Source organism: Macadamia integrifolia, chromosome 2 (assembly GCF_013358625.1).
Source record: "Macadamia integrifolia cultivar HAES 741 chromosome 2, SCU_Mint_v3, whole genome shotgun sequence".
In the NCBI taxonomy this organism is placed as follows: Eukaryota; Viridiplantae; Streptophyta; class Magnoliopsida; order Proteales; family Proteaceae; genus Macadamia; species Macadamia integrifolia.
Genome location: NC_056558.1, coordinates 30,005,701 through 30,077,789, shown reverse-complemented (window position 1 = coordinate 30,077,789; position 72,089 = coordinate 30,005,701). Strand labels below are relative to the sequence as shown.

The 72,089-nt window shown below is 37.1% G+C and overlaps 3 protein-coding genes and 1 pseudogene across 8 annotated transcripts; 1 reads left to right on the top strand and 3 right to left on the bottom strand.

Annotated features, from left to right (window-relative positions):
• Positions 1-7,796: 7,796 nt before the first annotated feature.
• Positions 7,797-12,781, bottom strand: LOC122057585 (annotated as a pseudogene).
• A 22,883-nt stretch (positions 12,782-35,664) lies between these two features.
• LOC122069691 lies at positions 35,665-44,732 on the top strand. 5 transcript variants are annotated; one of them, XM_042633777.1, is made up of 4 exons: positions 35,665-35,925; positions 40,348-40,555; positions 41,671-41,876; positions 42,015-44,732. In XM_042633777.1, exon 4 carries the CDS (start codon positions 42,071-42,073, stop codon positions 44,354-44,356), a length of 2,286 nt encoding a protein of 761 aa, XP_042489711.1. In that variant the 5' UTR covers positions 35,665-35,925; positions 40,348-40,555; positions 41,671-41,876; positions 42,015-42,070; the 3' UTR covers positions 44,357-44,732. The 5 variants fall into 5 exon arrangements, with proteins under 5 accessions (XP_042489711.1, XP_042489704.1, XP_042489697.1 ...); XM_042633770.1 differs by lacking the exon at positions 40,348-40,555; XM_042633780.1 differs by lacking the exons at positions 35,665-35,925; positions 40,348-40,555 and adding an exon at positions 37,779-38,848.
• A 6,478-nt stretch (positions 44,733-51,210) lies between these two features.
• LOC122068940 (polyadenylate-binding protein RBP45-like) lies at positions 51,211-68,949 on the bottom strand. 2 transcript variants are annotated; one of them, XM_042632852.1, is made up of 8 exons: positions 68,796-68,949; positions 68,300-68,691; positions 66,062-66,533; positions 54,908-54,963; positions 54,698-54,828; positions 54,525-54,621; positions 54,270-54,440; positions 51,211-51,631 (listed from the first exon to the last, which is right to left on the bottom strand). In XM_042632852.1, exons 2-8 carry the CDS (start codon positions 68,642-68,644, stop codon positions 51,629-51,631), a joined length of 1,275 nt encoding a protein of 424 aa, XP_042488786.1. In that variant the 5' UTR covers positions 68,645-68,691; positions 68,796-68,949; the 3' UTR covers positions 51,211-51,628. The 2 variants fall into 2 exon arrangements, with proteins under 2 accessions (XP_042488786.1, XP_042488791.1); XM_042632857.1 differs by having other exon boundaries at positions 68,300-68,690; positions 68,833-68,929.
• A 2,333-nt stretch (positions 68,950-71,282) lies between these two features.
• LOC122064885 (secreted RxLR effector protein 161-like) lies at positions 71,283-71,936 on the bottom strand. The gene has a single exon (XM_042628671.1). It carries the CDS (start codon positions 71,934-71,936, stop codon positions 71,283-71,285), a length of 654 nt encoding a protein of 217 aa, XP_042484605.1.
• Between the last annotated feature and the right edge of the window lie 153 nt (positions 71,937-72,089).

Here is a 72,089-nt window from a genome sequence, read left to right as displayed (position 1 = left end):
CAATCTATGGACGATTTTGTGGTCCCATCAGATATCTCATATGAAAAATCCACTCTGAGCAAAGCACCAAGGGATTTTATTGTTTCTAATGCAAGTAATCACTGCATTAGAATCACATTCAATCCATAGTCTCTCCATTCCTAAATCCTGAGCATGTTTTAAACCATGAAAGAAGGCAGCAAATTCAGCCATGAAATTCATCCCAACTCCCTCATAATGCGAAAAACACTTCAAGGGCCTGCCTGCCATAGTCATCTCTAAAAATCCCACCAGCTCCTGAGTTTCCTGGATTTCCAAGGGAGCACCCATCAATGTAGAAATTGGAAGGAGGGAATTACATACCGATATGCATCAATACACCACCGATACACATCGATACGATACGATATGCACCGATAAGACTCTATGGAAAATATAAAATATATGTATCTTAATTTTGATCGATACGACGACTGATACCGATACTTTAATCCTTGTGTGTAAATGAAAAACTATTAATATGAAGTTTGAATATGGTACGTGGGAAGGTGGTTTTGTTAACCCTGCTTCACTTGTTTCTAGTGTTAAAGCATTCCTCTTATCTAAAATTGCGATACATATTTCAAAAAAAAAAAATATATATATATATATATATATTGTTTCATGCAGAAGGCGGAATTCATAGCAAAAAAATGTAATTGAGACTTATCTTGGTGTACGATGTCTTGTATTCCGTCACAGTTTAATCCAGATTAAGGTTTTTCGCTATATATTTGTAGTGTGTTTCTTCGACTGTAATGAAAAAAATACTGAGAAGTGTGAGGAGAGCGTTGTAACCCAATTCTCCATTGATAATGAAATAAGATTTCATCTCACTGAGAACGTAGGAAATCTTGCATAACCTCGTAAACCTGTGTGCATTTTTATTCTTGTTTTTCCATTGTCTTTTACATCATTTTAGGGTTGCGTTTCTACAACTTATAGGGGCCAAGATTCTAGCACAGTGTGTCTCCAAAGATGAAGTGGGAGAAGAACTTGGTCCCTCCCACGTAGAAGAGGAGATGGGAAGATCTTGGTTGAATTTGATATCTCTCTCTCTCTCTCTCCACATGCGTCGAGGGGGAAATTGTTGGGATTCCACATGAAAGGAAAAATTAATAATCCCACATTAGATGTGAATATCCCAATGTGAAAATTAGGATGAGTTCTACCAAAGCTATTCCAGGGTGCATGTGGCATAACCATAACTGGTGTTGCAAAGTGTTCGTGTGTGTTTTGCTTTGTTTGTTTTTATTTATTTATTTTAAATTTCTTATAGAACCTCTTGTTCTCCATTGTCAAACCTTTTAAAAAGCACTTGCCATTCTAATGCTAAGGGTGGAAGAGAATGATCTACCAATCTTTTTCTGATGCTTTGATGGTTGTTAAGAAGCTGTTGGCATCTTTAATCTATTGGTTAGTGAATTGGGTTTTTCATAATTTTTTGAAAGCTTTTTAAACCTTTCCTTTCACGAGGACTACTAGATGAAGTCTAACTGTTTCCAAGTCATTTAGGACTTAGATATTGAGCAAAACCTGTGACACCGCTTTGAAAATCTATTCTACTTGCTATTGCTTGAATTATGTGGGAATGGAAGAAATAATTGGATATGCATAAAATCTTAGCTATTGATTGGTGAGAATCAAGTCTTAATTTGAATTGAAAATTGATTTATATATGGTGATGAGTCCGAAGGCATGCTAAAGATATAGCGATTAACTCTATATGGATAGAATTTGACTCGACAATAGTGGTACCTTGGTGCAACAGAAAAGATTTCATGGTTTTCCCTTCAGCGATGGTTTCATTTATGGCCTTACCTGGAACCCATCAACTAGAAGATTACACACATCTTCAGAGCGGACTATCTAGCAAAGGATGCAACAAAATCTGGTGTTTCAACTATAAATGTGGTTTTCCCTCCCCATATAGGGAAACAATTGGCAATGGACGCTGATTGCAAGCCTCAATATCGTTTTCGTTAGTGTGTGGGTTAGGTCCCCGCTGATAGCAATGCCGAAGGTAGGGTATGTTGAGGTAGAGAATTCTCATTTACTATTGAGCTACATCAAGGGTTAGCTCTAAGCCCTTATCTTTCTACGCTTTTCATGGATGAAAAGATACAGTTTTCTTCAAATTAACCCAAAGCCTAGAACTTGGGTATCGAATGATTAACATCATGAAGGAATTTGTGATACTATTCTTGAGGCGAAAGCTGATGTGAAGATGAATTACGATTCAACTTTAATGTTACAGGAGATGTTCTTTATGGGGACCATACTCAGGAGATTCAGGATAACGTCAATGGCATTTTGATGATCCTGTGAGTATTAAGCAATTTGTGTGTACACATTTTAAGAATTTTCACAAAAGGGATTTGACGGTCAATGTGACGGATATTTGAATTGGATGAAGTTAAAGTTGTGGTCTTTGATTTAGACCCCACTAGTGCTCCAAGGTTGGATGATTTTCCTGGTTCCTTCTATCGTTTATGCTGGAGTATTGTTGGTTATGAAGTTTGTTTGGCGATGCAAAATTTTTCTAAGGGTGATGCCACCAAAGGGGTAAATTCTAACTTCCTGATTCCCAAGGTGGTCGGTGCTTCTAAAGTGGGTCAGTTTCATCTTATCTGTCTTGGGATTTTTTCCTTCAAAATCATTAAACATTCTTGCCATTCAGTTATATTCCTTCCTTTCTAGGTTAATCTCAAAGAGGGAAAATTTTCTCTTCAAATATCTATGTTTTGCCTTAAAGCTAGATATGTAAAAGGCTTATGACATGTTGGACTGGGTGTTCCTATCTAATGTTATTGTAACTTTGGTTCTCCCGGCTTCTGATTGACTGTCTGCATCAAATCTTATTATCTACTCAGTTATCAATCCTTATAAATGGTGGCCATGTAGGATTCTTTGGGGTGGAGCAAGGCCTTCCTCAAAGGGACCCTCTCCCCCATTGTTGAGGAGGTGTTATGTCGTGGGGAATGTCTATACTCTGTGTAATTTGCTTTTATGCTGATGACATTTTATTTTTATAAATGCAAATTTGAGAGGTGTGAAACGTTTAAAAATTTTCCCCGATCTGTATCAATTCTACTCAAGGCAAATCATCAGTATGGAGAAAAGCAATTTTTTTTTTTTTGGGTAAAATCCCTCTTCCAAGGAAAAGAAAAATAAAAGATGTTGTTAGGTTTGTCTCGGCTTGACCCTTTTTGAAGATTGACCTGCTCTGACATATTTTGGTGGCGATCCGAATGGGAAGTTTTCTGAGATCTATAATGGAAGCAAAGGGGTTGGGCTGATAGGCCCAAGCTTGAAGCCCAGTATGGATTGACCGGATCGACCTATGACTTGGAGTATATAATGTATTGTTATCTTGTTGAGCAATTCATTGTATTTGGGGGGTTTTTTGAGCTAAGGTTTCAAGGCGAGTTTTTTCGCTGCTGCTTGGGTGTAATCTCTCTTCTACATAGTGAAACATCTTCTTATTCACCCGAGGACGTAGCACATCACACCGATGTGTGAATCTCGTTAAATCTCTGTGTTGTGCGGATCTTATATCTGTTTATTCTCATATTTTTTGGTGTTTGTTCTTACAGATGTCATATGTATCCCAGAGTGCAAATACTTCACCCGTTATTTGGGTGTGAAAATCTTCAAAGAAAGAGTTAAGAAAGAGCTTATTATGCTATTAGTGGTATTTGGAATGGGGATTTTGAGTCGTCTAAAGCTATAACAATGAAATGGAATGATGCTTGTAAGCCGAAATCAGAAGATGGTATGGGAATTCGCCAGTGGAGAAATGTTAACCAATGCTATCAACGCCTTTAGTCTGATTAGTTCCGCATACTCATACTAATCTCACAACAGCATGAACTAGATCATACCAGAGTTAAATGAGGGTTCTTCAATTCACAACTTTCCAGTAAGTAATCTAATCACTTTTTTTCTTTCCTAAAGGGAGGAGAAGGCATTTACGGGACCAAGGCAATACTCTAGATCTAAGTGGTAACTCCTAAGAATGGAACGTTGCCCCGTATCAGCCATGATCATCATCGTGGGTCTTGGGACCCTCCCATTTCCAGAATTAGCTAGAAGTCTAGCGCTGGAGGGAACCCACTCCCATAATTATAATGCTACAACGACTTGCTAATTCTCTTAATCGATTAGAGTTTCAAACCCATACTATATATATTATATACTACGGCTCCTTATTTGCCTAAGCCGGCCTCCTCAAGAGAGAATTCTTTACTCCTCTGTGGCCCAGGTGAAGCAATCACCAAATAAAAATGACCAGACAATAGTGAAGATGGATGACTCGATACTCATTTCTGGCCCAGTGGTCATGGGAGTGGTTATAGGACACCAAGTGATGGATGAACAAACATACGTGGAAATATATTCAAAAAGTGAGTATTTATTGCCACTTCCCAACTACTCTCATCAATCCTATAAAATAATTAAAAAATAAAAAATAAAAAAAAGCCAACCACTCTCATCAAGTTCTCAAGATTTTATGTTATTAGTTTATTTTTTTTTCCTAAACAAGTGATGAAGAGTTCGAAATAAATCTTTTGTGACACTTCATCTCCCACCCATCAACTACACCTGGGAATAAGAATAATAACGCAAAGAAGGCTCTATGCATGGCCCACGTAGGAATGGTGTCCAACTGTCCATAAAGCCTATTTAGTTATGCTACACATCCTTCATAAATCATTATTGTGTAAATAGGTCACAGTTCAAAATTTATACTCAAATTCAACCATATGCCTAGAATGATTGTCTTCTTTCTATTTCCAAAAATCATTGATCTTTAAAATTTTTTTTTTTGACTTCCTAGGTTCTGATTGTGCATAGTGCATAGTGCATAGTGCATAGTGCCATGGCCAAACCCATCACACATGAAAATATCCAGAAGAGGGATCTCAATGTATGTATGTCTGTATATATGTCAAATCTATTTCAATAAGGATAAATTCACATTGATATTTTATGTGCGATGACTGTCCTAGGTATAATTAAAGTGTTCACAACTAAGAATAGGGTAGACATATATTTATCTTATGGTTGTCACACTATATATTCTTGCAATGTGATTGCAGAATGTGTACATTCATATGGTATATGTATTGAACATGATCATTTGAGGTTCTTGTATGGAATACCACCGGTTGCTTCTCCGATGGTTGTTTTGTCCTTACACCTGAGAGGTCCTTATTGTTGTAGTTGTGCATTTTGCATATGTAGTGTACCAAATGTTGATGTTTATACTAGTTGCATATCGATGCGTTGGGCCTATATTGTTCTTTAATAGATGGAAGAGATGCTCAAAATGGTATCCACTTCCCTGAAAGGAAAAACATCTTAAGAGAGTTGTCTGACTTTGATTGAATGGAAATTCTGATGTTGGTAGTAGTTCTATAAATTATATACAAATTCTTTTAAAATATTATTATAAATATATAAATATATTTTTTAAAGAAAATACAAATATTTTATATCCAATCACAATTACGAATCTTTGATATCAGTCGTTTGATGGATTATGATTTTTGGCAGTATTTTTTTTTTCATATTTATTTATATATATGTTGTAGATATATACTGGTAAGTGGAGGGACTAAAATGTAGTTTCTCTCCTATAGGGGGTTACACCTGTCATTGATTGTTCTTATGTGTGTAATGAACAAGTTACAATCACACCAATTCTCAACCATTGATCTTAAAGGTGTTTAGTTACAAATATGATAGTATGAGAAAACCAATTTGTGTAGTGCAAATTTAGAATTCAATGAGATTATAAAGAGAAAAAGAGAAGGTTGCACTTTTCCATTACAATTTCACCAAGAAAGGAATACCATATACAAAAGTTTTAAGTACATATATAGAAAGATAATTGAGCCCTTCTAAACGCTCCCGTGTGTTCATGCGTATGTGGTATGATCCACAAGCGTATTACAAGTGTCTGCTTCCCAAATAGAAAGAGCGTTTTGTTCTTTTGTTGGGATACTCTGCTGTCGACCTGTTCAAGGTTGGGGTTTCCTAATGTTCCCCACAGAGTAGTACTAGAGTAAGGATTTTAAAACCGTTAAACATAATCGAATTACCCATTTTCAAGGCGAATAAAGAACCACGAAAAAGTATTTTTATAAACTGAAACCCGAATGAAGAACCCAATATGAAACAAAGAAAAACTAAAACCAAATCAAACTAAATTGATTACCGATTGACACCCTTATGAAGAAGTGGAGGCAGGAGCAGGGGCATCTTTTCATAGCCCCGTCTACTTCCCAAGCATTCTGGGCATTAAGGATCAGCTCCTCCATAGCACCAGGGGGTGCGCTACATCTCATGTAGCATGGCACCACAATTCGATACGTGGAATTTCTCAAAATGAATGGCCTAGATTGCTGAGAGCGTAGAGAGTGCTATGTACATGAGAAACAGAAAAGTCAACAGACTTCATTCAACCATGTGGTTTGTTCTTGGTTTTCACAGTGACCACAACGTAAAATCCATGGGCAACAACATTGGACTTCAACCTCTATCTTTTTCTCTCTTCCTTCTTCCTTTCTTTTACAATGGTGAATGAATGGCCGCAGCCTCCATCTCCCACAGGTAGGAACCCCAGAGACAATCACCTCACCATCTTCTCCTAGCCACCAGTTCTGGAACTCCCTTCTCCTTCATCTTCCCTCGGAGCATGAACCAAATCATGGCGGTCAAGTCCCAGGTGTTTTATTATCATAAAAAATAAAAAAAAAGTCCCAGGTGTTTTTATTTATAAATACAATATTTCTCGATGTATTGGATGGTAGAGGCAACACCTCAAAGATCTGCCCTGCCTGGATATCTTGGGAAGGGAATCACATCTCTAATATTGTCAATGCCAGTAGCAAAAAGCACCATCCTCTCAAAACCCAAACTCATCTATTTCTGGATTCTGTGCAGAGACATCAACATAATTTCTTTTCCCCAAACCACATTCCCCCACCCTAACTAACCACAATGAGGAAAAAAATATGTCACTGTAGACTTGTACTCACTTCTTTTCTCTTCATAGAAAAAAATATATAATTATCTTGTCCCTTAAGAAATACCTCATCAAAAACTACAACAAACAAAAACATGTAGAGCAACAAGGTTATCTATTATCGAATGGGACGAGGACCACTAACAAAACTCGGATCCTAATACTTTTCATGTGCTTAATTAACAAGCAATGAAAGTCAAAATTTTTTAGTGAAATGGATGTTAATTGTAACATTGAATTGAATTATTTATTGTTATATGTTCGGGCTCGCCAGGACAGACTTGCACCTTTACAGAATTGAATGGAATTGTAACCTGAACCTGAGTCCACATAAGCCGCCTTGAGCCCAACAAGGCCTATGCTGGACTTTTCAGCCTGTATTCTCCTCCAGGGCTGAGATTTCAAGCCCAGAGCTGCGCTGGGCCTATCTGAGCCTTAGTGACCTTTCCTTCTTATTCAAAGCTTGCTAAATATGTGTATTTAACACAAAATGCCTTCATGTCGATCCGTGAGTGGAAGTCAGCTAGCTCGTCCACCTGTGGACTGAGAACGGCTAACTTGACTCTTTAACTGCTTGCAGAGTGGAAAAAATAGTGGCTGCGAGGGCCAACCCGGCCCAGCTTAACCCAATTCAAGATCAATCGGGGCTGGGATGGGCTCGGCTGGGCTATGCCTTAGCTAAAATAAGAGTTGGGCCAAAAAATCCTAGCCCTAGCACAGAGCATGCAGAATCTCCTTTTCATGTGACCTGAATCATCCAGCAACTCAATTTTTGTGACCCTAAACTATAGAAACACCTTATGTTTCGTGATGATGACCTAACCAGGATAAAAGTGTTTGCAGAAGAAAAAGAGAAACAGGGAAGATAGTAATGGCCATCTGTTAGACAACAAAGAAACAGCTAGTGATTGATTTGCCCTTTTCTTCTCATTAACATGGAGGTGGCCAAATAATTGGCAGATGAACTTTGACATGGACTTGAAATGATCATCAATAAAACCAATTTTCTCAAAATAATGAACTTTCTGATCTTCTAAGCAATTCCCTGCACGTCAGGAAAATTGCCTTCAACTTCACTGCCGGAAAACTGAAAGGTTTGATTTTCTTCTTGAGGATCCGACACGTAAATGGAGTTGAAGGAAAAAAAAAAAAATTGTCATGTTACTATACATGCTGGTGAAACCATTTAGGGACAAGAGATCAACAGTAGTCTTTGGCATTTCACAAGGTCTGCCATCTTCAGTCTTAGAAGGGAAGTTGTGAGGAAGGAAAGGTTGATAACTATTGCGTCTTTGGCATTTCACAAGGTGCAGCATAAGTGTTTTATGGTTTAATTTGAGGATAAAGTTTTGGGGGAGATAAAGCATAAATTGATGTGTCCAACAGTAAAGCACCAAAACAACCAACCAGAAGTCTATGTTTCACACTACTGTGTTCCATTTCTGTGCATTTTACAAACTAACAAAGCCTTTAAGAACGTTATATGAGTTGTCTTAGCATCCTGCTCTGCTGATGGCAATGCCAAAGGTGGAGTAGGATGCTAGGAGTGGTTTTCGTTTCCCATTTTGGGCTTCTTGTAAATTGTCTCTCAATTTTAATGTATTCTTTGCTGACCTTAAGGGGAAAAAAAAAGCCTTTTTCATATAAGATTGTCGTAGAGAAAAGTTAAAACGTTAGATACCCAACATCAGTACCAACCCCTTCTGAGTACTATACTTCTTCCTCTTCTCATGACTGATGTAGATAGAAAGTACAGAAGATCCTTTATTTTATTTATTTTTTATTTTTTTATTTTTTTTTTTTGAGTGGGGGTCTTCTGAATGTAATCACACACATTTACTGTTATCAAATTTTACCTTTTTAAGATCTAGATTCAAAAGGACATTGTGTAATCCCTGATATTGGTTGCAACTCTTATCCAGAGAAGCAAACTGATTAAAGGAAAATGAGCTGATAGTTGACCATCAGAACCAAGATATGAAAAGGAACATCTTCAGTTTGGAGAACTTGGCTCCAAAAATATACCAATTTTACAAGCCTTGAAGTATAAGAAAGAAGTCAAGAGACAAATCAGATACGGTGCTCTGAGACTTTGATGCAAAAAATATCATGCATGACAGCATACCATTAAATTAGATATTCTGATACATCTTCCATTTTAAGATTTTGAAGACTTACATGACAGGATGGCAGTGATACAAAATGACTTCTAGTTTGGCACAAAATAAACAATGTAAAGCCAATCATGCACAAATAAGACATAAAAACATCACACATATCAACAATAGACATAAATAACAGAAACATCCATAGTCCATACCTTTTCTGGATGGCTTCATAACGCTCTTCCCTTCGGCTTCCACCAATCAACTCTCCTACCTAAAAGGCAAATGTGAAGATATTTTAAGCATTAATAGGATGTCTCAGAGACCTTCCATTACATTATTCTTATACTAAGAAATATAATTTGTAGTTGCACATTAAGGTAATCAACTAATAGAACAAAGTAATAAATCCTAGAAGATATCTCTGGACAGCAAAGCATAATCAACAACAGATGAATATACCTTAGGCACAAGTACATCCATAGCGGCCACTGTCTTCATATCATCATTAAGCCTCATGTAAAATGCTTTGATCCCTTTTGGATAGTTATAGACAATAACAGGCTTTTTAAAAATTATTTCTGTCAAATATCTGCATGAATGGAGCATGACATCAGTACTGGTATAAATAAATCAACAGAATGCCAATAAATCATTCAAATACCTTTCATGTTCAGATGCTAAATCTATTCCCCATTCTACTTTATTCTCAAACTTCTTATCTGTAACACTCTCGAGGAGTCTCACAGCATCCGTGTAAGAAATACGCTCAAAGGGGGTCAAAGCAACCATTTTGAGGCGACCAATGGCAGCTTTATCGAAATTATCAACCATAAATTGCATATCATCCATGCAATTTTCAAGTAACCATTGACAGAGAAATTTCACATATGCCTCGGCACAGTTCATATCATCCTACAAAATGCAAAAAATTTAGCCTGTTACTCGAATACAAATATAACTCCCAGAACACACGACTCAGGTCAATCAGAAACAGATGATTGCACAAATCCTCCACCGAAATTAAAGAGATTAGGCCATTAGGGTGTGAATCCATGGGAAACGAAAGAGCTGGATAAGCCAAGCAGTGGAATGCGACATCAATCCTAACAAGCAAGCATGTCAACAAATATCTTATAGATTGAAATTCATCAATTCAATTTAAATAAATTGTCTCAGCTCCACTTGATCAGGAGTGAAGTTAGCTTGAAATAGATATGGAAGTACCAAAAACTTGATGAATACTGTTGTGGAATCAGTCTCTCACGATTTCAGTTAACTACCAAGAAGCTATGGGCTGAACAGAAGAACTTCCTATGGAATCTATGCCCATGCGCAAGCCCAAGAGAGCAAGAGGTGAGCAAAGAGAATTACTAGAGCTACACGCCCCAACCTATGAGGCTTCCAAAGAAATTCGGAGTCAATCAACCTATCCATCCACATATTTCAATACCTCCAAATCTGCAAATGCAATTTCAGGCTCCACCATCCAAAATTCTGCCAGATGCCTTGATGTATGAGAGTGTTCAGCTCGAAAAGTTGGTCCAAACGTATAAACACTACTAAGGGCACATGCAAAACCCTCAACCTGGAGTTGGCCTGAACGCGAATAATCAATTTTTCCATCCTTTTCGGGAAGACCAGGTTTAAGCTTAGATCTCTCTTCCAGCTTTTCAAGATTTTCCTTCGCTCTTGTCAGTTCAGCCACAGCAGCAGTGATCTCTTCCTTCCTTGCTTTAGCAGATTTTAATTGCGAAACCACCTCTCCTTTCTCCTTGGCAAAAACTTGACAGCCTCTATTTCAGCTTCTGATGGTGGAGGGTTTTGCTTCAATTCCTTCTCCAGTTTTTCTGCATCAGTAAGCAGTGTTGTAACCTGAAACATTTCACCTCCACCTTCACAATCGCTAGTTGTAATGATAGGAGTGTGCACATAAAGGAAGCCATGCTTTTGGAAAAATGTGTGAGTTGCATAAGCCAATGCATTTCGGATCCGAGCAACTGCAGATATCTGAGAACATACACAAAATACAAATGTAACTGCCTGTGCATTGAACATTCTTTCACAAGGTGGAAAGCAACCCACTAGTATGACTCAAAATGACAACAGAAAAGTGGCACAAGTTGAATTGCAAGCTGAATGGGATCTATAGGCTTCTCATAATAAAATCCATAACAGTGACTCCATCTGATTAGTATAACTTTTCTAATCACTACCAAAAATTATTGCATTACTAAAGTCCAATAACTTACAAAATACAGAAATTAAATTTACTTCACTTCAATCTCAACCAAATTAATAAATTTGTACGACAGGGAAAGGAATATATTTGAAATTTTAATTACCATATCAGGTAGGATTTTAAGATTTCTGATGGCAAAACATTTTCATTTCTTTCTTAAATTAATTTCTAGCCTTTTCATTTCCTTTAATTTAACCAAACGTACACTGATGTGAGAAAAAAAAATCCAAATGAGGTTCATCTACTCCACTAATTCATAAAATTTGGATGTTTTTCTCCAGACTCAAATCACATAATCAACGACCCAATTTCGCAACCATTAGCAAGTGTAGAAGAAGCCAACAAGTATGCGAAAAAGAAGAACAGTCACGACCATACCATTCTTCAATCACGAAGACAAATGCCCCTTTTGAACACAATCTATAAGCTACAAAATCACTAGAATTTGAAGAAATGAAAAAGAAGAGAAGATGAAATTACCGTATTGGTTCTGGGACGAAGGTGTACAAAGTCTCTGAGGAACTCAAGGGTAAGCTTAGTTTTTGGTAAGGGATAGTTGGCAGGATCAACAGGGCCAACATCCAAGACCTTCTCAACTCTAAGCTCCACACTCTGTTTAGTACCTTCGGGGGGTTTCTTGAGCTCTCCTTCAACATATAAGCAAGTACCAGTGGGAACAAGTTGTCCAAGAGGAGCGACTTTCTCATCAACGATGACTTGAAGATTTGCTGGGCAAGAGCCATCGTTGAGTTCAAGGAAGGCGAAGGTTCCCTTGCCTTGCTCTCGTCCTGTCTTTACCCACCCACCAACCGTGACATTCTGCCCGGCAAGGGAGCCGCACCGTCGGGGCGGCAAACGATGCTGCGAATCAGTACGCGACGTGAGAATTGGCACCATGGCACGATTGAGGAATTGGAGTCGTCAGTTAAGGTCGCAGCGGCCATTTGATGAATGGGTGGCGAAGACGAAGCATCGACGTTTGCCATTTGCTCCTCCTCCTCCTCCTCCTCCTCCTCCCTGTTCAGAGTAGCAAATGGCGGCTCAGAACAAAGATATGAAGTTGAATAACTCGAGATCGAGAGAGAGAGAGAGAGGTCGGTTACCTCTTATAAGGAAGGGAAGGGAAGGGAAGGGAAGGGCAGAGCAGAAGACGAAAGGCGGCTCTGTTGCTTGGAGTTGGACAAGACAGTTAAAGAGGATTTGGGCCGCCAAAATGGTCGTATCTTATTCTATTCGAAAAGAAAAGATTCTAAATTGAAATGTTAGATTGGTGATTAGTGTCCATGGATTGCGAATAGCATATCATAAGCATTGCTTCTGGAACCAGCAGAGAGAGAATACGTGAAAGGAGAATAAATAAAGCAAAGTTTTCTTCCGCGCGTATCTGCTAAAAGTGAATATGAAAGGAAATATGTGAGGGGAAACAAAAGAACTCACCCGGTTTTATTGGAGGCAGGGTGTTTTGGTAAAATGCGCATCTCACTGATTTAATGAAGGCTGTGCACATTCATAATCCTACATATAACCTTTTTGCTATTAACCCTAAGTACCTATTCTATCTACCAAAAAATAACCATAAGTACCTAGAAACATTCATCCATATGACTTATATGAAATAATAACATATCACCACACTTTTGAACTGAAATATCTTAAGAGGGAGAGTAAATAGGTTATACTAGTGGATTTCTAAAACTTTTAAATTAATGTTCCCAAATGTGATTATAAATAAAAAAATGTGAAATTGAAAGATTAACCACAAACACCAAGGTTTATAATGGTTCGACTCAATCTGAGTCTAGTCCACTCCCTACAAGTTTCACTTGTAACGTATTCTACTAACTCTTTTTTTTTAGTACAGTAGGTAGGGAGGAAAACCTTTACAATATTAAAGATAAAAGAATCTGTATAATCTCTTTCACAAGTAAAGAGGGGCCTTACAATCTCTTTACAATCTAGAGCATGGTTTTAAGTATCTCCAATACCGATACGATACCCTCCAATACGTATCTTAAATTTAGTCGACCGATACGATACACACCGATACGATACATGAAATTTTTAAAATCCTTTCATATCGATATATATCCTACAATACATACCAATATACATCAATACACCACCAATACACATCGATACGATAAGATATGCCTCGATACGACTCTATGAAAAATATAAAATTGAGGTAAAATGTACGTTTCGATATGTATTGGTACGTATCGGTGAGTATTGATATGTATCAATCGGTACGTAACGGTATATATCGACACGTATCGGTGAGTATCGATATATAATATCGGTACTTATCGGTGAGTATCGATACGTATCGGTAAATATCGGTATGTACCGATACAGTGCGCTACGATCATATAATGGCCAAGATGCATAATTTTTCAGAAAAACACGATTTTTTGAAGGATTTTTGTTCCAAAGTTGCTGTCAGTCATATTTCTTTCTAACTAAAGTGGAAATCAATGTTGAGAACAAGAATTTTACATTTATGGAACAACTACAAACCTTGAATTCTTAGTAGGATACCTTCAATTTAGTGTTTATGCATAATACATGTTATCAATAGCTTTTTTTAACAAATTCTTTATGCAAAAGTGTTTAAAAAAATGTTTCTTATCCATTTATGTGTGTATCTTCAACGTATCTCTGATACGATACGATACCCTCCGATACGTATCTTAATTTTAGCCGACCGATACGACGATCAATACTTTAATCCTTGGTCTTATTGCATACTTACAACCGTTCAACCTAGAGTTACCAACTCTTAGAGAAACAAGAAGAAGTGGAATATAAATCGAACTCCGCGTAATGCAAATGATATGCGAACTCCGTGTAATGCAAATGATATGCAATGATGTAAAAGAAGGATACACTTTTCACTTGCTCTTCAATATCTATGCAATAGAATTAATGATGATGAAAACCTTCAAGATAATCCTTAGGCTCTTCTTATGTAGGAAAAGTTGGCTAATAGCTCAAGGAGAGAATGATTGAATATCACCTCAAATGCTTTAGAACTCAGTCTAAATTGCTTAGGAATTATTTATCATTATTTGTAAGCATTAGAGGTATTCAATCATGGGTTCGGAAGATAATAAAATGTTCATAGAGATGAACCACATAGGTGCTTTTGACCATAACAGGTAACATTCATCTATTAATTAATGATGCATGCAGGAAAAGTAAAATGTGGCTGCGACGATAAAGAAATTGGCAATGGTGGTGTTAATAAACGACAGTGAACATAGCTTCTACTTCTCATATATATATATATATATATGGGCGAGTGGTAGCAGGACGTACGTATTGCAATCTTATTTTCACTTTCTTTTAATATTAGCCGTCCATTTAAGTTTAGATTAATCTAAACCATCTATTAATTTTTATATTGTAACTGATTCCTAGTTTTTAGGGTGGAGAGATGACGGATGTGGTAATATTTTTATATATACTTTTAGTTTTTTTAAAGAAAGAACTAATTAAAACACCCCCAATCCTGCAATGAGTGCAAAATCTAGGGAGGGTAATATTGTACGCAGCCTTACCCCCGCTTCTTGGAGAGGCTGTTTCCCAACTAGAAGGAGCGTTGAACCAAGTTCAAACAAGTCACTGTCAAGCTACAACAAAAGCTAAAATATCACATTCCATTCTCAGTACCAGTTTTCTGCAACATAAATATTAAACGAAAACTCATTTTACATGGTGATTTTTTTATAGGAAAATATTCAGAAACATAGTATGGATTCCAGTTCAGTAATCCAAGGTTCAAAATACTGGAAAACAATCTCAGAAGTAGAGAGATTCAGGAACAGAATCTTAATTATCAAATCTCAGAATAATGTAAAAGGTATCATCAATTCAGCGACTCACTCATAGATTCCTAATCGCAAGCTTAAACGGAAACAAAATTCAAAACTATACTGGACACAGGACTCTACCGCCAGCCTCTATGTGGATTCCTAAGATGACTTGACTAAAATATTAAATGTACTCTTCTAGTCATATCCGTCAACAGAACCTGTTGGGAAAAGAAAAAAATAAAAACACTAGAGAAAACATATAATAACAGAACTACAACAACAACAAAGCCTTGTCCCAACTTAATGGGGTCGGCTACATGGATCCAAAGAAAGCCAAAGAAAGAGAAAATAAAAGGTGTTAAAGGGGACAGCTAACAAAGTAGAACACAGCTAAAGCGGTCCACTACCTGGATCCCAGCCCTCCAATCTGCTCTATTCGAACACTCCTAAACCAACTTTCTCATAACTACATTCCACTTAATGTGTCAATAGACTTCAACTGTTTAGTCCTTTTCATGAAACACCAGGTTACGTGTCATAGGTTCATCGCATAAACTGATTGACAACACCAACAACAAAAAACATATTAGGTCTAGTAAAAGACAAATAAATATTTATCTTGTCTATTTTCAGCTGAAATTTCCTTACAATTATCCGGTATGTACCAAACCATACTGAATTACCAAAACTGTACCAAATTACCGAAATCATATCGAATATCGCATCGTAATACGAATTATTGACTATATATACATAAAAGACAAAAAAAATGGCAAAAACATTGTACTGGAACTATATTCGTACAAAATAAACAGTATTGAATTAAAAAAGTAACAAAATTGCACCGAGCCAAAAGCGTACTGTACCAAATTTGCTAAGTACGGTACAGTTTCGATATCTACTCTTGGTCTATTGTAACGTATCGAATACCTTACCGGTTGCACCCTTAATAGTCGCAAATAAGAGGCTTAACACATCTTTCTTTGTAATAAACTAATAACTTTCTTATTCCTTAGAACTTCAATACTAAGAAAGTACCTGAGAGCACCCAAGTCTTTCATCTGAAGATGCTAATGGAGATAAGATTTTACCTCTGTGATCTTGGATGCATCATCCCCAGATGTACTCTCTCTACATCATGGCAAGACAAGCAAATAAATGAAAAATCGCAATATTCTCCAGAGAAAGTCATAATCCTCCCTAACAGTGCTCGGGTCTCGAGCTCGAAAGCCTCTTCCGAAGAAGCTTGATGTCTGTCGACAATCGTGCAACTTCACTCCCAAAAACCTACTCAAGCATAGAAATATTGGGATGAGGCTCTCCCCCTTCTCCTCATTCTCAATCCTTAACTCATTTTCCATTTTCACTATTGTACTATTACACCGTTGATACACTTGCAGAGGAGCATATAAAACATTAATTGGAGCATCATCAAAAGGCACAAGTATAGGAATAGTGATGCGGACCCGGGTTCCAAAATCTGGAATTGGATCTCTATGGGCCAACAAATAGTAGTTAATTTAATCTTTGAACAAGTCAATGGCAATCTTGTAATGTCTAAGAAATTTAGAACCCCTTTAGAATTAAACCCATGGACGACCTACCCCACCTCCGACATTCACGGAGAGAAGACCACCAATCACCAACCTTCCTTTTCTCACCTGGGACCAAGAGAGCGAAAACCCACCCGGTACAGTAAGCAATTAGTGACTGCATGTGCTGCCTGGAACAGAACCAGAGAAAGAACACAGGGAACAAGGAAGAAAGAAAGGAAAGGGGAAAAAAGGGAAGAGTCTTCATTGGGTTACATCAATATAAAGGCAAGCACAATGTAACAATGGAAACTACCCTAAATAGCAACTAAAATAAAACCTCTTACTAAACTTACCACACCCTCGCTAATAATTAAGGAAACAAAAATCCCAAAATTTCCCACGCCTAACTGCATCAGCCTATCACCATCATAACCAACCATGGAGCGATCCATACCCATCTAGGTATCCAACGAGTGATGAACAGGCCCCATATTGACTCTTTGGCTAGTAGGATATTTTAGGATTTTTATTTTCATGCAATCTTTTAATTTTTGGTAACATAGGTAGAAGATAACTACTAGGATTTAGTTTCCAATTAATTTGAGTTTCCAAATTAGAGTAGGTTTCCTTTTAATGTTGGTTTTCTTTTGGGAATAATATGAAGTATATTCAAAAAAGGTCACATCAGAACTAACAAAATACATTGGACATGTAGGTTATATTCGTACTGGTTTGCAGTGGAACCCTAGAAGGAATTCAATCACTACTAATTCTGGTTAATTAAATAACAAGTAATGAGAACAGCAATCATTAGAGAATGAGCAATCTCCAATAAAGGTTTGTGTTTCTGTTCAGGATCCCCATATGAAGTGCTTGTTTGATCAATCATTCCAATAGCCAAACAAAAATCAGAAATTTCACATTGAGTGTATTCAAAAGCATTATCAGACCAGATAAATTTAATGGAAGTAGGGGTGTCAACGGTCCGGGTCGGTGCGGTTTCGGTCCGGTTCCACCGGTTTCGGTGTGAGTTTGGAAGTGACCGAAACCGTTTTAATATTTAAAACTCAAAACAATCTTTCAACAAATATACCCAAGTCAAAAGGGAATGATTGTCTACAAAAGTGACAATTCCATGCTTCACACCCGATACGAGAGATGAATTTACAACTTGGAATCATATATTGAAGCTTTGATAAGGATAATTGCCCCAGCTGAAAGTGCCATTGAAGAGGAGAAAGGTCACCAGTAGTTGTAGCAGCACTGTTAGATGGTCCAAGTAACAGAAATTTAGTAAGTTGATTGACAGATAACAAACTTAAAGGTAACTGTGGCACATGATAAGGTCATAGGGGAAGCCAGTGAAACTGTACCATTACCAATCACATGGGTAGAGGATCCAAAAGAATAATTATGAACTTGTGACAAGAAAGTAAATAAGTCTGACTTAACAATCATATAAGTAGAAGCACCAGAATCAATGATCAACGGACTGGAAGATGTGATGTTAAGGAAAGTTGGTGTACATGTATGTGCTGAAGTGGCTGTGGAAAGTAGTGGTGGATGACTCAAGATGTTGGAGACGTTTGAGTATTGATTATAGTCATCTCGAGACACAAAATTGGAAGAAGAAACCTCAGATGCAAATACAAGAGCAGTCAACATGTATCAAAAGAGCATTGTCTAAGGAGTCGATCAATCTATTGCATGCTTGGTCCAACAGTGGCTTACCCCTGCTTCACGGAGAGGCTGTTTCCTGACTCGAACCTGCAACCACTAGGTCGAATGAAGATTTAATTATCTTCAAATAAAACTTCCCTACGACTGTAGATAGACTGCTGCTGCAACCACACGAACTTATCTCCAAAAGACTCAAACCAGAATCATATGTGAAGAACAATCACAGCCTATTGGAGCTCTGATACCATGTTATGTACAAGAGTTTAACACTATTAAAAGGGACAAAAATGTTTCCAGCGCATGCCTATTGATTTAGATCATGCTTACCTTCTCATGATTTGGAACTTCCACTGAACTGCCCCAGCTCTTTGCCTCCCTTTATTCATGAAAAAATAAACAATTTCTTTGGGTACATCCTGCTCAACACAACTCAACGTAAAAGTACAGAACATGGAAGTTTAACGTGAAAGATGACATTAGCACAGGTGGGATAGGCGCTGATGTGGACACAATGTACTGTCACTACAGAAATGAAATTTATGGATAGAAAATAAGAGTTTAATTTATAACCAAATCCTATAAAACAGCATGTACAATATTTCAGCCAATAAATGCATCAGGTTTCCCACCAATAACAAGGATGCACATAAAGGGTAAATAAAGATACATGATAAAAGGAATAACTGGACTATAATTATGTTCCTCCTTCCTCGGCAATACATTAGCCATCCAAACAATGCAAGATTCCTGCTTTAGAAACAGAAGATAGGATGAATCTAAGATCCAATCTCTAACAGAAACCAATCCGCAATAGACCATATGTTAATATCAACAATGTGCAATCGTCTGCACTCACTAAACACCAGGAAGAATCTCAGAACACAAATTAAAATTGATCATCATATGCTAAAGCATCAACTGCACTCTTGATCCCCAAAGCTCAATAATACAAGGAAGTCCCGAAAATCTCACCCTATTGATGTCCTGTGCATTCTTATCATTAGTCTTCATGTTAGTGCAAAGGCCACACAGCCTAATAACGATCATTTAACATAGAGGGGGCGAAAATGACGTACCTTATATAATATGTCTAAAGCATATGAAAAGGTTGAATGGGGTTTTGTTATAATATTATTTTCACTTTGACATGTGTTGTATGGGGTTTGATTAGGTCATCTTTTAGGTTTTGGATTTTTTATGAACAGTAGTGTCACATGATTAGTTCTTCACTTTCCATTTGTACAGAGTTATATGGGAGTTGTTTACTTGTTTTGCTTCTTTTCATCTTGTCGCATCCATCAAGGATGCCCTCTTAGTCATTTTTCATTCTAAGCAGTTGTTTTTGGGGGAAGGGGTTTATTCATAATTTTCAAAGTTCATTGAGAATTGAATATGCTTGAAGTTAGGTCCGATTTGGTGCGGTTTCGGTCTGGTTCCACCGGTTTCGGTGTGACTTTGGAAGTGACCGAAACCGACCCATTAAGGATTTATCGGTTTCGGTCTGGTGTCGGTTTTTTTTTTTTTTTTTTTTCTTGAGGGTCTCCCTAGTCAACAAATTAATTTTTCTGAGCGGGGTTTTGTTTAGTAAAGACACATCTCCCTTAATTAATAATAAAATATGAAAAAAAGAACTTTGTTTAGGAGTGTGGCTTACACTAGTGTTTCCATGTGTCTATCTCTTTCATCTCTCTATGAAAAGGCATTCATACCCCTTGGATGGGGGAGGAGAGAGATAGACATAGGGAGTACTAGCAGAGGCTTTGCTCTCAAACAAAGAATTTTTTTTTTTTTTTGGTAAACTCCAAGACAAAGAACCACTTCCCATAAAATATTATACATTCTTGGTGTCTCTCCTATGGATGATGGCTATCACTATCTTGGTACCTTTATGGTGCCTTAAAAGGGGTAAAAATGTAATTTGGAGTAATGTTATGGAATGGGTTCCGGTTAAAACTTGGTGTTTGGAAAGTACCCCTTCTCCCCCAAGCTAAAATGAGTGTTCTCATCCAGTCCGTTTTTAACTCTATTCCTACTTTTTGGATGTCATGTTATCATTTTCCCAATTCAGGTTTGGACCCTTTGAATACTAGGTTTTGGAGGGGTTGCCTTAATAATCGAAAGGGCCGGTCTCCTCTCTCTCTCTTGGGGATTCGATGTGTTTACCTAAAAAAGTTACGTACATTAGTAGATTAGGTTTTTGGAGATGCTCTGTTCATAACAAAGCTTGCTTGAAGGCTGTTGTCATCTCCTCAGAAATTGTGGGCTCAGATTCTTAGAGCTAAGTATTTTCCTCTTTCCACATCTTGGTTAATTCAAGTGCTCCTTGATTTTGAAAAAGTTTATTTCTTTTATTTTTTTAATATATATTTTAACTTCTTGGTAAGACAAATATAATGCTCAAGCCATAAATCTTTGCTTTGTATCCAACGTTACTTCTATTCTAATAAAAAAAAAAAAAAAAACTTACCTCTAACCATTAAAGGCTATAACGTAGACCCCCTCCTTTCTAAAGATATGAATCTGACATTGTATTCTAGTCTATCTATGTTAGGTCCTATTGCTGCACATTTTCGTCACGCATAAACCTGCGGAACACAGGTCAAAAGCTGATTTGGAGGAGGCTCCGGGGCTAGGCTCCAATGCTAAAGTTAGTCTTGGTGAAAATGATATTGTAAATGTTCAGTGAATTGAGAGCCTACCTCCTTCCCTGGCTGACTCTCCCTTATATTGAATGCCTAGGTCTCTCTTATTGATTGAGGATCATGGACATGTGTCTCTGCCTTATTGGGGGAATCTTTCTTTATCATGGTTGAGTTGGCTAATATCATAACGGCTAACTTAACCCTGGTTAGGAATCATAACCGTCAACCTAACCCTGGTAAAATCCTTCCTACTGCTAACTCGATCATAGTTAATCTCGAGTTTAGTGGCTTGGGGGTCAAGCAATCGGATAATCCCGTCCAAGTCCTCTAGGGTTTTGGGAGAGGTCAGGTGATTGTGGGGCTGAGTTCGACCTACCCATCTTGGTCCTGGCAACTTCGGGACCGGTTACCCAACCATTGTCCGGTCAATAGATATATGGTATATCAGGTCCAAAGAAAAAGACTTAATAATTATAATAATACTTTTTTGGTTTGAAGGTAATCCTAATATTAATACGAAATAAGCTTTTTGTATGATCAACATGACAACCTTTTAATTGCAAAAGAGAGGCTACAAGTAGAAACTAGGTGCTTTATGATACCCAGGAGCCACCACCATTAGTCTAATGAAAAAAAAAATCCTGGTTTATTTTATCATTTTAGCATCCTTTAACAAAATCCAGAAATCTTTGAGGTTTTATGACTAAAATGCAATCTAACATTATCCTCCTCATGCATGTCTAGAAAGAAAAAAGTAACCTACATGCCTTATCATAATAAATTATTAAAAAAAAAATTACCAAAGCATATGATTTAGACATTAATCCAGACACATGTCTGACAAGGATGACAGATAGCTTTCGGCAAATTTTACAAAAGGTAAGGGTGTATCATGTATTCCAATTTTGACTCCAGAAATTACAATTAAAGGGACTGAAAATTAATTTGTATGTATATATTTATTTTATTTTTGGTGGTATAGAATTGCATGTAATTTCGACCAAGCTAAATATCAAAATTTAGGAGTATCTTAATAAAAAAAAAAAAAAAAAAGTGTTCTAAATAAAGGAGGTAGTTTTCCTAAGTGACCATAAAATTATACTACATAGTCAATTAGATGGGACCTTGTGCACAGATAGATTTCAAAATTTTCAGCTCTCACTCAACCTTTCAATTTAAATGAAGTTTGCCAAGTGGCAGAATAGTATTTTAAAAAATTTTACACTATAGTAATCAAAGTATAATAAATTTGCCAAAAAAAATTCGAAATCCTAATTCCGTGTAGTCGACACTAATTTAAAATTAGAAAAGACGGTCTAACCCTGTAATGCCCTTTTAAATAACAACCCATTCCCTTGTAGAAATCGTCTGAAATTCTCATCTTGTACAATTCTATACAATTCCACCCTAAATGGTTGACACATGTAAATATTCTATATCTACGGTTCAGATTGTATTATGGTTAATTAACATTGTATTATGGTTGATTAATCTGAACCGTAGATATGGAATATTTACACGTGTCAGCCGTTTAGGGTGGAATTGTATGGAATTGTACGAGATGAGAATTTCAGACGATTTCTACCCACCCATTCCCATCCGCTGACAACCCTCAAACTGTCTTAAAGGTTTTGCAAGTGAACCCTACAAGACCACCAACCTACCTCTACAGCTGACCTGCCCTTACCGCAGCCCTCTACTCGAGTTGTCCTTACAACCAAACCGACCAATCCCTCAAATATAACTGAAATCCACCCAAGTTAAACAGAGGTACAATTGGCTTGTTAATGGTTGCGGCCAGAACAGAGTAGGGTCCCTAGTTATGTATGGAAAAGGGTTAGGATGAAAGTTTTATGGTGGTTTTTAGCATAGATGGATGACAGAAGTTAAGGGACAGAACATTAAATAAAGCAGTGAAAGATTGGAGGAGTTGTGGATTAAACGTGTTTGCTGAAAACTAAATCCGAAACAGGTATCACAGGAACAATGTAAAAAGGGTATGATATAGGCGGTGCTGATCTGAGCTCTTAGCAGTGTTGAGATTCAAAGCAAATAATAAGAAATAAAATAGACTCACCATTAGTTGGATAGGCACTAACGAAACAGGCCATGACTCTTAAGGTTTCCACACAAGCTCCATCTAATTGTTGCCATGAAACTTTGTTTAATTCTCATATATTCAATCAAAATCCAACATGCTACATTGTTAATATGACCCCTTATTTATAGATTTACTTCTCCCTAGCTTATTGAATTGGCACAATTCCAAATTTAGAAACTTTCTTCAACTCAAGATCTTTAAATACTATCATGTAAATAGATAACAGAAACTCTTAGAAACTACCTAACAAGATAATGCTTTGCTACAATGGTTTCGCTACAATGGCATTGCTTGCTTCTTCTTCCTTTCTTTTTGGTAGGTCGTCGAAGCTTCTTCATCGGAAATTATTTGGAATTGTTAGATTGTCGTCGTTGATGGATATAGAAGGGTTTGCTAAGAGAACAGAGAAGTCATAACTAGTTTACATCATCTATTTGGGAGTCTTACAATAAAGGATAAAACGGTAAGTTTATCATTCTTCAAAGGTAGTTTGGTCATTTAATAAAAATTAACACCTTGACATCACTTTAATAATTTTCAGCTAACAGAATGTACTTATATGTAATTTCGTTATGTAAGTGGAGATGTACGGAATATTTTATCAAAAGGTGAGGGTGACACCGAATTAGGTTTCAGATCAGAAGTGATACAAGCAAGTTTCCCACATATCTCTTAAGATGCATGCTAATATAAAGGAAGATATTTTATTGAATTGGCTCTACAATTTGACAGATGATCACTAATTGAGATTATGTCATTTATATTCAATGGTTAAAAAAACAATATCATTTGTTCATGTGGCACGATGAAAGTGTGTCATTTGAAAACCTTTCCTAAACAAAGCCATGTAAAATAATTTCCCCTTAAATAAAGGGATATTTAAAATATTACTTTATAAATATTTATAATTTCACATTCAAAATATATATTTTTTTTCATTCTCAAAGGTTGAAATCTTATTTTTTGTATATTAAAACCTCACCACTTCCTTAAAAGAAATTGGGAGGTATATCATAAAACCTTGCCCCCTTTGTATTAACATGTTTTGTGTTGATTTAATCGCAAAGCTTGGTGGGATCCATAGGTGGACTATTCTTGCACATGTGGTTTTATTGGCACCAAGTTCTCATCACAACATTGCTCACTGTTTTTATTTAACGTGAAGTATGATTAGCATACTATGAAATATGAATGACCATCATTTATTTGTCTAAAAAATTTAAGTGGAGGAGTTAAAAATAAAAGATACCCTATTGATACCTTTTTCTTTATAAGAAACAAAAATCTCTTTTTGTGTATTTTAGTCACAACCTTTTTCTCCCTTTGCTTATCTGTTTTAGTCACGAGCATACAAAACCAAAGCTAAAAATAGATATTTTTGTTTCTCTATCCTTCTTTTCAAGCTAAAGTTGACAGACAAGTCACAATGAGATTTTTTGTTAGGTTTTTCTTCGGGATGATAGAAGTGTTTTCGTTGCCACAAAGTGCCAAGTTGGGTTGGGGTTTTCAACCTCTTCTATAGAGGCCGAATCTATTCGGGATGTATTTTTTTTTTACCAAGGGATTAAAGCTCCCTTCACTTTTGTTTTTTTGAACTGTCTACTGGTGATTCATGCTTAGAACGAGCTAGATTCTTCTCTAAATTAGGCTACTAGAGCCATGAAGGATATTCTTTTCCTTTTTAGGGCTTTCTTTGTTTACTTCTTCTTCTTTTTTTCTATAAATAGAAGATTTACTAGTAGGTAACATCTGTACAGCCTAGAGCTTTTGATTCACAAAAATCAAGAAGCCATAGATTGGACAATGAGCGATTTGTCATACATATGATAACAAGGCCTTCCTAGCTAGGGCATCTGAAATACCATTCATAGCTCATGGAATACATTTGAAAGAGATAGAAACAAAAGAAGCAGAAAGTCTCCTAATGCCTGAAATAATAGTTGTTGTTTCATAGGGAGGGATTCGATTTCAGTCTTGGATATAGATGACCACCTCTTTGTTATTCGATTCCACCTGAAGATGTGTGAAATCAGCGGCATGGCTTTAGCAAAAGCATGTTGAATTGCAAGAGCCTCACTTTGAACCACTATTCCAAAGTATTGTGGCATTGAAATCGCCTTCACCTGGTTGCCCCTATCGTCTCTGAAGATGAAACTAAGGCCACCCCTTGCACTTCTTTCCAAACTATTCAAGCCAAAGCCTTAGGATTGCATTAATACTTTCACGTTTATTGCTTCAAGGTGTGATTTCTGTTCCAAGAGTTAGCAAGAGATTGTTAGATTAGGTATTCCATTTGATGGTACTTTGTAAATACTTATTTAGACAATTGCACAATCACCTGGACAACACCTAGACTTTTGATTTTAAGTGTGACATATGTGCCATAGCTTGGTCAAATTTGAACTTTTTAATAAGTCTTGCGTCGGATGTTGACAACACCAGTGAGTTGTGGATTGCGACAATCTACTATTTGAAGGGAAAGGATGACCCTACCGGTCAGTGTAGTGCTTTCTAAACGAACTGGAGAGGATTTAGATCCCGAAACCTTGGTGATAAGTGACCTAACACCTCCTTGCTCGGCCCACTTGCATGGTGCAAATGACATGGAAATACCTTAGACAAGTCCCTAGGGAACCCCTAGGTGTTGAACAAAGAATTCTGAAAACCATGAAGTACAACAACTATACTGTATAGCGGAGGGCATCAACCGTTGGGTTTTGCAGCTTTAAATTGCATTCTTTGCCCATGGAACCCAGTACACGTGTTGTGGCCAACTTCATTCATGATCCCACACTACATGGAACCTAACCTAGTGACTTACACACCTTATGGGTCCAAATGGCCCGGCCATCGAGTTGAGTCGAAATTAGTCGAGACTAAGTGCGCAAGCAAATAAGCCCTCAGGCCTCTACCTATATAAGGTGGAAATGATCCCTAAAGCTTATTTTCCACCTGAACCAACGAGAGAGGGAGAGAAAAGAGGAGAGGAGGAAGGAGAAGGAGGAGCTCACCTGCCACTCCCCCTTTGTTATTAGTCGTTCCTGAAGATAAGAGGACCTTCCCTAACCTCTCCACTCTTCATTTTGGGTTTTGGGTAGGTAGTGAACCAAAGTTTTGCTAGGTTTGAGGGATATGCCTCAACCCTTGTAACTTCTGGTGGCCAGGATAGCGTGCATTACATTCCCCGCATGATTCTCGAGCTCAAGGTGAACTACACGAGCTCCGGAGTCATTTTGACCCAAATAGGAGATTCGGGTTTTGGCCATGTAATCGGCGATAACTCCCAAACGGCTCAGTGGAAATACGATTAGCCTAACTTAAATAGAAGGTGAGAAGACCCTCTGCAAACCCCATGGAACAAGTCCATATTGTAGGATCCAAGTCGATGAAGCCCCAAGAAGTTCAACAACTTTTGGATTAGCCATTGGTAGGACCAATACCCACCGGTGGACAACTACCGGTGGATATGCGAAGACAAATTGGCCTTTGTCAGACTCACCAGTAGGAGGAACCATCAACTAGAGAGTGTCTGAGACCTATTCGGTCTCTACTAGACCCATTGGTAGGACCACCGGTAGGAATGGACATCAACCGGTGGCCATCTATCGGTGAGAGTCTATTGTACTATCAAATTGATGGTTTTGAACAATTTTGAGGGACCTTCTAGGGGATCCTCTTAGGTACTTTTTGATGCATGTTAATATCCGTGTACCCTTGTAACTAGGATATAGATGATCAAATTCGGCGAGGGCCTAATAGGATTTGATTCCATACTTGGAAATTTTACTCACCTGATCAACAGACAAGGTGAGTGATGGCCTAACTTTTCTTTTGGAGTGTTCTAATTATGAGATTGTATACATGCCATAGCAATCATGTGTTATTATTTCAATTACATTACATGCTATGTTTGAACTATATAATATGCTTATTATTGATGAAATTTTTATATGATTTGGTTGTGTGAACGGGATCCAGTGTGGCCGAGGGAAATTTTGGTATCGTGATTGTCGTGTGGATTATTGCATCATACATTGAGTGTGCATTAGATTTAAATATGACTATGAATATGCGGTGCGGCCGATGGAAATTCTGATACCGTGTATGCCATGGTTATACTTGGAAATGGATAAGTGATGTGGCTAATGGTAATTCCGGTACAGTGCATCCTATATTAAACTATATGTATGCTAGATAGGCTTGGACATGGATACTAAGTGGTCGATGATAATTCTGGTATTTTATTCTATACTACATATATTACAATAAGAGCATGTATATTATTGTGAATAGGTTTATATTCTCCATGTTATGATCCCTTGCCAATAGGGGTTAAGGTGTTGGATAACCCATTGTGGTTTGTTCGATGAACCCTTCCGGAATACCACTTCTGTGGTACGATGTGATTGTTATTGAAAACAGAAACTAATCTAACATGGCCGATGATAATTTTGGTGCGATGACAGCCAAGAGGGGGTTATCAGAGGTTTATTGGATGACCGACAGTTGCATTCCAGGGACCGACAGGCTCCTAATCATGAATAGGGTTTGTTTTGCTGGGTGACCAGTGTGCGATTTCTAGGACCAACGATATTACTTAAGGGCGCGTTTTATTGCTTGATTTTATAGAGACAGTATCTTTTAAGAATGTAACTCCATAGAGTATGGTTCCCTAGAATTGTATTTCTGAAAAAATAATTGTTTGGTTACTACAGATTTTGTAGGGTGATTCTCTCAGAATAACTGTTTGGTTACCATGATTCTGTCTTTGGGAAACACCTGGAATCGCCCTGAATAACTGTTTGGTTGCCTTTAAAATGTAATTCTTTTTCTATTTTTGTACACAACTATGCAATGCTATTTTTATGTCCATACACTAGTTTCTAACACTTTTTATATTATTAATTCATTTGCCATCACTTGGAGGAAAAAAGCCTTTTTTTTTATTATTAAATGAAAAGAAAATACCATAAAGCTATATTATCCAGCCATATTTTTAATAACTATGGGGTTAAAAGAAAAGGTCCATAATACTTAGTCTTTACATATACATATATAGCTTAAAGTACAAAAAGTCCATAATACTTAATTAAAAAGCTAGCTTAAAGTACGTCTTCCAATGTACTCCCTTCCTATCCAATTTCATTTCTGAATGTGAAGATTTTTTACTGCACCAAGTGTGTCTTCCAATGTCCTTCGCTTTAAAAAACAGATTGCATAGTTCCCGATTTTTCATGAAGAATTTTTTGGCACACCAATTTTTGTTGAAATCTATAGTTGGGAGCGCATCGATTGCATCGAAAAGATTATCTGTGAGGTCATCGCTAGATTCATTGGTGACTAGATGACCAATGTGAGAAGCTATTGCTTTCAAAGGGCTTGATATCCTATCAGCCCCTCCCTTCTTTCCCTTCTCTCTACCACTGCCACTACCACTAGGACAAGCTGATCTAGGCCAACCTTGAACAGGCGTAGAATATTTTGGACAAACTGAAGGTACACTTCTTGAATATTTTGAGTCACTAGAATGGTGTTGCCACTAGAAGATCCATGGCATGTTTGTAATATTGAGTTAAAATTAGACCACTTAAATGGGAAAACTATCCTCTATCTCATCAGCTTGCATGTCCGCCAAATGAAAACTAGGTGAATGTTAACATGACCAATATAAATACATACATAGAATCAAAAGAAACAATCTAAAATAAATTTTGGGCAGAAAGAAAGTGAAGTTTTGAACCATAACAACCACCCATACAGTGGGGCTGAGAAACACAGAGATCAATTAAAATCATATAAGAAAGGGTTAGAAAATAGGGGTAGAAGGAAGAGTTCTACCAATACTTCCACTTCTACCAAATATAAATCCTCCAACATCACTTCATCCCATGGTCTCTCTCTCTCTTTATCTATTACCATACTGTCATCCATTTACTTCATGATGACAAATTATATTTGTAAATCTTTGAACAAAAAAAAAAAAAAAAAAAAAAAGAAACATAGAAAGAGAGAAAAAATGTAATATGTATCTAAACTCTAAAGTACTATTTTATCCATAAAAGCAGAACAACATAAAATGATGACTGATGCAAAATTGTGACTTGTTTCTCATTCAAAGGATCTACAGTATGGCCCTTTAACTTTATCAATTTTTTGCAGCAATACTACTTCATACCATTGCAATTCAACATCTCTGATCCTTAAAGGCCCTTTCAAAATCTAGATAAATTGAACTCCCATGTCACCATTTTCCAGCTCAAGATCATCAATTTCACAACCAAGACATGCACTGTTTGATTCTATTTCATTTGAACTTCTCATCAAATGAAGACTAGATCACAATTTTGAGGAACAATATCTAAATTGGGAAGAGACATAATAATATTGGAAGGACCGAAACCCGTATTTTTTGTAGAAAAAACTCTTCTCCTTGTCCAGACAAAGTCATTTGTGCGTTAATAGGAAATAATGATCCAAACCTTACTCGTAGCATCACGAGTCTCTTAATTGGTTTACATATTGCTTGTAACTTGTCATACTTTATTGGCCTTGGGTAGTAGGGTAGGAATAAGAAGAAATTGTCTTGGACTCTGTCAGACTTGGCCTTTAACTCAGCTGGGTTTGGTTAACTCCATTGACTAAAGAGTCAAGGAATCAGGATTAATAAAAAAATAGATAAGCAGAGCCATGCTTGAAACTGATTGAGAGAGAGTGCAGGGATTAACCTTTGGATATAATTTGTGTAGTCAAAAGTTTGATCTTCAATTTAATTGCAAAACCTGAAAACAAATTAATCAGTAAGGCCATGGTTTAGGTTTTTCAATTTTTTTTTGTTTTTACCCAAAATTGCACCTAGCAGATGCTGTATCAGAGAACGAGAGGAAGAAGAAGAGTAGAGTAGAGAGAGAGAGAGAGAGAGAGAGAGAGAGAGAGAGAGAGAGAGTACCTTCGACCTCTTTGAACCTCTGCAACAGCTACTCGACGAAGACACACTGTCGTAGATGCTGCTCGACGAACAAGTTCCACCAATGTTCTGATGTAACGAAGAAGAGAGTCAAGCCATGGTTAAGGGTTTTCGATTTATTTTTGTTTTTTACCCAAAACTACATCTAAAAGATGCTGATTCAGAGAAGGAGAGGAAGAAGAAGAGTAGAGAGAGAGAGAGAGAGAGAGAGAGTACCTGATCGATCTCTTTGAACCTGAGCAGCTACTCAACGAAGACCCACTGCTGCAAATGCTGCTCGACGAACAAGTTCCTCCAACGTTCTGAGATCTCCTCAACATCAAGCCCGATAACCTAGCCTCTCTCAAGAATCGCCCCCTTTTATACATGGGCAAGAATCATGTGATTCCTATTTGAGATCTCATAAAAATCACTCTATGTGTAAAAAAGTGCAAATCAATAATCGCTAGATTCTTTCTAAAATCTAATTCTTGGGGTACCAAACACCATATATTGACAAGAATCACGATTCTACAAAATTACATTCTTTTGAGTCAAGCAATCAAACATGCCTTAATGTGTTCTAGTGGCATGAACCTAATTTAGTTGTATGCTAGGTGGATAAATTGAAATGAATTGCATCATTTTTACATCGTGGCTTATTTGTACATGATTGCATGAACCCCATCTCTCATTGAACTAGTTAGAGCTCACACCATGAGTGTATTACCTTTTTTTTTTTTTTTTTTGATGATGTAAGTACCGTCGTGTCAATGGGCAGTGACATCTGCTCCTCCATGGTTGAGTATAACAGTGATTGGTGAACACTAGAGCCCGAGGAACATGATTCAGATTGTGCTTGTGATACTTGTGTTTATGTTACATCTTGAGATGAGGGTGAAGCTATCGACTTCTTCGATGTCATATTTTCGGATGATAACTTGTGGGATATTATATTTATGTCTTGATGAAACTTTGTGAAGGATGAAACATGTTATGTAATATAACTAACATTTGTTTCTTCCCCAACTGATTTAAGTTGATTTTACATATATGTATTCTAATTTTCGTTGCATTGGTTTTAGTTTGTTCAACTTTGTTATGGTTGTGACATTTAAGATACTGCTAACAGAGATCTTGGTAAAGATATAAGATGGGTAAGTGTCTTATTCACACAGTCGATATACAAACGGGAGCGGGGTGTGATATTAAGAGTTAATTTTTTTTTTTTAGAATTTTCCCCTCTACAAGTTTGATACACTCTCTTAGCTACAAAGCTTGTAGAATACTTCCCTCGTACCATTTCAACAAATAGCATATTGCAAGATAAAGGCACATAACTTCTGAATTTAAACTATTGATAGTAATAGTAAAATATAACAACCAAAGTATGCTTTGAGAGACTAATACAGTAAAAAGATAATCTCAAATAGTTAAATCATTCACTAACAAGATGAAATAAAAGGCTCTACTTGTAATGCACTTGAAATTGAACAACAACATCAACTCGATATTCCAATACACTCCATATATATTTCAAAAGTGATAGTAGGGTTGAGTCATGCTAGCGATCACTATACTTAAGATTGTATCAACCCCTATAGTGCAAAGGGGTTCTTATGAATCAATCCCCAAGATGAAATTAATAGTCCCTCAGCCCCTCTAGTAATTATTGCACTCACTTATGGACCACATCGAGATACTCGTAGGTTGTGCTCATTCAACCAATAGAATAGAGAAAGTAGAAATCTCATAATAATAGAGGAACCTGTCCAGCGAGGCCCAAATGATGTGTCTCTCTAGGAGAGAAGGAAAAAAAAAAAAAAAAATAGCCACTACCAACAACCAAAGAGCATTGAATGACACTCAATGAGGAGTCACTGGCTATAGAAAACCATTTAATCTTGGATAAAATGTAAAGTGTATTGAAAATGTTGAAATTTTGAGAGAAGAGTTCACCATGGATTCAACTAGTCGTGGCAATTTCTATCTTTTCCTTCATCACTTATCCATGTTCACAACTTCATAGAAATTCCTCCTCCCATTTTCCTTATGGATCACCAGCCATCACTGCAAGAAATGACGCCTTTTCAGCCTAGTTTATCATCTCCTTGTGATTCATTTATTTCATATATTAATATGCTTCCCTCTCTCACTAAGAACAATAAAAATGAGGATTAAAATAGAACGCTTCCAATGGATTTAAACCGATCGTGAAATTGATCTCTTTTATTTCACCTCTATTCATACAGTTGCGCAACATGCTAATGACTCACCCAACATTTACTTTGTGATCAGAAAGCACCTCATGAGATGAATTTCCTTATCAAGTTAGCTTAAAATTACGCTTCATTGATTCTTTCCTAAATTCTCTTCATGGACACTTGTGCAGATGCACAATTTCATACAAGTCACCTGATATAACTTTATATGAAATTGTCCATTTGCACGAGTGTTCATGAAGAGAATTTAGGGAAGAATCAATTAGTAGTAATTTTAATTTAGCTTGATCAGTAAATTAACCTCATGAGGTGCTTGCTAGCTAGTAACGAAGAACCATGTTGGGGTGAAGCATTGACATGAAGTTGTGCAGCTGCATGAATGGAGATGAAATAAAAGAGGTCATTTTTTGATTGGTTTAAATCCATTGGGAACTTGGATTAGATGATTTTCTTCAAACTATAAACTTTATCCTCTTTGAATTTTTATTTTTATTTTTCTTACTGTGGGAGGGAGACACGTTAGAATGGGGAGAAAGAAATCACAAATCGGAGATGATAAACTAGGCTGAAAAGACTTCACCTTATGGCTTTTGATCAATAAGAAAAATGGGAAGAGGCATTAATTTATAAATTATGACGATGGTTATGATTTTAAATTAAGTCTTCGCTGTATAAATTATGATGATGGTGAGAATTATATTGAGGTTTATTTGAAATATATGGATTATGGTTCAGTTTCTATTTATTCCTCTACAATCAAGCGATCCTGTGATTGAGTAATGACCCTCACACCTAGGGTGGATTTGGGGGCGTTACACTCAAAACTCACAACCTTCACCTCTTTGATGGTTTTACGTTTTATGGGACCATGTGTGCGGTGTGGTATAATCTAAGCACAATGGACAACGGCAGGGCCTTCAGGATTATGAAGTGAAGTCGGAAGTAAAAGGTGGATGCTAGAGAGACTTGTACCCTTTGTTATAGAAGCTTGAAAGGCAGCATAGCCCTTGCACCTAGACATTGGCCCGCTCCTTATGAATAACAAAAAAATTACATCACAGTTAATACTTCCGCGTGTGCTTTCATTTGCCTCCACGCTGCCAAAAGGGCCACCCTGCCTTTAGGGAATCCTCTCCCGAATATTTAATAGGGCATGGTATACATGGGGTCGAGTGGGCAAGGGGGAAGTATATAAGAGCGTAGAATATAGTGAAAGTAAGCCTCGACAACTCAGCTCAGTGCATAAAGCTAAGGCAGATTTTTAGGTCAAAACCTACTCTTCTCCTTGGCTCTAAGGGTCCATTTCATTTATTAAATGCAAAATTTGAAAATTGTTTAAGCTGTGTTTCATTGCAAGGGAAATTTAAAGGGAAGAGAATTAAAATTTTTCATACTTATAAGAAAAAATATTTGTAATAAAAAAAAAACTTTTATAATCATTCCCGAAGTGATTGTATAAACTATTTAAATTTCTTGCCATTTTTTATAACAATATATTTTAAATATAATTTTATTTTAAATTTTATAACGAAATGTTTTGTATGTAAAGTAAAGTGAAATTTATTACCAAATGTGGAATGATTTGGAGTTAGTGATATAATTTTATGGGGTAATATTTTTTAAGTTTGAAAATTTCACTTATCTTTCCTTCAATTCCCCTTGTAACCAAAAGCCTTATGGATTATCTATCGAATTTTTTTCTAGTCGATAATCCTACATATCTAATATTATCGAGTTTAAAACTTTCGTCAACAGCCTCCCATCTTGATTAATTTATCAAATTGCTCTAAATATCTGGCTTTTTCGACCCACCAAGCGAAAAATCGATAGTTTCTCGATCAAGAATAACTATAGCTAAAATTCCATTAAAGAGCAATTCCATGGGGTAGAACCTCCTCAGCGAATATAAGGTATTCATAAGGTTGATCTTGAGCCGCCATCAAAGACAAATACCTTAGTTTAAAAGAATATTTTTTGTGTAGAAAGTCTCAAATTCAGGATCTTTCCTTGCATGGATTTCTTGGGAAACGAAGTCATAGGCACGTGGGTGTTGGCGTAAACCAAAAAAGTTTGGGTAGTTTGGCTAGGCAAGCGTCCTATAGTAAGAGGAGTAGTTATGAACCCTGTAGACCATCCCCATTGGGGTGGTGAAGGAAGGCCCCAATTGATAGGAAAAAATCCACCTATAATCACATGGAATCTAAATTTCAAAGTTTATCATATGGTAAATTTGAGGTATGTTTCTACCAAAAAAAAAAAAATTTTGAGGTATGCTTTTTTTGGTAGAAATTTGAGGCATGATTCAAGCCTATGGGATGGTGTATAGTAGCTTGTATCATCGACATATATCAGAATGCATGCCACTACACGGCAAGGTATGTGATTTAACTAGGGTTTGAATTTTGAAACTTCTTTAACCTATGTCATGCACCCTCTCTCTTTAACGGTCAGAATTACCATATCATCATTTTATATGTTACAATAAAAATGAGTCACTTTGGTAAGCTTATCAAAGTTGGGGATAAAATTTTCTATTACTGACATAGCAGGAATTTTATCCCCAAAATTGGAGCCATTTGAATGAGGTTTTCTCCCTATTATTTATTTATTTATTTATTTTTTTTTGGCAAAATTTATCAGAACAATCTGCCTAGATAAAAACCCAAATATTTATAATATTGTAACTATGAAGAAGGCATCAAATTTTATGAACAAGTAGATGCCAAGATGCCTTTCTCATTTCCTAAACGGAATCTATCAAGTGAACAAGAAAGAGGTTTGAACATCAAGACTATAGGAGTGTACATAGTAGTTGCCAAGATATTGTAAGTACTCACCGACATATATTGGGTTATATGCCAAACCATGGAAGAAATGTTTAATTGAATTAGACACTAAAATTTGACAAACCCACAACACAAAAACCAAACTGGATTAAAATCAAAATTTTCAAAACGCTTGGTTTCAGACTGGCTAGTACTAATAACCGATCAAAATCGGTTCAACTTCCACGCAATCAAAATCAAATCAAACCAAACCAAACCAAACTGCACCTAGCGATTGGACTCGTGTTGCCGTGACTCGTGAGTCGCCCATGATTCACTTCTCCCGTCGCAACTTCCATCTACATGAGGTTGGGGTATACGGTCCTACCAAAAAAATAGAGGTTGGGGCATACGGTCCATACAGAGGACCAGGGTACCATAGATATGATGAGATTTTAAAAGGCTTCATGGAAGTGAAAAAGGGGCACATACCCTAAAAGGAAATGGATTTTTGTTTTCTAATATAAAAAACGGCCATAAATATCCTACCAATAGAAGGCAGGAAGTCCCGACTCCCAACTCCAAAATCCCAAATCAATTAATAAATCCAATTTCTTTCGCAAATTCCTAGAAGAGGAGAGTTCCTGGGAGTGAGTCAGTGAGAGAGGGATCATTACACATTTTTTTTTTTTTGGGTGGAAGGGATCATTACACATCACTGCGACTGAAAGGGAAGAATTGCAAATCTAGGGTTTGCAGATGTTTTTTCGCTAACATTCTTTAAAGCTGCTCTAATGGGCGGAAGTCCTTGAAGCCGAGGAAAGGTTAGTCCTTTTTGAATCCCTATAGTTTTTAATATTTATTCCTGAGGCCGAGTTCTTCCGTGTTTGTTTGTTTCGATCGAATACTTAACGCAAAGGGTACTAAAAATGACATTAATCGAGAGCAGTTTCATTGATAGCCGACAAATGTATCATGCAGATGGATTTCTTTGTGGCAACAAGACTAACAAAAGTTATTGCTTTTTGAATCTTTACTTTCGCATCGCTTGAAACTCTCCCTCTCTCTCTCTCTCTCTCTCTCTATATATATATATATATATACATCTATCACCCGAAATGGTTGCCCCTTACTCTATACTTTTCTCCTGAAATTTGTACTAAAAATATTAGTTCAATGTTTCATCTGGTTTACGTTAGAAGCTTGTGTATTGTTGGTGATAAAAATGGATCAAGACATGGAACAAGAGGGGGGCTTATCAGTAACTCAGAGAAACATTACTAAAGACGAAAGGATACAAATCTTTGTAAACTTTTCTTGCATTATTTACCAAAACTCTCTTTTAATATTTACTAAATTTCTCCGCCTGAGAATGGAATCTCCAAGGCTACATTCTCTGACATGCACTGTAGATCAGATATGTGGTGGATAAACTATAGCTTGTAAAGTATCTACAAGGAATTGGAAGATAAACCAAACTCTAACTGCATTGGAAATGGTTTTAGCAGATCCTAAATACCATAATTTATGGACTCTTCTGAGCTATTAAACCAAAAATTTTTGGGTTGAATAGCTCAAAATTTAAAACTGACCATAATTCAGTTTTAAATCATTACACACCTTTATAAAGTGATTATAATTTTGGGTTATTAAATCCTGTCAAAGCTTCGTGCCTTGCCATTGGCTTTTGGATAAGTTCATCTTCTCTTTGTGTCCAACTCACCTTTGATGTGTGAAAAAAGATGGCCAATTAGGTGCTTGCTTTAGGATACCGACCAAAGTTTTCTTTTATCATTGTTATTTAATATATGGGAGAAAGATTCCACCATGCCCGCATTAGGAATCCTTTCCATCACACTTGCTACTTTCATCCATGTGGATTGATGATTTGGCAGGTCGACCATTGGATAGACTATTGAAAACCCCCAGTGATAAGCAAACTATCGAATTAATTGTATAAGCCACCATATATTTCCTTTCCTTTTAATTTTTTCAATGGTTCTCATTGAGTTTATCTTTACCTGACTTTATAGACTTCTTAAACATTTTTTAAACTTCTATAACAACACGAGAGTATCAGATTGGCTTGTAATTTTGACCGTTGATCACAGCTTGTTCGCCAAATTTGGGCCTCAACTAAACTGCCTTGCGGCAGTTAAAAGGACATGGTGGAATGGGCTCCGGGTACAGGCATAATTCAGCCCAAGTCCATCGATTGGGCTCCAAAGCTGGTTCCTATTTAGCCCATGTTATGGGTTTATTTTAAGGAATTCTGCCTATATTTAGTGCCCATTTAGTTGGGATAAGGCTGAGTTGTTTTTGTTAGTCCACATTCGGCCCATATTGATTCTGCCATCAAAAAGGATATTGACCAGCTGGATTGAGTACTGTTATTAGCTATCGACCAGCCTGACAAGAGGGGAGATAATTGATAAGATCATATGGATGGGGCTAGCTACTTGGACAACAAGTTAGAGAGTAATTGCCAATTGTGTGTAGAAGAATCTTCTATTATTCATCCAAAAAAATGTGGAAGATTCTTTCAGCTCGCATGTTCCTATATTTTAGGGAAGCTTTTCTCTTTGCGTGTGAGGATTTATTAGCTAATGTTAGTTTTTTAGTTTTTCTTTTTTAGATGGGTACACTATAGAAGGGGGGAGGGGGAAGGTAACATCCAGGAGACTCGAGCTGGAGACCTTTTGGTGAGTGTGGGTTTTTATTAGATTCGTTTCAAGTAATTAGTAGTTTGTAATTACTAGGACTATTTAGTTTGTTAATTAGAGTGGGGTTGGGATTATTTTGTAGCTAGTTCCAATTAGGACAAGGTCTGATTTGTCAATTGCTGTAACCGATTGGAACTTATAAATAAATATACCTGCTGAATTTCAGTAGCCAACGATTGAGAGTGTTATGAGTTATTGATTAAATGGCACTATTTAAGTGAACAATGCCGTGAAAAGTATTCACAGGTACTGTTCACATGAACAGTTACTCGTGAATAGTAAACTTTATGTTTTTCCGTTTTTTATTTCAGCTGCCAATGATTGAGAGTGCTACAGTGCCGTGAAAAGTATTCACAGGTACTGTTCACGTGAACAATAACTCGTGAATAGTAACTTTATGTTTTTCCGTTTTTATGCCATGATCATATATATTGAACGAAGTGGGCTGTCTCAACTGCACGGTTGTGACTCCTTTAAAGCCATATCTTTTCTCCTCTTCCTCCCTTTTCTCTTCTACTTTTTCCTTTTTATTATTTTTATTATTATTTACAGAGAGAGATGAGTTTTTGTTTGATAGTCATTGAACTGTGAGATGCAGTGCGGCAAAATATTCCTTGAGTAGGTGAGAGTCCTTCGAGTGGGGTGAGATGCCTAGTTAAGAGAGAGATAATCAACCCAACCTATTCCTTTTTATTTGTATTTTCTTCTTATTTTCCAATTGATTTTCCATGAGGGGTCAGAGTTCTGAAATCTGCTGCCATCGGGGACCAATCAATGGTGAATTCCAGTTGAAGAAAACAGTTTTGATTGCTGCAAGAAGGCTGAGAAATATCTTCTGAAGTTGCTGACGGGAATCTGCTTCAAACCATCCTGCGATTCTGTTCTCTTGGTGGGTTTTGCTGAAACCCTATACCAATCGATCTCACATATCAGCCGCTGGGTGCTTCCCAAATTTTGAGATACAATTCCACATTAAAAAGGGGACGACTACTCAATGGAGGTTTGAGGCTGGTCTGAAATCTGGGTTAGTCTATTATTTAATAATCTCTCAATCTGAAACCCTAGATTTAAGCAATCTAATATCTCAGCATATGTTCAGTATTATAATCTGAGGTTTTTATTACTAATCCAGGTTTGTTATATGTCCACTTGATTGAAGTTTCAGAACCATCAAAGGTCTTTTGATGTCAACCTTGAATTCTGACTTTTGACCTAAAATCCTGTAAATCAACATATCAGATCTGGGTTTGTTGATTTGTCATCTGTGATTTAGTACTTGAATCTTATTTATTGAGTTGTTAAGGGATCCTACCTGGGGTTAAGTCATCTGTGACTGATGGAGGGCCAGTTTGGAGAAGGGAAAATCTGAGATGAAACTAAGAGTTGCAGGGGATAGGGAATTGCACAAAAAGAAAGAGAAAAAGGGGGGTGGGGGGGGGGGAAGGGGAGGAAGTTCGCACGCTCAAAGCCACACAGGCTTCAACCAACAACTCAATTCATTCTTTTTTCAATCTAATCTGTATCATCGGTTACAAGACAATATATAAAGAAAATTCCAAACAAGAAATAGAAATTAACCAACCAGGAAACTAAGAAAACTAATTTTACTCAACTAAGGAAACTACTAACTTTTAGCTATCTCCTAATAAATAAAGTCCTAAAATATCCTACTAGACTAAAGACTCAAGATTGGACCTGGATCTCAATCTGGGCTCTCAAACGTGTTCAAGCTGATCCAAGGAAGTGTTCCTGCATGACCCAACCTTACATCAAGGCATGCTGGAATCCTGATTTCCTTACATTTAAGAGACTCACTTTATATGCTTTAGAGAGCCTCAATTCATATGGTTTCCAGCCTTTTGGACATTGCTTTAGAAAGCAGCTCTATGTTGATAAGAGTTCTGCCATCTCTTTAGTAGTATCGGTGTGGAATTATATTTTAGCATATCTGCTGTCTAGATCACTTGATCCTGTGCTCTCAAAAGCTTATAGACAAGATCTATATTAAATATCTATTGCCTATGTCTTAACTACTAGTCCAATAATGTTTTCTGAATTCTGATAACAAAGTATATTTGGTAGGAATTTTCCATGAATGCATACATGAGTCATTTGGTGTTAATCAGTTGTTGAGCAATGACCATTTAAGCTCTATTTTAAAATTTCAAATCTATGAGCTACTTGATTTTTATTTCCGTTATTCTTCCAAGAGAAGTGGCAACTGTACCCCACTAAGTAACTTGGCTAATATTGATGACTATTAGATCTGAAACATCAAAAGGATGAAGGCATAAGCCTCTCAAAATGTGCTGCAGATGAACTGATGATTGACGATTCATTCATCTTCTCTCAACTTTGAGTGCATTATCGGAATTGTATGCGAACCAATATGTTCAGATTGCCATATTATTGTCGTTTTTTACATCTCTTATTGTTGTATGACACTGTTACTCTCTATCCATTGGATGCTGTGGTATTGAGATGAGTAGCACCTATCACTGGACATTGTCTTCCTCCCTGCAGGTTAGTTTTTGTGGTGGGTGGTCTTTTCCTCTCTAAATGAAATCAAGGGACCTTTCCAATCAAAACCCTTTTCGACATGCTAGCATTAAAGACCTTAAAAACACTTTGTAAGTCAGAACCTGAATATTAGAACAAGATTTCAAATATCACCATTGGGTTGGCTGATCGACATCAGTTTCGATCCAGACTGACGTCCGATGCTCACTTGGTATTGTCCTAGACAGATCCAATCCTAAATACTGTAACTAAATCCTTGACTAAACTAAATCAAATTGCATCTCTGTGAAATCATTTTCTGGCATTATATTCAGATGTTCTGCTTTGGTGTTTCTTCGTGCATTATTTCATATCCAATAATCCATCCAGAGATTCTACTTTTTCTTTGTTAGTAAATAACCAGCATTCCACGATGCATGCTGTCTACCGGCCTAATAGTTGAATATTAAAATGAGAAGTGCAGGACAAAGCCTGATGTGATTAGTGGTGACGTTTGTGGTCTTTTGTGAACACTGTCGTAGTATTGTTTTTCCAGTTAGTATATCCTCATAGAAAGACAGTTTGAGATGGTGGAGCTTTCCACACTTTCCCATCTTTTAATGAAGGTGGTTTCTGTTATTTGTGCAACAGTTGTGGCGATTTAAATTTATGTACTTTTACTATTATTACTACATTTTTTTTTGGTGGGGGGGCTTTTTTTGGACACATTTTCACATTTAGTTTCACTCTCTAGCCATCAGCAGATTACAGAGTCATATGTTTGCATATTGGAATTACGATTATTATGTCTTGAGGGAACAATTCCTTCATTAAACTCCAAAACATATCCATTTTGGGATTGCTTGAGCCAAGTTGGGTCTGTGTGTGTGTTTTTCCTCCTTGCTTTTTGAACTTTAATATGAATAAAATATTGCGACTAAAAGAGGCATTTCTAATAGGGTATTGCATTTATTACTTATGCTAATTTGTTTGAAGTATTTCTTATATTAAAAAAAAGAAAAAAAAAATCCTAATTTCTGAATCAAATACAAATCAAATGGATGTAGTGAAGAAATAGAACTGGGGTGCTTTGTTCATGTAAATTAACTATATGTATACGTAATTTATATATACGTATATGAAGAAACATTTTAAGTTTACTCTCCTTGGACAATATTTTAGTAAATAGAATAAACTGAAGGTCTGGGTCTGCTGGAGGGAGTTGATAGAAAATACCATAGTATTATGAAGTTCTAGGGTTTCCATACCATAAATGTCACTTCCTACATGGGTATTGAAGATGCAAAAACTGACTCGTATAGTCTGCACGAATTTGACTTTTCATAGGTAATCCAGTCAAGATAAGAAATAATGAATGAGCTGAGCTTTTTGCAAATATTTGGAAGGCATGTGTGTGCTAGCATTTCTTCAGATATTCTGGCATTTATTGACACTGTCGCTTAAGCTTCATATTGGCCAACCATGAGAAATGTCGTTGATTCAGAAGTGGTGCAGTACCCACCACCACCTGCTTTGCATAGACCTTTAGTTAGGTAGGCAAACTGGTGCTCTTGCCTGATGTCTTTCTCATTACTTGTTAGATTTATTTGTTTATTCTCAATTGTTTGACACTTTCTTTTCAAAGGTGTATTATGTTTAGCGAGTCAGTGAAGAATGCCTTTCTGTTGCAGGAAAGAAATACCATACAGATAAGCGAGGAACCAAAATCTGCATTAGCTCCTGAGACATGAGCCAAGAGAACCAAGGGACTGATTCTTTTCCAATGGAAAATACCCCAGTGAAGCGGAAACGAGGCCGTCCTCGAAAGGATGGAAATCTGGTCCGTGGGGAGCCAGCTTCGACATCTCTGCCTGTAACTGATATGGTGAGGAGAAACCGACGTCGTAGGGTAGATCAAATTGATGATGCCATGGTGGGCCAGGTTGTTTCTGGTGCCCTTGAAGGGTCATTTGATGCTGGATACTTGCTCACTGTCAAGGTTGGCAACACCAATACTGTTTTGAGGGGTGTTGTGTTTGAACCAGGGTTGTCCGTTCCCATTTCTGTGGCGAATGATGTGGCCCCACATGTCAAGATGTTCAAAAGAAATGAGATTTCCCTGCCAACCCAGGTGCAAGGTACCAACCTCCAATCTGAGCAAAATAATGGAAGACTTGTCAAGGTTTCAGGGAATGAGGGTGTTCTTGCGTCAAATGTCTCTCCACCTGTCAAGCAGGTCCCTAGAGCACCCCAATTATTGCCCTCACAGGCTCAGGCCAATCCCATGGCATTCTCAAAGGGAGAAGTTAATGACACTAACAATGTCCCAAAAACTGCACCCCATGCCTTGCAGCCAGAGGAGAGCAAAGCCAAGAGCTCACCTAGCCTACCTGCCAAAGGACTGGCAGGTGAAGCAAGTGATGATGCCAATCATGTTGATCAAGTTTCTTCACAACCGGCAGCATCTCAGACTGAGAACAGGACGCCCACTGATGTTATGCAAAATGACGAGTCTGGTCATCCCACAAGAGATGCACCCCATTCCTTGCCACCAGAGGATAATAAAGCCAAGATATCACCCAGCCGACCTGCCAAAGGAGTGGCAGGTGAAGCAAGTGGCGATGCCAATCATGCTGTCCAAGTTTCTTCACAAGTGGCAGCATCTCAGACTGAAAACTGGATGTCAACTGATGTTATGCAAAATGACAAGTCCAGTCTTCCACCAAGAGAAGCTGGAGGACTGGCCATCGATGCTGGCCAGGTGGTTCAAGTTTCTATGCAAACAGCAGCAGCACCTCAGATAGAGAAGAAAAAGTCTATTGATTTGTTGACAAATGACAAGTCTGATCTTCCCACAAGTGAACCTGAAGGAGTGCCAAGTGATATCAATCAGATGGTACATGTTCCATCACAGGTTGAGGCTATGAAGTCAACCTATGTATTGCCTAATGAAAAGCTTGTACTCCCCGCAAGAGAACCTGAAGGTCCACTAAATGATGCCAGTCAGGTGATTGAGGATTCTTTGCAGCCAGCTGCACCTCAGAGAGAAAATAGAAAGTCAGCCAATGTGTTGCCTGATGACAAGACTGATCTGCTCACAAGAGAACTTGATAGTTCCAACCAAGCCTCACTTGTCAAGGCAGAGCAAGTAGTACAGCCTGTGGTTAAGGGTGAACCTTCTGCAACCCAACCTTTACAGATGGTGCATGACAGAGCTGTTGCACCAGCTGAGATATTTCAGGAAAATGAAGCTGCAGCTCTAATCAAGCAGCCCCTGAAAAATTCAATCACATCCGAAGATTCAGAATTCATCCCTAGCATTGAACCTTCTATTGAGAAACTGCCGGGCAGTGAATCCATTGACCAGATTAACCAAGTTGAATCGCATGCGATGATATCAGAACTTCAGCCTGGCTTGCATGCTGATGATGCTTTGACCTCGGGGGGCTCTGAAGTTAAACTAAACTGCATCCCTGTGTCAGATCCACCCGAGACTGTAGCTGCCCAACCAAATAATGAAGTGACCAACTTGTTAGAAAAGAAAGCTTCTCCAAAAGGTGATACACCACAAGATTTAGCAGCTAAACTTTCAGATGAGATTCCAGGTAGATTTGAACTTTCACATTTGGATGGGAGGGCAAAAACTGATGTCTTTGAAGTGACCGAGGGACATATCGAGTCTGAATCACAGTGCCGTCAACCAGTAGGTGTGTTCCACAGAGGAAGTAGTGTGCAAATCTGTGACACTTCTCTGTCCATGCATATTGAAGAAAGCATCTCCAAGGATACTATTCCCAGTGAACAAAAGTCCCAAGCATTGAAGAAAGTAACTACTCCATTTCTGTCTGTTGACTTGGGAGCTGAGATAGAGACTACGGAATCTTTGCTTCCAAAAGAAGTGCCTGGGCACCAAACCTCTACTTCCACCCTGCCCATCCAGACTGAAGATGGTGTCTCAGAGGATACTTTTCCCAGTGTTCAATCTCAGTGTGATCCTGTAGAATCAAAGGTTACCGATAGTATGAATGCCTGAGAAGGTGATGAAGTAAAAAAAAAAAACATGCTCTAACAGAAGATAACTGCACTGAAGCCTTGAAGACAAAATACAGCTAATGATACTACTGACAGTAAAGAGATTCATGAAATTTCTTATAGGAGGAAATTTTTGGGGATAAACATACCGAAGGATCAACTATAGAAAATATTTTGTATTCTTGAACACCATTCTATGACTATAATTATCAACCATCAGTTAAATTCTCAGTTGCTTGGAGAAAAACAAAATCCATTACTTGTGACTTTGACTCTCATTCCTTCGATCTGCTGTTTGGATAGCTAACTAACTGCTTCTTTCCTCATTGTAACAGAATACAGATTAGGAAAACCCGCTGGTTTTTTCGGTCTTGGTAGTTCATGGGTTTATGTTTGAAAGCTGTTCTCAAGCTCTGTATCATATTTTGGCTTTGAATGTATCAGTTTTAAACTTTTAATCCAACGTGGCCTCAAATTTGTAATTAAAATGCATTCAAATTGAGGCTGGATCAAGTTCTCCATTCAGGTGGGACACTTTTTTTTTAAAAGAAAAACTAGAATTAATTATCTAAAATATTTACGTCATCTTGATATTGTCCATATCCCCCTATTACCGTTGGCAGATTTACAAACTAAGTCGAAAATAAAGTCCATGGTTGAGTGACTTCCCGCTTCTTTGTGATGGAATTTATGGATCCTAATAATTCTTTGATCTTATGGAAGGTTGCAAAATGGAGAAGAGGACATGCTCCCTTAGTAGGTTATAGAATAAGAAGAGGCCATGCTCCCTTAGTAGGTTATAGAATAAGAAGTAATTCCCTGTCAATCCAAACTTCATGTATATTCCATCCTCTAGTAGTTGCCATCATTAATCCTTCCAAAATACCTTCCGTTTTCATTGCTCATCTCCGAGTAATTGTAGTAGTATTTGATTCAAAGATCCTAAACTGATCCTATGTGAAAATTCCATATGCCTATCCTGAAGCTGATTTCAAAAATTAGTTGCACCAACACAAACCAAAATTGGGTGTGTCAGATAAGGGGGTGGGAAATCTTTTTTTCAAGCTGGCCGAATCATCTGTATCGAGTAAGACATTATCATTTAGACTTGCAGGGTAAAGATTAAGATAAAAAATTCATCAATGAATATTCCTTAAAATGAAATCAGGGTTAGGATTAGCAATGGATGCAATTACATCATTTCTAAGTCTAGTAGATAGTGATGGCAAAGACATTAAAAACCAAGCAAGGTCAGATCTAGAAAGCAATTTATTGAAGAAAAAATACCTTACTACTTGCACAAAGGAAGTTGAATTAATTTTCCGCAAGCGTAGACTGAGTGGCCCAGCCACCCAAATGTGCGATGTAAAATCACAAGTTATAAACATGTAGGATATAGTTTTTGTTAGGAAATTGCAAAACACAGATTTATCAATATTCATCATTGACCCAAAATATCCTAGACCGGAATTCCATTGTGTAGGGTCCGCCATAGAAACATCATAAATTTGGGGTAAATTTTTAATTTTCAAAAAAAAAAAAAATCCACCATTTACCTGAAATACCCCTCAAAATATACCCATTGTCATTTCCTAAGATTGTTTTAATGAACTTAGCTCCTGCATGAGTAAAAAAGAACCTCTTGTGGTCAAAGAACAACTCCATTTATCATTTTGGATTGATGGGGTTATGATGATCTCATTAAACAAGTTTAGTTAAAGAGAAGACGAAAGCAAATCCAATGTCATGAATTATTCAAGATGAATCGATCCACCCTGTCTATAGTGTTGAAGGTCTGTGAGTTGATTGTCGAAGGATCTAGACTCCTAGATATAACCCAGGGGTCATACTAGAAGAAATTATTTTTGCCATTTCCAATAATTGACAAAAAGCATTTTTAGAGAATAGGTAGAATTAACAATATACTATTCCAGAACTATGACCCGCGTCAATTAAGGACCTTTGGATAAAAAAACGGATTTATTATGGCAATATTTGGCTCTTAATATCTTCGACCAAATAGCATTATGCTCAGGCAGAAATCTCCATCCCAGTTTAAGGAGAAGTGCTTTGTTCTAAGTGGCAGCATTCTTAGGTCCTAATCCTCCAAGATGATATGATTGACAATTTTTTTCCTCAAATAATAAGATGCATCTTTCTAGAGTTGTTAGAATTGCCCCCGTTTCAGAAACGAGCACAGATTGAGTCACTATATCAAATTTTGATATGAAACACAAAGCATGACATGAGATAAGAATGAATTGAGTAGAAAGTGGATTGAGTGAGAATTTTGCGGCTAGCAAAGGAGAATAACTTGGCCTTCCACACCGAGAGACGATTATTTACATGGTCAACAATACCACGAAGGATGACCACTTGGGATCTCTAGGATGTAAAAGATTTGTTCCTAGATAAGTGGTATCTTTGGATATATCCTTAATTTTAATGAGAGAACTGTTGGCTTAAACCCAATCGTGCAGCGGAAGGGATCGGATTAATCCAACAAGAACTCGAATGTATGCGTTCACAATTAGGGACATTTCTGCTGGAGAAGACACAACTTTTATTGAAATTGATATGTTGTCCTGACAGGTCAGAGAGTAGTTCAAGGATATCCTTGATAGCCAATAAATCATCTGAAGTGACCTAAAAAAAAAAAAAAAAAAAAAATGTATCATCCGCAAACAGAAGATGGAAAACTTCAGGAACATGTCAAGCCATTTTACTTTCCTTAAAGAGGTTAAGAACTCTGTAGGTGCAGAGAAGATGGGACAAGACTTCCATAATAGTTATTAAAAGATATGGACTCAGCAAACATCCTTATTGAATTCTTCGAGAGGGTTCAAAGAAATCAAAAGAAGACCCTTCCAATTTGATGGAACAAGTGACAATTGACAACAGATAACAAACTAAATAACACCGACGATCACCAAACCCAAGAAATTCAAAAATGGCCCTTATGACACCCCATTCAGCCAGTCGTATGCTTTTATTATATCAAGCTTGATAGTAACAAACCCCATTGATTGCTGGGTTCTTTTGATTGTGCATTCAAAAAGGCTGTTGAGTAAGGGTGTCAATTTGAAACCAAAATCAAATATCGAATCTGAAACCGATCTGAATTAATTGAATCGAATCGAATTAATTCGGTTCCATATTGGTTCTAATTTTGATATTTTAATTCGGTTTGGCTCGGTTAGTTTAGGAACCGTCGGTTCCAACCGAGACCAAACCGAACCACCTATTAAAGATAGAAAAGACAAGAATCAATTAAATGCTCCAATGCAATAGTAAATACCAAAAGTCAAGAGTTGAGAACCGTGAGGTAATCAATTACCCCACAATGGCACTAACCCACTTTTCTGTTTTTTATTTTTTATTTTTTGGTTAAAACCCGCTAACTTCTCTCCGTCTCTCTCTCCTCCCATCTTTGATCGTATCAAATGTTTTTCCCAAATCGTTTTCCTAAATCCAAATTGGAACCAGATTATAGAATCGATTTTGAACCGAATCCAAATTGAAATCGAGCAGGGTTCGGATTGAGTATCCAATTGTGGAACCGACTTGGTTCTCGGTTTGATTTGCACCATTGCTCATATGAACCGAGCCAAAAAAACCGAAATTGAATCGAGCTGAAAAACAGAAACCAGATTGAGCCGAAAAACTGAAACCGAACCTATTGATAAGCTTACTGTTAAGTGTGGCTATGGGCACTATAATTTATTATAAATAATAAATAATTGAAATTATTATTGTAATGCCCCCAAATTTGGAACCTTGGAATATATATATATATATATTTTATGTTATTTTCTAAGCTTGCCTAAATATTTAAAGTTAGGGTTTATTTAATGACTTAATGTGTTAGCTTAGCAATTAGTACCTTGACTATTTAATGGTTTTAGGTTCAAGTCTTGTACTTAGTAAGACCCAATATGAGTCTTATCCTAAGGTTTATATGTATTTAGTTTGACTTGTGACTTAATATGTAGAGTTTTTGGGACCTTAATTGTTTTTAGGGTTAGGGTTTTTTGGAACCCATTAGGGTTTTTCTTGGGACCCAAATCTAATATTATTTCATATCAAGGTCTAGGATTCAATTCATAGGGACCAAATATAATATTCTTTATGGGACCCAAATCTTGGGTGAGATAGTAATTAATATAGGATATTAATTATTTCAGATTGAGACCTCCTGGATATTTGAGACTCGAAGGGGAGGTAACACTTTTGCAAACGGAGGTATTTGAATTAGTTTTGAACTAGGAGATTAATAAAAGATGTAATTAATTTCAGGTTGTGATGGGCTTGAGCATTCAGAGCTTAGAGGGTGGAAGTAACATACAAGCTGAGGTAAGTGGATTATAGTGGGATTACACCATAAGTGTATGGTTTGATTGTAAGATGTGATGTTTGGTATGCTTGTTTTGTTGATATGTGCTGACTTATACTTATTTTGAATTGTGTTTATATGTGACATGAGTTTATGGGGGATGATTGATGGTCGATGAAGATGACTATTATTGTGTGATGTATATTGATGCTAGTTCTTACGTGGAGATTTTAGTGTTCTTAAAGAAAGTGGTTGTATGAACGGTGATTTTGTGAAAGTGTGAAAAAAGAAAGTGTGTAAGGGTAAGTAAACTACTCCATACCAGATCAGAGAAGGGTGCCCCATTGAATCGCAGGACTTACACCCATTGTGCATAGTGGTGTATATTTAGTCATAGAGTGGAGACGACAATTTGTGGGGGCAGAGTTTCCCTCTCGTATTATGGATGGTGGTAGCTTATTTCTCTCAGTCCCGGCTAAAGTGTGATAAAAAGAGGATATTTTTAAATGATCGTGTTTTATTAAAAGTGTGGTTTGAGCAACTAACACTGTTTGGTTTAACTGTTGTTTTTGTCTAATTGTTTTGCCCTGTGATGTGCTCTTACTATTGTCTCTTACTAAGCTGTTAAGCTTAATCCATTATTTTAACATCACAGATAATTGAGATGAAGGTATGCTTGAAGCGGATTTTGAGGGTGACTTGAACACTTCTTTATTTGTTTTGTTTCTATTTTCTTAAAGGGGGTGTGGTGATGACTTTTAGAAGTAAACTCTAATAATTGGATTTTGCATTTTAACTGGGAAATATCTTAGGTTGCTAGTAGTAGGTTTACTTAAAATTTATAGCAATGGTTGATTATTTTTGTGGAGACTTGATTTGTTACGAGTTCTAATATGCCTGATGTTTTGTGAGTGTTTTGGATCATTTGATCATTGTCTACAAGGAATGTACTCTTACATGTATGTTTGGGACATGACAATTATATTTTTGTGAATAGATATTTTTGGATTAAGGATTTGTTTGGATGCAAGGGAAATTAAAGGGAAGGGAAGTGAAAATTTTAAACCTATAAAATGATGTGACTATTTTCACTAACTCCAAATCATTTCTTATTTGATTATTAAATTTCATTTTATTTTGCATTCAAAACCCTTTGGTTTAAAAAGTAAAATAAAAATTACATACAAAATGTATCATTATCAAATATGGTAAGAAAATTAATATTATTTATGAAATCACATGGGTTAATGATTACAAAAGTTCATCTTTTAGAATTTGAAGGTGTGCAAATCGCTTTTGTTTAATTTCCCTTGCAACCAAATATAGCCTAAGCCACGATTAAGAAGGAATTCCTTCACTGATGTAAATGGAGTAGGATAATCTTTCTTGCGGTCAGGAGGTGCAAGGAGTGGCAATTTCTAGCCTAGGCCTAAATGTTTTTATTTTTATTTTTATTTTTTGGTTTTACCTATCATACTACTACAACTACAAGACCCGGGGGGTTGAAGCCGGCAAGACCAACCGAGCAAACAATTATGTTCCCTGAAGTTAATATGTAGAGATTTACAATAAGGAGCAATATCCCATAAATCTGTGAAGGCTATAGGATGGATGGAGTTGTCGAGCAAAGAATTCTCAGGCTCTCAACATAGTTTTGAGTTCTAAGAAATTTTGTCGCAGAACGAAGCATTGAACAAGCTAGCGGTGCTAGGAAGAGGGGAGGGGGGGGGTGTTCCATGGACATCCAATGGATGTGTATGCCTTCTAATAGGACAACATATATTGGCTAGTCAGCCATCCAAGCATCTAAATGACTCAATTCGTTCCTCCTAATCCTATAAAGAACGTCCTAATCATCTTTTTGTTTGACGTGAAATCATCATCAGTGGTAAATGTGTTAATTTAGAACCAAAACCGAAAATCGATATTCAAATAAGCTATTTAAAATTATATCAAACTTAATCGAAATAATTCAGTCAGTTTGGTTTCAAATTTGAGATGTTTTCTTGATCCACTTATTAGTCAGATATTGGTATCTCTCAATGCCAGTACATATTGATTACCGAATCAAGATTTTTCTCGTGGAATAAGGTGAAATGGTCCAAAAATGTAAGATACAGGGTTAAGTCATCCCACACAATCACGATACAGGGGTCTGGCTTAGTTGGACTAAATGGGTCGATCCCAATCTGCAGGCTAACTGTACAACACTTGCACTAGGAACGTCCGATTATAAACGGGCCAGACCTGAGTCCAACACATTTATTGATCTGGCCTTGTTGGTTCGGTCTTTAATTGTTCAGACTCAGTCGAGCCTAAGATTTAGGCTCCTACTTGCTTGGTTTTCCCCACGGACAAATATACCAAAAACCCTACAAATCTCAATCCCCACATAATTCAACTTTACCCATGTACATGTACTAGGAATTTTGAACATAAGCACTTATCTAATCCATAAATCAATTGAATTCTAAACATTGGCTAAACCCTTTACCAATTTGACCACAGGTTAACAAATCAACTAAAACCCAGAATATTCAGATTTCAATTACTCCCATATCCAAATTAACAACAATATGAACTGCATAATACAGGTCAATGATATAATCCTTCTTCTCTCAAATATAAGATGGTTAGTTTATAAATCTGTTTGGAAACTCGGACACAAGAGCACGCACACACCAAAGAAAAAAAAAGAAAAGAAAAGAAAAGCATATAGCCTAACGATCATCTGCAAGCAAGACTACTCTACAGGTCCTTCCGATGGGCTCAAACTCGGGGATAAGCCTAGGTGACGAATACTTGACCAGCAGCAAACTAGTTTACATTAAACAAATAAAAATCCAAACTCTTAGCACCCTTTCTAAATGCAGAACATATGCCACTATACTCGGATGAAATCACCATCATCCAATTCCTCACTGCCACATGTAAAGCAGATCACTGCAAAAGGTAGAAACACAGCATTTAGAGCACTTGAAGAAAGGAAAAGGGAAAGAAATGCTAACCAAACAAACCCATAAACAATGTTTGGAAATCAGATGGAACTATCAAAGAATTATCATTTTACACAAATGGCTGAAGATTGGTTTTGGAATTATTGGTTCTGAGGTTAACTTTTGCCAAGCTAATTAACATTTATGACATAAATTACTGCATGCATTCCGCGGTTGTCGTTACCAAGGTTCATACTTCATACTAAAATGCACACACTGCAAGCAAGCATAAATATGTATTCATAATTACATACATACACCTCCTAGCGCAGGTACACAGCAGCACGAGCAGTCAATGGGATGAGGCATGCAAGCATCATCAATGCGGGGCATCACAGCCTTTTTGCACCTGCTATATCTCGGCACAGGTACACATTAGGAGGTAGTGTTCATTCTTCCATAATATATATATATATATATATTTATTTATTTATTGGTCTGTCAGAATGACACCTCTATAGGTGTATTTACAAAATGTAAACTTCTTTTGATAGCCCCTCGTCTTATTTCCAAAAGTTTTTTAAGTTTGGGATAAAAGGGGTTTTTTCAAAATAATTTAAAGTAACTTACCATCATCATGTCATTATCAGAGTTTTCATTGTTTCACACACTTTTCAAGCGCAAATGTGAAATGACATTCTTTACTTTCACTAAAAGAAAATGTGTTATACTAAGGCACCGTTTGGCAACGTTCCGTTTCTGTCTTTTCTTGTTCCCAGAAACGGAGAAACAACCTAAAAATCGTTTGATAAAGTTGTTCCCTTTCACCCGTTTCTAGAAACATAAATCAAAATTTATGCCTATTTACAATTCTAGAAACGACTTTGACGAAACAAGTCAAACTTGTTTCGTCGTTTCTAGAAACGAATTTGAGAGGAAAAAAAAAGGCTATTGTGCCCGATAAATCTCTCCACTGTTTAAACCTAAAAAAAGGCAACCGAACCCTCTCCCCCTTTTGGGAATCCAATGATACTACTAGGTTTTTTAGTGACATTATGTCTGCAAAAAACATTTCAAGAAACAGGTTTATCAAACACCAAAAAATCCGTTTTTGTTTCTGAAAATGTGAAAAGCCGTTTCTGCTGTTTCTAGACACAGAAACAGCAGAAACGTTATCAAATGGGGCCTAAGAGGACAAAATGTAGAGATGACAAATATTTTACACCTTAAGGGGTGTCAATAAGAAACTCCCACCAAAAAGTTGTGCCAGAATCTTTTTAATGAAAGCCCAACTTTCCCAAGAATTTGACTTCGCTCCTCTAGCCAAAATAGCCACCAAAAAAAGTATTTACAACTAACCATGTGAATGAAACAAATGGAAGAAATGAAATGTGTGTTCCACTTGGCAAGAAAAACTTAACTAACCATAGAACCAATAAGTTAAATTCAGGTCAAAGGAGTGTACCACCTCTTCCATTCCTAAGTTTTCATTAAATCCCAAAATAGACCTCTAAAGTACATTTAAACAACATTGACATAGTAAGAGTTTTCATATGGTGGAATTTCAAACAAGAACTCAAGAATACATACTTTTAGGTTGTAAGTATGGTTAGCTAGGAAACTAACCTGATGAGAAAATCAGGTCAGTTACCTATCCTAGAGGGAGCAGTGGAACAAGAGAAGAAAAATGACAGATGCAAACCCAAATCTGTTGTCAAGGCGTCATCTGGCGTCCAAGTGGTTTTCCTGGGGCCTAGGCGATACTAGTCTTATTGCACTGCATGTCACCTTATGTTTTGGCACTTATTTATGCCAAATATCATTTAAGTGATATTATTCATAAATAAGCAAATATCATCCTATTTAAATCTAATAAAAATGGTTTAAAAATCAAATTCCAAAAAAATAAAAAGTCAACCCCTCAATCCAAGAACAAAAACTGGATTTTTTATTATAGGGGCGATTTTCAACTTTCAAATGCTGAGGATTTTCTCAATTTTGAAAATTTTATAAATCTTATCATGATAAAATATTGTTAAAAACCAAAAGTCCGGTAAAATAATATTTTGTTTGATGTCAGGTAAAATTATTTTCATTCAAGTGATTTTAACAATATTTACGCATTTTAAAATAAGTTTGACCATAACATAATTTTATTACTACAACTCAAATTTAAATAATCTAGACTTGTTGAAAAGCTGGTTTTATGTTATACCTAATACAAAAAGTTGAAAAGCTGGTTTTATGTTATACCTAATACAAAAAGACTCATAAAAATTAAATCATTTGACCAGTCAAACTTATTATAGAATTAGACATTTCTCTAAATGTTGATTTTTTTATAATTTAATGTGGTTTAACGTTGATATTTTATAATACAAGGTATATGTAGCATACTACATAATGTTAAAAAAAAGGAAAAATAAAAAACAGCACTTGGTCGCCTCGTTCGCCTAAAGGCAGGCGCCTTGTCGCCTAAACTCCTATGCAGCCCTCCAATGCCTTGGTTTGCCTTGGCAACTATGGTCTAGACCATGCCCCCCCAAAACACACACACGCACACACAAGAAAATCTTTCGAACTGATAATTCAAAATAAATTCAACTCTAGAAGTGTACCCTAGGTTAAGAAAAACAAATTCTCACCTGATGTTGCTGGTAATTTCCATATCCTGGATACGCTCCATAAGAATACATGTTAGGATCTTGTGGAGCTGGTGCATATCCATAGGATTCATAACCTCGAGCATACCCATAATACCCGCCATTCCACTGGTTTTGATCTGGCTGTGACTGCGGCTGAACCACAGTTGCATCCTGCATATTTATAAGATTGGGAGCACATAAATTTGCATTTTTTTTAAAGGACAGATCACTTACTAATGGCTCAAATTCACAAACCTGTCTGTTTGAAGAGCTACGTCCCCACGAAAGTCGAATATTTTGTCCCCCCAACTGAGTTCCATTTAACATCAGCAAAGCTTCCTCAGCACAAGCTCTGAAACATTATATACAAAAAATTTGATACTTTCAAAATCAAGCATGGCTCTAAAGATATTCAGCAACATCCTAACCTGTTCGCAAATTGAACAAACCCACAACGCTTTCCAATTGGTATTTTCACATGAACTAACTCCCCAAATTGGCAAAAAATTTGTCTCAAATGGTCCTCTGTAACATTGGAATCCAAACCACCAACAAATATCTGCACTCAAAATTGACAAGTGACACAATCATATGATATAAATGACCTTTACACATCTAAAAGAGAATAGAGTACCCACAGTTGTATTATTGGCATCATTCTCGTTCTGAGTTCCTTGCGTATTCTGGAAAGAAGCTGCAAATAACAAATGCACGTGAAAAAGAAGGGGAAACAAATAGATAATGAAGCTACAAAAAAGCCTAGTGAGGGTAGAAGATGAAAAGTGAATATATATGTATAACACAGCACCAGCCCACAACTTTCCACTCAAGAGATTAACTGCAAAGCATAAACACCTAGCATGAAAGTAAGCAGTACAGAGTAAGTCAAACAAAATATTATTCTTAATCCTACCAATCTATAAGTGGTGAGGGGGGGGGGGGGAGGAAGTAGGATGTTCAGAATTACAAACCCTGTTGACAGGATCTCAAGATAACCCTTAAACAGAATTTAGGCCAATAGTAGAGTCAAAGTCAAGCTTTTCTAATGAAGGTCAGATTTTGACCAATGTTCATAGACTATTGACATAGTTATTCCCCAGAATACAGCAATGTTGTAACGGTTGGATTGAGCACAACAATTAAATAAACATATCTGAAACTTCAAAAAACCAAAATTAGGACATTTTCAATTGCATGAAATCAGATGCTCTGATCACCCTCAAATTCTGGTCGAAGCTCTTCAATACCCCAAAATGTGGGCAAAATTCAACAGTCAGATTGTAAGTCGTTGGCTGATTACAGAATTAGCAAGTATAGTTCCTAAAATCTAGGGACTTCAAGAACAGCAGATCAGTAGGTCGGACGGAGAGAGCAAATTACTCAAACTACTGCTGCCGGAAGGGTGATTAACACCTCCAAGTAGCAGCCCAATCTAACACTTAGATTCCTATGGATGAAGGGATCAACTTACAACCAAAAACACCACAAAACAATAGAGAATTCCACTACTTGAGAGAGGGAAATAGAAAATATAGAAGGGATATGACCTTTGATTCCCACCAATAGGCCTAGATCAGAATCTCGCTAATCCCAGAGCTTCTCACTCACTGATCACAGCAACTTACTTTCACAGCAGCAAAAACAACAGTAAAATTCTCATTAATTATCAAATTCATGGACAAGGCCGGACCCCTTATAAACTTATACATAAAACTTTAAACAGACTCAAACAATAAAAACAAAAGGCCTAATCAATCCTTAACTGATAAAGTAACATAAACCGACAAGGAAACCAACTCAAAACAGGACTGGACTTATAAATTCCTAATCCAGTTTAACTAAAACACTTAATAACAATTAAAATAAATAAATAAAAACACTTAACCAATCCCATATGCCTAGCCTCTACTTATATTATAGGCCCATTAAAATAGCCCATTACAAAGAATACACATTAGATCAAAGGCCCAAACACATACATAATCCAACCGAGAACCCATTTCCAATAACATAAGCCCATTGATGTAGGACCTGTAGAGAAAGGGAAGAAATCCCTGAGTGAACTCAGAGTTGCAAGGGAGAAGAGAAGAATAGAGGGGAAAGGGGTCACACGACTTGCACCATACCCGGCACTAAAACTTTCAAATCAATTCATCATTTAAAAATCTGTCTAATTACTTGGGTTACAAGCCTTTATATAATAAACTGAAATTAAAACTTGCCTAATAAAATCTAAAATTAAATTAGCAACTCCCAATTTGCTTCCTAAATTCTAACTAATGAAATTAGAAACAGAATAAAACCTAAATGGGTAACTCCCTAATTGACTAACATCTACCCAAAATAAAAGATTGCATATTTTCCCAAATTAACTAACACAATATTTCATAAATAAAGTAACTCCTATAATATTCTATTGATCTCAAAAATCAAATCAGATCTGGTTCGTCTCGGGTGAGATTGCCCAAAGGGTCAACCTGGTTCAGCCTCAATTCTGCATCACCCATTTAGTTGATTTGTTGGCATCAATTCTCCCCAACTTGAAGAAACTCGACCTCGAGTTTTGCAAAGTCGAGGAATCAAAATTATGTAATGGACATCCATCCATCCTCAAACCATAATAAAACTCTGGAAGCTTGTGGATGTTAGAAATAAAGTCTTCCACCCTGTGAGCTTTCGTGTACAACAAACAAAACAGGTCGAATAAACAAGACAATAGCATGAACTCTCTCTCATCTAGAACAACATATTGAATCTTGACGATTTCTTATGGAGTGCTCTTGACTTCGTCCTCGCTCTTAGCCTCACGATGCAGTTCAAGCCTACGATTGGGCTCTAAAACTGATTTTGTGGAGATCAAGGATAGCTATCAATCTTCCTTATTTTTTGGAGATTTATCGCAGAAATAACAAGGATACTTATGGAGATTTATTTCCCTGATTTTTTTTGTGGGCCGCAAGCCAGCTGGATGAAGATGAGATTAGAGGCCAGTATATGGAGGGTTTCTTTTCAAGGCAAATTGAGCTGATTTGTAGGAAGATTTTCAGATTTCAAGTGGGCTCCATGGCCAATACATGGAAGAGAATATAGAGGATTTGACAGCTTTTATTAGTGCTAAATGTTAGGGAAGTTTAGTGCTTGCATAGGGAATTTCATGGACTAAAGTCACTTCCTATTTTATTGGCTGCTTTATGTAATTAGTAGTTTTTATTCCTAAGACTTTCTATTTCAGCTAATTAGATCGATTTGAATTTATTTGTAATTAGTTTCCAATTATGATAATGTCCAGTTATAAGGGGATTCCTTTCCTTTCCAAGCAAGAAAGGATCTAAATGCTGTAATCAATTTATTATTATAAATAAGGGACGGTGGCTGCTGGATATCAGTAGCCAACAAAAATTAAAAAAAACAGCTTTGTGCTGGAAAAACTGTAAGATCCAGTAGCTGTGAGATGCAGTGATGGAGAGACGTGGTGGGTGAGAGGCCCAAGACTAAGATGGTCCTCTATCCCTATCTTCTTTCCCTTCTTCCCTATTTTTCTGTTTAACTCTTCATCGTTTATTTATTGCTCTGTGAGTTAACCTGCAACTAAGAAACAATCGAAGCCACAGCGATCCTGAAGTTCTGTAGGTTGTAGGTTGGTTGGTGTTAATTCTGATCAGCCTAGCCTTCTACATTACCTCATCTTCCACTACTACTTCAACTTTGTCCTCTTTGACCTCTTCCACATAGTCTTCCACGGTACGCTCCCGGGAAGAAAAGTCTCCCAGCTTATGTGAGTCATCAAATTGTCTGAGAGGGAAACCAGTGTTGTCAAAGTATGTTCTCACGTGATCCTCAGAAGTAACTGGTTTGCCTGCGGCGTAATAGTTTTTTGTGGCAACCTTCCCTGGTATTGGTTGGAGTTCTGTGATGCAACCGATGTAGGGTAGTAGTGCTCACCTCTATCGACCTCTGGAGTGGGTTGATGTGGTGACAGTGTACAACACATTAACACATAATATGTTGCTCCAAGGATACCAATCGATCAGACATACTCTTAATCATATCAACCCTCCACTTCGCTCACCCTATTGTAAATCTCTGGGCATGATGTGGTGGCATGATCGCGGCTGAACCAGCATAATCTGCACTGGAAACCCAAACTCAAGTGAAACCAAACCCAATCAGGCTTTTAGTAATGGCGTTTAATGATTCATCCCCATTAGTGATGGTGTTAAATGATCTGGAAACCTCTATAACCATAAGTATGTGGAGACTCTACTATCAGATCCAATCGATGGTCAACTACTTCTAGTGGCAAATTGTCACTTGATTGGATATGGTAACTGCGGCTTGCTCATTGTTAGCAAAAAGGGGAACGGCAAAAAAAGGACACAGACGGTACGGGTTTTAAAGAGTAAAATTTTTCAAATGATACGGTCAAGTAAACGGTCAAAAAAACAGCGAACGGTAAAAATTGGAAAACGGATGGTATGAGTTTAAACGTGTAGACTTCAAACAAATGGGACTAAAAAAACGATAGTATACTCATATAAATTAAGGAATTATCATATAAACATCTAGTATTAAAAACAACTACAATATCAAACATTAATGCCTATACATCCCATGTCTCGTTATAAGGTTTAAGACATCATTTAAATATCATCCAACACCAATTCTAAATTCATAAATCACACATGCCCAAAGTCTTATTGAACAATGTGACTAGGTTATGGTGTTGTTCATTGTTGTCAACATAGTCAACATACTGTCAAAGTGATATATGTTCAGATAGAGTTAGGACTCATCACTTTAGAAATATTTTTCAGCAAACACAGCAGTTTATAGCTCAATTTGAGAAATATAGTCCATTTCGTTAGCTTCAAGTTGGTGAAAGAATCAAGCTGATCAGAGTTTGGGAGAGAGATATATGGCCAATTAAGTAGACATTATTTTAAAAAATCAAGTCTTAAAAAATGCCATAAAAACGGAATGTGTTTTAAACATGTTTAGAACGGGAATGCTTGAAGTTTGCTGCTTTTTTAAGTATCTTTGGGAAGCATATGGTAAAAAACGGAAACGAGTTTTTGCTGACAGTAGGCTTGATCCAATAGGTTATAAATAGAGTTTGTATTTATGTAAACTTGAGGTAGCCCTGATTGGTGACAAGATGAGAAGAATCAGTAAAATTGTTTTTTCTCTAAGAACTCTGGCTGCACCGGGGGAGGTTTCTAATGCAGGGTAAAGACAAAATGATGGAAGGAACCACCAAAAATTAAAAAGGATTTGATGAGAAGAATCAGTTAAATTTTTTTCTTTTTTCTTTGAGAACTCTGACTGCAATGGGGGGGAGGTTGCTGATGGTAGGGTAAAGACAAAATGGAAGGAACCACCAAAAATTAAAAAGGATTTGACAATCAATGTTTCAACGGACAAAAATTTAGGTTAATGGTATTGGCGTAATGTTAAATTTTGGGTGTTGTGAACAGACAGAATTGAAATACTACTAGTATTGAAATGAAAATGGAGAAAGGTAGATTTGTGGATGGAGATAATAGGAATGGAGTTTGGCTTGCCCTGGAGGTGATCTTCTTAAGCATGCATCTGGAAAGTTTACTGTCAGTCCTAGTTTGCTAGATATTACAACCAGTGACATGGAGAACTACCCCTTGCACTGGCTTTGCTGCTGTTGCCATGGTTATATTTATGTACTTGACTTTCTGCTCAATTTTTGGTCATTCATTTTCTTTTCTTAACTCAGTGAAGTAGTTGCATTTAGTGGCAACTTCGCATCAATATTTCATAGTATAGATTTTGATTTATAGCCATGGGTTCAAATATTGGAGTAAGTCTGATTTGTTTCATTATTGATAAGTCTGATTTGTTTCATTATTGGACGAAAAATCAATCTGATCAGTAATGTAATCGAAGCCCTAATCCAAACCAAGTGTGAAACGGACTTGGAATATTACAGCCTCCATTATGGGGTTCTTTAATATTAAATTGGGCCTTGCCCACCATGTCCAATGTTTAATTTCATCATCACTCCAAGCATCCCTCAGGATGACAATGTGGTGTTTGCACCGACATATTCCTTCAGAACTCCAAGGAAAATTTTATAGAACAATTACATGACCAGCAATGATGCATGTAGCTGAATGTTGGGCCGTGGAAACAACACAAACAAAATAGTATAGCTGAAACAAGAATGTTGAGATGAATGCGTGGTAAAATTAGAAAAGATAACTAATGAATGAACAAATTAAAGTTACTTTAGTAGTAGCACTAACACTTGAAAAGTTGTGAGGAAGCCATTTTAGGTAGTATGAAATGTGCAATGGAGGCTTTTAAATGCTCCAGTATGGAAGAGTGATGTGATTCAAATTGAAGGAGCTAGAAGCATAGTTGTCACAGCTTCTAGGTGATCCAAGGCATTGGAGGGGGCCTGGATGTCAAGGCAACACAAAAAATAGCGATCAAGGTGTCCTTCCAGAAAAGAGCACCTAGATGCCTGGTCGACGGCTTGACAACTATGGCTAGAAGTGGCGAGAAAAAACGAGTATAGTTTAGGACTAAAAACAAGTATGCCGCTGAATAGATCTCATTGGAGAGAAATGATCCCTGTAGCCAAGGTTTAAAGTATCGGTATCGTGTATCGAATCGATACCCACCAATACCGATACAATACGATACTTTAAACCCTATCTGCAGGCGACCACATTTAGTTGGGATAATGCTGAGATGAGATGAGTAAAAGTGACGAATCATTAACTTAAAACTCTTGTGGGAGGAAAAACTTTAGTACACCACTTCTAAGCTCCAGCTCAAATCACATCCAATAAGAACTGAATCTAATCAAGATATTACCCAAACTTCTTCTGAAGGCATAATATGTATCACATGATGATACACAAGTTGCTGATTCTATGAATCCATTTGTTTTCACTTGCAAGACATATTTAAAATCTCCCACCCCCACCACACCCCCCCCCAAAAAAAAGAAGAAGAAAAAAAGCCCTCTAACCAAAGACCTGCGTCATTCCTCATTTTAAAACTGTCTTTGATAGAACACTGAACAGGATAGACAATCAAAATAAGAAATTGGATGCTACAGACCAATCATAGATCCATAGGGGAAACTGAAATTGTGGATAGCTAGCAGATAAGGAATTGCAGTCTGTACACAAATGTACAACACCTACTAATGGAAAATTTATTAAGTTCAATGAAGTGAGCCAAAATCATTCATCAGCGGATATGATGGCTGAAGAAAACTCAGCTACTAACATACACCTTCTGAACAAAGTAAATTAACGAGCAAATAATTATAAGGAAGAAAGTTCCCTGTCCAAGCAAATAATTAGAAGGAAGAAAGTTCCCTGCCCAAGAGAGTGGCCTCCGCGCCTGTGCCCTTGTGTCAGTCTCTACCCTCCTCCCTATAAATGACCTACCTGCCCCCATAAATTGCCCCCATAAATTGAACCAAAAGGAGGCGGACTGGGTCCTCACACAGGTGCAGAGGCCACACTCCAGACAAAGAACAACAACAACAACAACAACATCCAAACCCTTATCCCATTAATGGGGTCCGCTACATGGAGATTCCAAGCAAGGACGAGCCGAGGATCCATGCAACAAGATTGACGGGTTATGACTAATTATAATAAGTGTTGGATGTCAACCTGAAGCACCACAGGCTTATATGGACAAACTATAACAAGGTACCGGTTGTCTACCTGACGTACCATATAGATTGGTCAAGCCAAAGCATCCTACATGCATTACATCCACCACCAAGACAATCCATCACTCAAGCTACTTTTATTAAAGGAGGAATGAAATTATGAATTCTTGATAGCCCCACTAAGCATGAAAAATAATAAGAGGAAATTACACTCCCCTTCCCTGAACTTTGGCTTAATACCAAGTTCCCCCCACGTACTTTCATATATAGCAACAACCTCCCCTCTGGTTTGAAGATTCTATCAAACGACCCTAAAGTGACTGATGCTATTAAACTAGCCTGTAAAAAGACCAGTTTACCCTTCTAGGTAATATACCTACATTCTCTTCTTCTTTCTTTTCTTCATCATTTTCACCATTTCTGTGAAACACTAGACTGTTTGGAAGATAATTCACCAACCTTCCTCTCGCCCAGCTTCATCTCCTTCACATTTTTTTCATCAAAACCCATGTTCTTGGAACTAGAAGCACCTCCAATAGCCAAAGACATCAACAATTCATGAACAGTTCTAACAAAAACCAGTAAAACCCATTTTCCCATATATTTTCCTTTTATTCTTCTGTCTTTTTCGTATCCTTCAATTCCTCTCTCGGGTATGGGCTATACCTCAAAACTTGTCGATTACTACGAAATTTCCCTCCAAACCCATGAAAGGCACAAAACTATTTGCTATGTTATTAAACTTGGGCTGGCCAGTCTACATTTCTTGGATCTACAAGGAAGGTTCAGAGCCTGAAAGTAGTATATTTCAGCCAAGGAAACCCTGACAAACCTGCTACACCTTTCCATCAATTTTTAACTGGTTGACTTCTGTCGTTGTGATCAAGTACTTGCAGAGATCAAAGAGTGAAAACCTAAGTAGCCCTTAAGAAATATTACATATCTAAAAATTCCACAAACTCATATTAATCCTAAACCTAAAAGAAAGATGGGACATCTAAAAATAACAAACCCATAACTGGTAGAACCCAAAAAATTAACCAATGCGAGAAACAAATCCCACAAAGGGTTAAACCAAAAGCTCCGTAATAAGAGTCTCTTTCTCTGAGAACAAACACAAACAAGAACTTCACAAAAGATAAATACCTCCCCTGTCAACGAATACCAGAAACTTAACACAACCCTCTCTCTCTTGTCTCTACCTAGAAAATCCAAAATCAAGAAAAGCCACAAGGGAATGATGGAGACCCACAAAAGCAGAGAAGATAAAATGGGAAATGGTAATTGCTCCTACAAATTAAGCTCTGTGGAATTTGATTGTTGAAACTTGAAGCTCTTCTCAGTTTGGGGGGAGGGGGGAAGGGGGGAGAGGGGAGAGAGATTGAAGAACCACCATCGGCATGGTCATAGAGTAATAGATCCAAGTCGCAATCAACTGTTGAGAGTGACGAGCGGCGAGCGACGAAGATCAATACCAGTGTGAAGAGTGAAGACTGGCGAGCGGTGATGAAGATCAGTACCAGTGTGGAGAGCAGCGAGCAACGACAGAAATCCAATTCGTGGTTCCTTCATTTAGTGGTTTTAGGGATTTATCCTTCATTCATATGGAAGGGTAATTTGGGTAGAAAATTAGCTACTTCAGTGATGATGTCATCACTTAACAGGGATATCTAACAAAAAGGATACGTTTGATAGAATCTTCAAACTAGAGGGGAAGTTGTTGCTATATATGAAAGTACATGGGGGAGAACTTGATATTAAGCCAAAGTTCAAGGAAGGGGAGTGTAATTTCCTCTAATAAGAATTCAAAAGTCTACACAATAAAAAAATTTCTTTACATTTTGTATCAACCCATATTTCGATCCATGACCAAAGACCATCTAAGAGAACCACATAATTCAAAAGTTCCCAAGTAAGTGTGATCGGATTCAGATTGAAGGAGCTAAAATGACCATAGGCGAAGTGGTGAGAAATGACAAGCTTAGTCTCGATCTTGTCCCAAGTATGACCTCAGATATAGCCTATTGGGGGCAAGGTCCACAGAGCCAACCCCATATAGCGTTGACTATCCTGACTTGTTTGGTTGTGCGCCTCTTTCCCCTTACTCTCTTCTCATCATTTTTACCCTCATCTTTCTTTTCTCATTTCTCATCCTTTGTTCTCTTCCTTCACCTTTTTTGTTTGGACTTTTTTCTTATTTTGTTTTATTAAAAGAATTTATTTCATTTAGAACACTCCAAACCAAGGATTTAGTTATCGGTATCGACCATTATCGACCCAGATCAGATCGATCACTTTTGCGGTTTTGCCCTATTGCTCCAAACAAAGAACTCACCCCCTAATTAGAATTAGTTAAAGCATCACAACCAAAAGTAAGAAAGTGGAGAAAGCGGATGTGATGTCAAAAGAGAATAATGCATCAAGAACCCTAATCGAAGACACAAATGTATACCATACACCTATATCCATGCAACTGAAAGCACGGCTGCTACATTGCAATTTCAGGCAGTTGACGTTCTCACATTAAGAAATATTGCCTAAACTCCAAAAACAGCCTTATCCCCCCCCCTGATGGAATGAAAAACTGGAAACAATAATCCATAGTTTTTAAGGAGGTAAAATGACGGAGGCGTTTGAGGGTCTTTCAGAGCGTCTTAGCGATAAGGCGGGTATAAAGCGTCGCCTTATCGACTAAAACGTTCCTGTGTAATTTTTTTATAAAACGAATCTATTTGGCTCAAATCCTAGTTGAATCCTATTACTCATATGTTAAATAAATATTAAGGATTCATATTCATACCAATGAAAACAAATCAATAAAGTGAATAAACTAAATTCATCTTCATCAATCATCAATCATCAATCATCAATCATCATAACATATTAACATATAATATAAATACATAATTATGAAACAAAATTATAAATATAAAAAAAAAATAAATAAATAAATAATTCAAGTATTTATTATACTTACCTTTATGATGCCAAAATGAGTGCCTAAGCCCTAAGGTCATCCACTATATTTCTACTCCCGTCAAAGAAGAATAAAGCTCAATGCCGAAACTCACCGCTGCCACAGCAAAATGGTGGCCTGGATCAGTGGTTTTTCCTTGTTCCTTGATTCCTTCTCAAAGCCCTTTCTTAAAACCCTTGACAAATTCCAAACCCTGTTTGTGAATCGTGTTTTTGTTTTGTTTGTTTTGGTTATTTTTGGTGGAGTAAAGTTGATCTCATACATCTCAAGTGTTAACAAAACCATACACCTACCAATAAAAAATCTATATTTGGAATCTACATCAAGTAATTTTAAAATGTGTTTAAAAAAAAAAAAAAAAAACCCCATAACGTGCCACTTCACATAAGGCAGAGCACAGCCTTACCATCTCTAGACAGCATCAGCGCCTTAAAAACTATGCAATAATCAGAACTCAAATGAGGAAAAAAAACGTATGTTTCAATAATTGTAACATAAATGGAGCAAAGGAACTAACTTGCAAAAGGACTAAAGCAGTAATTACTGACTGATTTACAATAGAAGGAAGTAGACAGAACCAATAGAAACTTAAAAAATGAAAGCGAACAAACGTAGGCTGAAGCTCTTTAAATACAAGGAGCTGGAAGTAAATCGACGTTGTAGCATGAGAAATGCCACGGAAAAGTGAAATCAAGGAAAAAATTATTACATAAACAGTAAAACTGACCTAAACGAGGCCACGCACTAAATGGGATTCATTTCAGCTGAAATCAGTTCCAGGCCTCTAAACGAGAGAGCCTCTTGGCATCCTGCTTTGAGACAACATGAGTTTTATGAGTGTTTGAAGTTTCAACAGTAAGGGCGCCCCAATTTTATAAAGGAAAGTACTGGAAAAAATTGACTTTGTAAACTTCTGCTTTTCTTCGAGTTTATAACTGAAGGAAACACAAACTTAAACAATGTTTAGCTGGTCAAGTCTCAAACACTGTCAAACTGAACATGCAACAAAATACTCCAGAAGATTCCAAACCAAAAAAGGACGACCATACAACAAACCACAAAAAAAGGCTTTTAGAACATAATCATTCAAAACAAACTGCCAGAAATCATAGTATTCGCACTGTAAAAACTCAAGCAAATGCACACCTTTATTTTGCTGGCCACCCACATTCTTTTTCGTAGTTGCGGGTCCAATACGCATTGGCCTAGTTGAACAGAACATTCCATTCATTTCAGTCATGGCACGCAATTGCTCATTTTCATCTCCAAACCTAACAAACCCATAACCCTTTGATCGCCCAGTTGTTCTATCAGTCACGACTTTAGCACCCTTGATTGAGGGATAGTGACTTCTAAATGTCTCTTGTAACATGTAATCAGTAACATCAGAAGCTAAATCTCCCACAAATATTGGAAAGTCTGTACCATCATCCTGACGCCTATCCCCAGAACTAAAAGTAGCCCAGTTCAATCTAAAATTCTGCTCGACGTTAGGCATGGGTGTGCCATTGTATGCCTGTAAAATCCTATCTGCAGCAGCACGAGACACAAACTCAATAAATCCATAACCATCGGACTGACCAGTTTGTTTATTGCGGATAACTTTCACCGAGACAACCTGCAAACAACAGTGGTAATGTCATCCTTCCCACCATAAAATGAACATGATAAATAAATATAATGATATAACAAACATGATAAGTTGATAACTCAATGCAACTGTATCATACTGGCAAACAACTGACATAGAGGCCTTACAGAGCTGTACACGCTGATTCCTACCTCTTCTTTGTTCAAGATCTAATGAACAACAAATTGAATGTATAACAGACAGACAAAAACAATCTTAGTCTGAAGGTAAGGGGTTTAATGTGGATCTCCCCATTCAAGTATCATTAATGGATCAGCAGGGAAAGGATGTTTTCTTCCTTGTTCACCCTTTCCATCGCAGTATTTTGGGAACCAGTCACAACAATTAGGAGTAGAAAATCTGTATGAAATATTACAATCAATCGGAATCCCTTCTCCATGAGCTGGTTTCAACAGGAGCACATCTGAAATCTGACTAAATAAAGATAAAGATGCAACAATAAAAATAAATATCATTCCCATTTAGATTGAAACTTTAACATGATATTTATTACACTACTATCAATAATTTTTTTCTGGTATAATGATATATTGGTATCATTGAAACAAATTAAATTAGACAGGTGATACACAGTACATCAATGTGTGTGATTTCAAGAAATATATGCAAGCCAGCGAAACAAAGCAAAAAGTGAATGGGTGAATTGGAAATGGAGAAATTATACTCTTGACAATGACGTGAACATAAACAAACTCATATAATCATATGCACATGCTTGCACCCTAATAGAACTTTTTGTGGCACATTGTAGACAAAGAAAGAAAACATAGTGAAGGAACAGAAATAAGTTAAGAGTTCAAGTCAAATTACAAATTAAAAAAATAAAAATAAAAATAAAAATTCAAGCACCTTCGATGAAATAATTAGAACAGAATAGTACCAAGTATGCCAATTTTAGCCAAAGGAGGACGAGAAGGGAATGAAAGGAAAACAAAGAAACTACAAAAACTATGCTGGGGCATTCCCACTGAATCTCTCACCCCAAAAACGTGGGAAATGTAAGCACGATAACTAATTTCTTTTCAGGGTTCCCTCATCTAAACCACCAAAAAATAAATAAATAAATACAGAGAAAAACATGTTATAGCTTTCCTTCTTATTGTTCTCCTTATTGTTTAAACTTATCACCAATAATTCCTTAAACAAATGATGGGGATCTTAGACATGTAGTGAGTAAATAGAGGAGTGTACCGCGAGAACAGGACATAAACAAATTACAATGAAGTTTACCCCAGAACAAGAGCTTACCAATCATTTAATCATCTTTTTGTACTTCTTGCATTTAACACAACATTTCTTAATCACAAAGATGAACAATGCACCTGAACTTGAGCAATCATCACAAAATTCACTTGCGAAGTAAGGATAATCTATATATCCCACTGGCTAATTTTTAAACTGACAAATAGTGCGTTCAGTACCAAGTGGGTTGACAGGACTGCCAGCATTGTGTTTTGTACACCCTGGGTTTTCTTTAAAACCCTAATGCTTTGAAAACATAATTACCTACTGAGATCGACGGTTGTTGGGTCAGGTATAGATTCATCTAACCAAAATAAGTTCAGCAATAATAATAAAAACAAAAATAATCTTCAATATTGCACATTCTAGATATCTGAAACAATATTCCCCAGTAAAAAAAAAAAAAGTTAAAATTCTTTGAATATTCCAAAGAAGATGAAAGAAACTGCACGTAAATTCTTCTACTATCTCGAAGAAGATGAAAGAATTACCTCGCCTGCATAAGCAGAAAAACAACTGTTAATGTAGCTCTCTTCCATCCAGTACTGTAAATCCCCAATCCAAAGCGTGCGGATCTCATCTGCGCTCGCTGGTTGTGCAGGCATGTACTGATGCTGCTGCTGCTGCGTTTGGGGCTGCGGTTGTTGAGGTGGTACCTGCGGCTGCGGGGCTTGCTGCGGCTGTTGGGACCACGCATGAGCGGGGTGTGGCTGAAAAGGCTGTTGCGGGGGCATCATCATCCACTGCTGCTGCGGTGGTGGCTGTTGTTGGTGCTGTTGATCCATCGGTCGGGGAGCCATCGGAGGAGGAACCACGCCTGTTGCAGGTTGCATCATCTTCACTCCAACTACAAGACTATCGAACAACCCCTAATTCTAAAGGCCTAGACAGTTGCAACAATCGTAAGAGAACGAAAGGCCACAACAGTAAAGGTAAAAAAAAAAAAAAAAGTCTTTCCAAATAACCAGAGTGGATGAAGAAACCAACCCTGATTACGAGCGCCTAAGTGGATGAAGAAACCAACCCTGATTACGAGCGCCTAAAGAAGGTAAAGGGATCAGAATTTCTTATCCTTACCCTATAGACAGAAGACGGAAAACAGAAGGGACGTGTTTTCCATTTTTTGTGCTCAAAAACGGAAAACACCGCCGAAACCGTTTGATAAACCTGTTTGGTTTTACCCATTTTTTGAAACAGAAATTAAAATTTATGTGAATTTTTGTGTTTAAAAATGAGTTTGGAAAAACAAATTGGAGTTAATTTCCTGTTCCTTGAAACAAGTGGGAGGGGAAAATTGATGAAAACCCCTTTCATCATTCTCCACGCTTTTGGATCCTTTTTGGAACCTTCAAGGAGCAACCTACACCAAAACCCTCGATGATGAGGATAGGATTCATCTCCATAGAGTCCATGGACTATAGAGTGATCTCATAGCTGGGGTGATCTCAAGACGTGTGCCCAAGTCCTCTTAGCCATGGGATAACTCTATGGTCCATGGACTCTATGGAGAGAATCCGGGTCCTAGCTCATCATTCCAAATTGATAGATCATTTTCCAAGGTCATCCCATCTCCTCCCTGCTCCCTTAAAGGTGCTCTACATCATCTTGTATCTTCAACAACTTGAAAGAATCTCACCAAAAAAACATAGAAGAAATTGTCTACAACATCTTACCCTCAAATCCGATTCAACGTAACTACCCCACTCCCAAAAAACATAAAATTACAATCGTGGGAAAGGAATTTGATGGAGACGGTAAAGAATCTCTTCTCAAGCGTCCTAAGCATTGTTCATGGCCGGAATCTTCCCAGCTCTCACATTCAGAAAAACCCCATGAACCCTTATCTGAACAAATGTGTCCTTTGACCATCGATGTGGTCGTTGGTCAAGACCATTTTTTGGGCATGAATTCGGTTCTTCGATTGGCCTTGGACTGTGATTGCTTTCCTTTGTTTAGATTACCAATAGTTTTGGATAATGCTTGTTGAATCTCTAATATTATCGAGATTTGGGTATTTTAGGGTTTTATGCTCCAACATCTGAAAATGGGAAATGTGGTGCCATGCTCTCTTTGATCTAGCCATCTTCTTCATTAGCTAGGAAATTTCATGATTTTAAGGCTGTCTCCTTTGTGAAAAGAGAACCTCTCTCTCTCTCTCTCTCTCTCTCTCTCTCTCTCTCTCTGATTGTTGATGGATTTTAAGTACCTGCATTGAAATCCAATGGGACTTATCCTTCACAAGACTTTCTGTTATGTACTTCATTTCATTATCCACTCACATTATGCATTGTAAGAATATTGAATGCAGAGAGAGTTAAAGCATTGAATAAGGCTAGAAAATTGTTTTCCACCCTAATAAAGTAATGCATTGTAAGAATACTGAGTGTCAATTGAAGGATGTTATTCCTACTAATAACAACAGATAGGATCTTGACATACAATCATTGAATCACAAAATTAAACTATAAGGGTCGACGCATACCGTTCACCATCGACTATGAAGAATTTGCCGCCATTATATTCTTCCTGTATCTTTATTCTTACAATCCCAATCACGAACACAATTGATCTTCTAGGTTTCTCCCGCTAGCTCCCTTAATGTTCTCTTGGTGATGGAACCTATAATGAGATTGACGTTCGAGTAGGAGGAGGACCTAAAGTCCTATTAGGTAAAGTTTTGCACCCTCCCATTAAGGTGTGTAAATAGGGTAGGACATTTTTTCCTAATTTGACGAGGAGTGGGTTTCCTATTTGGAATCCAATTCTATGAGATTAGTATCGGTCAATAACCTAATTGGTATATGGGATAATAATAGAGAATATTCTAGAGAATATTCTTACAATCTCCCACTTGAACCATATGACCACATAATTATAATCTCAAACATAATTTGGATTCTAACATCATACTGCAGTATTTGAAAGTAAACCCATCAACTTTATGTCATCACAATCATAATATTATATTTGAACAAAACTATTAATGTGGATCATGATGGTTATACGTCATATAACGACATACTCCCTTCCATAGTCACAACACTAATTACTTCATCCAAACAGGAGCAAAAGGAGGGAAAAGACCAGAAAATTCTATAAGTAAATGGTCCAACATAATATCTCACATATATTAAATAAAATGTGTACACATGACAATGAAGTGAGAAATATTCAGAAACAACAAATATCATGATCATTTAAATAAATAAGTAAAAATGTCTAACATAATATGACCATTACATCAAACTTTACATAAACCCATGTCCATTACAAGATCTGTAAAGTGTTTAGGCGCTAATGCCTTGGTCATAGGATCCGCAATCATCAGACTTGTCTTAATGTGTGTGATAGACACTTCTTGTTTCTAAACTGATTCCTTCATAAAATTGTATTTTACTCCAATATGTTTTGCTCTACTTGAATGCTTATCATTCTTGGAGTAATATACGGCAGCAACATTGTCACAATACATTCTCAGCGGCTTCGAAATGGTGTCGACAACCCGAAGTCCTGAGATAAAGTTCCGTAACCAAATTGCCATAGATGTGGCCTTAAAGCATGCCACAAACTCTGCTTCCATAGTAGAAGTAGAGACATAAGTCTGTTTCTTGGACTTCCAAGAAATCGTCCACCAGCAAGTAGAAAGATGTATCCTAATGTAGATTTCCTACTGTCGAGGCATCCTGCATAATCAAAGTCTGAATATCCGATCACTTCTAACCGATCAGATGCTCTGTAAGTAAGCATGTACTCCCTAGTCCTCTTTAAATACCTCATCACCTTCTTTGCTGCAACCCAATGATCCATGCCAGGATTACTCACATATCTGCCTAGCATACCAACAGCAAAACTGATGTCTGGACTAGTACAAGTCATTGCATACATAAGACTCCCTACTGCGGAAGAATAGGGAATATCCTTTATTTGTGTTCTTTCCAGATCATTCTTTGGGCATTGATTTAGACTGAACTTATCTCCTTTGATAATGGGGGAAACACCTGATTTGCAATTCATCATGCTATATCTTTCCAAAACTTTGTTAATATAGGTTTTCTGTGATAGCCCAAATATCCGACGAGATCTATCATGAAATATCTCAATGCCGATAACGAAATAAGCTAAACCCATGTCTTTCATTTCAAAGTTCTTAGAAAGAAAGGTCTTTGTATCACTCAACAAACCAAAATCATTACTAGCAAGTAAAATATCATCCACATATAAGACCAGAAATATAAACTTACTCCCACTAAGTTTCAGATATATACACCTATCAAAGGTGTT

Excerpts from the sequence above, each read along its gene's own strand:
- LOC122069691 (XM_042633763.1), top strand. The coding sequence starts at position 42,071 with ATGAGCCAAGAGAACCAAGGGACTGATTCTTTTCCAATGGAAAATACC.
- LOC122064885 (XM_042628671.1), bottom strand. The coding sequence starts at position 71,936 with ATGGGTTTAGCTTATTTCGTTATCGGCATTGAGATATTTCATGATAGA.
- LOC122068940 (XM_042632852.1), bottom strand. The coding sequence starts at position 68,644 with ATGATGCAACCTGCAACAGGCGTGGTTCCTCCTCCGATGGCTCCCCGA. Across the intron at positions 66,534-68,299 it reads TTTCTGCTTATGCAGGCGAG|GTTGTCTCGGTGAAAGTTAT; the intron begins GTAATTCTTTCA and ends TGTTGTTTGCAG. Across the intron at positions 54,964-66,061 it reads GGGTGGCCAGCAAAATAAAG|CTTCTTTCCAGAATACGCAA; the intron begins GTGTGCATTTGC and ends TGTTATTTGCAG.